Source organism: Lycium ferocissimum, chromosome 9 (assembly GCF_029784015.1).
Source record: "Lycium ferocissimum isolate CSIRO_LF1 chromosome 9, AGI_CSIRO_Lferr_CH_V1, whole genome shotgun sequence".
Taxonomy (NCBI): Eukaryota; Viridiplantae; Streptophyta; class Magnoliopsida; order Solanales; family Solanaceae; genus Lycium; species Lycium ferocissimum.
Window position 1 is genome coordinate 63,074,746 of NC_081350.1, and position 71,425 is coordinate 63,146,170.

At 36.2% G+C, this 71,425-nt stretch overlaps 4 protein-coding genes and 1 long non-coding RNA gene across 9 annotated transcripts; 4 read left to right on the plus strand and 1 right to left on the minus strand.

The window, feature by feature from the left end:
• The first annotated feature begins 2,737 nt into the window (after positions 1 to 2,737).
• LOC132031463 (zinc finger CCCH domain-containing protein 37) lies at positions 2,738 to 19,713 on the plus strand. 3 transcript variants are annotated; one of them, XM_059421444.1, is made up of 12 exons: positions 2,738 to 3,153; positions 4,960 to 5,207; positions 11,078 to 11,131; positions 11,208 to 11,285; positions 11,365 to 11,433; positions 11,541 to 11,750; positions 12,330 to 12,367; positions 12,515 to 12,561; positions 12,971 to 13,083; positions 13,167 to 13,220; positions 18,598 to 18,741; positions 19,303 to 19,713. In XM_059421444.1, the coding sequence occupies exons 1-12, from the start codon at positions 2,802 to 2,804 to the stop codon at positions 19,471 to 19,473; spliced, it is 1,578 nt and encodes a 525-aa protein (XP_059277427.1). In that variant the 5' UTR covers positions 2,738 to 2,801; the 3' UTR covers positions 19,474 to 19,713. The 3 variants fall into 3 exon arrangements, with proteins under 3 accessions (XP_059277427.1, XP_059277428.1, XP_059277426.1); XM_059421445.1 differs by having other exon boundaries at positions 11,371 to 11,433; positions 12,968 to 13,083; XM_059421443.1 differs by having other exon boundaries at positions 2,739 to 3,153; positions 12,968 to 13,083.
• Positions 5,612 to 10,252, plus strand: LOC132031465 (uncharacterized). Its single transcript, XR_009408273.1, has 2 exons — positions 5,612 to 6,047; positions 6,119 to 10,252. It is a non-coding gene; the product is annotated as an uncharacterized LOC132031465 (long non-coding RNA).
• A 3,371-nt stretch (positions 19,714 to 23,084) lies between the features above and the next one.
• LOC132031466 (ABC transporter D family member 2, chloroplastic) lies at positions 23,085 to 32,478 on the plus strand. The gene is made up of 10 exons (XM_059421446.1): positions 23,085 to 23,407; positions 24,585 to 24,780; positions 24,878 to 24,945; positions 25,513 to 25,839; positions 25,963 to 26,127; positions 26,955 to 27,183; positions 29,749 to 29,987; positions 30,191 to 30,509; positions 30,813 to 31,084; positions 31,960 to 32,478. The coding sequence occupies exons 1-10, from the start codon at positions 23,207 to 23,209 to the stop codon at positions 32,143 to 32,145; spliced, it is 2,202 nt and encodes a 733-aa protein (XP_059277429.1). The 5' UTR covers positions 23,085 to 23,206; the 3' UTR covers positions 32,146 to 32,478.
• Positions 32,479 to 33,582: 1,104 nt separating this feature from the next.
• Positions 33,583 to 39,495, minus strand: LOC132029428 (putative clathrin assembly protein At5g57200). Its single transcript, XM_059418703.1, has 15 exons — positions 39,187 to 39,495; positions 38,994 to 39,063; positions 38,449 to 38,546; positions 37,995 to 38,133; positions 37,766 to 37,893; positions 37,582 to 37,674; positions 36,978 to 37,028; positions 36,433 to 36,498; positions 36,268 to 36,333; positions 36,073 to 36,153; positions 35,695 to 35,775; positions 35,150 to 35,335; positions 34,744 to 34,819; positions 34,504 to 34,625; positions 33,583 to 34,230 (listed from the first exon to the last, which is right to left on the minus strand). Exons 1-15 carry the CDS (start codon positions 39,265 to 39,267, stop codon positions 33,811 to 33,813), a joined length of 1,758 nt encoding a protein of 585 aa, XP_059274686.1. The 5' UTR covers positions 39,268 to 39,495; the 3' UTR covers positions 33,583 to 33,810.
• Positions 39,496 to 63,634: 24,139 nt separating this feature from the next.
• On the plus strand, positions 63,635 to 69,786 carry LOC132031467 (uncharacterized membrane protein At1g16860-like). Of its 3 annotated transcripts, none has more exons than XM_059421448.1 (5): positions 63,635 to 63,808; positions 64,957 to 65,904; positions 66,803 to 66,958; positions 68,854 to 69,065; positions 69,268 to 69,786. In XM_059421448.1, exons 2-5 carry the CDS (start codon positions 65,095 to 65,097, stop codon positions 69,458 to 69,460), a joined length of 1,371 nt encoding a protein of 456 aa, XP_059277431.1. In that variant the 5' UTR covers positions 63,635 to 63,808; positions 64,957 to 65,094; the 3' UTR covers positions 69,461 to 69,786. The 3 variants fall into 3 exon arrangements, with proteins under 3 accessions (XP_059277431.1, XP_059277430.1, XP_059277432.1); XM_059421447.1 differs by having other exon boundaries at positions 64,974 to 65,904; XM_059421449.1 differs by lacking the exon at positions 63,635 to 63,808 and adding an exon at positions 64,229 to 64,246 and having other exon boundaries at positions 64,974 to 65,904.
• Positions 69,787 to 71,425: the final 1,639 nt, after the last annotated feature.

The following is a 71,425-nucleotide window of genomic DNA, read 5'->3' on the forward strand; positions in this document are numbered from 1 at the left end:
AGGACTCATACAAACCATGTGGGCAGACACATAGAACCTGGTCCACTTTCCTTCCTAGCCAAAATCAAATCTTAATCCTTCTACATACCAATCTGATTTCCATATACTATCCTTGACAGCATTAAAATGTTATGTAGCTATCTATTTGCTTTGGGTCTTATGACTCAATATGATGCATGTCAAATCCTCCTAGGGTCTTGATTTGATGAAAACATTTAAGCAATTGTATTATGTGCACGATAGTGTAGATCTAGTGTCCATGAGTTTGATATTGATAAAGTACACTTAATTTCATTAACACACTTGCTTTTCGATGATGCCAAAAGAGGGAAAATTGACCAAGTTCACATAGTTCATATGCCATTACAAGACAATGATTTGAAAATATGACCAGGGCACAAACATCAAAGATGATCACATAGAAAGAAAGAAGGTGATTAGATAGCAAATAGTAAAGAAGAGTGCCAAAAAGGAAGAAGATGTACACTGCATATAAGAAAGAAGAAAGCTACACAAATTGTCCTGAAATAAAATCTAGTACTTACACAAACAATAAAGAGATGTTTTTGAAAATGATATATGGTTATGATCAGGTTCTTCCACCTAGTTATCTAGAGGGTTGCAATGAATAGAAGATAAGGTTCTTCATAAACCGAAGTGAGCTTAACATCTTTCTAAAGTCTACAGAGACTGAAGTAAGCTTAACATCTTACTAAGTTAAGAAGCTAGATCAACATAGAGCTGGTTCTTAGGGGGAAGGTTGTCAACATAGGAGTTGTTCCTAAGAGAAAAGATGCACATGAAAAGCATATGAAGATTAATGAAACTGATAAAGTACACATGGAGAAGTATGAAGCTGCTATAAGTTTGTCATCATCAAAAAGAGAGAATTTGTTGAGCTGTTTGGATCTCAATGTTAATTCATGATCTTATGAAGCTCTGATGATTGACAAATATTGTACAAGTAGGCATATGTACAAGAATGATGAACAAAGATGTACAAAAGTCAAATCCTTAATGGACCTTCAAAAGGAATTGGTAAAGCAGACAACTCTGATGCAGAATTGCTAAGATAATTAACCAGGTCCTTTAGATAAGAAATAGAGACTGTTTGGTCTACATAGACAAAGCTATTCCACACGCAGAAAAGGAAACCTTAGAGAATTGAGATTAAGGCATAATCCAATTCTACAAGAAACATGAATTCAATACATGGAAACATTACCATAGTTGAACAACATGGAATTAGCTTGAAGAAAGGAGAAGTTGGTAGTGTACGCATGAAGCAAACCCCAGGACTATAAACAAACCTTTAACAGTATAATAACTTCTTTTTACACAATCAATATAGTTTAATTTGTTATTAAAAATTACTTACCATCTATTTTAGATTACTAATTCATGCTTATAGCTAAGTACTAATGAACTTTTGGACAAATGACAAGGTCTTTTTTGTGGTTAAATTAAGCTTGATGTCCATTTGGGCATCTAGTTTCCAATTTTGGTCCAACTATCCATTTCTTACCCTAATTCACCCTTCGGCAATTTAGTTTGTAAGTCTTCCCACTCTGTTTTTTAGATCCATCTCTCTCATGACTTATCCATCTCCTTCTACACTTTCACTGAGCTCCCCACTCAACTAACCCATTTCTCTTCTCCCCATATTCCTCTTTCTCTGCTTCTGGAGTCTTGAATCTTAAGTTCCTTCTGGGTTTTCTTTCTTGTGTTATGCTTTTTCTCTTCCATCCCTAAAATGTCAACATGAATTTCCATATTCTTGTTTTTTGAATTTCTCACATCAAGAACCTGAAAATTGATTGAGTAAGTGTTTCGGCCAAAGAATATTATTGGGTTATCTTAATCTTTTTGTGTGAATCTTCGAAAAAGACAAGAAATAGGGTTTCTTTTATCTGGTCCATTCTGTACTTTTTTAATTAATTCTGTTGGATATCAGTATTTGGTCTTTGTGTTTGAAAATTTTGTTAAAGCAAATGCTTTTAGACTTTCCCTCTTTAAGTGATTTCGGTATCTTTTCCTCTACAAGAGCATCCCACTGGGTCTGCCTTCGATTGTCGAATAATTCTATCTGAAGAACGAAGAAAAAAAAAAGAAACTTTTGAATTGTTATAATTCTTTCTGCAATTGCCATCATTCGTTTCCACATCGGAGGCTATTGGGCGTTTAGTTAACACATCAAAACGTGTTAAAACAAAGGTTGGGGATTGATAAAACTTGTTGGGGATTACGTAATCATGTTCAAGTTCTATGCTCGAGTATAAGAATGTCTATGTAATAAATACATAATGTATAATAGCATATAAGGATGTATATGTAATAAATACATAATGTATAATAGCATATAAGAATGTCTATGTAATAAATACATAATGTATAATAGCATATAAGGATGTATATGTAAAGTTATAAAAGAAGTCGAGCAACTTATATATAGCTATACAGAACAGATACATTATCTATACACTGCAATGTATATGTATTTATATAAAGCATACACATATATACAAAGTATAAGTAATGTTTATATAAAGCTATATAGAGCAGATACATTATCTATCTGTAGATGATATAATGAGCTATATGGGCCGCAAACTAAAGTTATTTCCCCTTTTTTATTGGAAGCTTTTAACAACAGGCCTCAATGAACAATTTTAAAAGATTAGGGGCATATCAGGATTATTTTCCTACAAATAGAACCAAAATAGGAAAAAGAAAAGTTAATAAACCTTTCCCTTCCTGGTGAGCAAAATTGGCAGTCCAGTGAAATCTGTACTACTACAGAGATGGCGAATCAACTTTACGGCTATAACCCTAGCAGCACCAACACCGGAATAGCAGCTAGAACAGCAACGAGATCCATGGACAACTATCATTTCTCTACTACTGATAATAATAAGACGACATTACAATACGGTTCTTCCAATTATTACGGTTCTACCGGCTATGCCTTCTCCTCATCCCCGACTGTGCTTTATAATCAAAGTGATAGTAGTTATACGCCTACTCCTGTGAGTAGGATTCCAGGTCAATCCTTGTATGGACCGCCTGGTGTTGATGTTGCAATTGCTGCTCAACCGCAACCACCTGCTGCTGACAACTCTTATTTTTCTACCTTGAAGCGCTCCTCTACTGATGGTAAGGAACAATATTCATCCAATTTGTGCTTGTACTTGTTTATGAGTAGTACTGAATATGGTGTATTAGTAATGCTGGCATTATTTTTTATCGACGGTTTGGTTTGTTGCCCTACCAATTTAAGCAAAGTTTACGGATAAAAAAGACTTTTGAATCTTGTGCTCCTAAATTAAAGATGTGTGTAACTTACTAAAATGTCCTTTGAATCTTGTGCTTTTAAACTTCTCATGTAGGATGTTTGAATTGTCCACTTACTAAATATAGAAAGGTAAATTTTTTTTCGAGACAAACCAAAGAGGAAAGAAAGACATTTAAATTGGGACAGAGGGGGTATAACTAACATGCATTGCATAATTTTTAAAGAGTACTGAATATGGTGTATTCGAATAAGAATAGTACCGGTAGTGTTAGTGTCATTGTTTATTATGTATAAGATTAATATAGAAGGTGTATAGGTTATACTGATATTAGTTGTAGCAGACTTAAATTTGCAACCAAACATTGTAGTAATAAATTTAGTACCAGTGCTAATCTTATACACCCAACCAAACGACCCCTTAGGGTTGTGTCCTTTTAACCTTTTATTTTTTTTTTTTTTTTTTTTTGTGTCCGCTGAATTTTCTTAGATTTAGAAGAGAGTGGAAGACTTAATTTTCATTTTGAGTTTATGCCTCCTATATTGGAAATTGTTAGGTAGGGGGAGTTGGTTTTGAGGCAGGGGTATCATTTTTTATTTCGATAGTATGAAACGTATAGGTTGGCGGTTTATATTGGCTGTGAGTTTGTAAGGAGTTTCATTTTGTTTTTCGAAACTGGTAACTTTGTATTCCTGAGCATAACCTACTGAAAGAAAATACTTACAGTAATCCTAAAAAGTCCACTAACTGAACTTCCTCTTCTACATATTATTCTTTAGACCAAAAAAGAACTTATTCAGCAATTAACTTGAATAATGCTGCCTTACAGTGCATTTGAGTTGCTCCTTTGGTATAGCTTTGAGATATAGCTATACTCTTTTAACAATTATTTCAGATAATTTTTGTACAAGTCCAAAATTGTTATCGTGCGCTATATATGTTAGACATATTCAATGTAATGCTGAAGTTTTGGATGAATCATACTGGTATATAAGCTTTCGCAAACACCTCTAATTTCTAATTTTTTCTTTTTATTTTTTCGGAAAAGGGCCAAAATTACCCTTGAACTTTGAAAAATAGTTCATTCATATATACTTAGGGCCAATTATACCCTTACGGTTATATCTCTTTTGCCACGTGGCATCATCCTAGCCCTTCAAAATTATTTTACCCTCAAATAATTTTTTACTCACTAAAATAACTCAATCCGACCCGAATTTTTTTTTCCAGCAAAAATAATACGGAATTATTTTTATTTTTTTTTTGGAAAAATTATCCGTATTATTTTTCTTTGGAAAAAAAATTTGGGTGGGATTGAGTTATTTTTTAAAAAAAATTATTTGAGAGTAAAATAATTTTGAAAGAAAGGATGATGCCCACGTTTTTAATTGGCCCTAAAGTATAACGAAGGGTATTGATGAACTATTTTTCAAAGTTCAGGGGTAATTTTGGCCCTTTTCCGTTATTTTTTTAATTTATATATATCTTGAGATATCTCTTTTCGCATGCTTTAGTGCATAAAAACATTTTTGTAAGTTGTATTAAGTCTTTGTTTTCTTTTTGCGCATATTTACCAATACTATTATGTAAATATAAAATTCTATACTTGTATGTATAATAACAGACATATGCTGTGTTTTTGTGTTTATGTATATATTACGCACCATAGCATTGTATCATCAGACACTTTTGGGTGCACGTAATACAATCGGGCAAGCTGAAGCTTGGTTTTCAACCAATCCTTTAGCCAAGCGCCCTAGATTCGAGAGTGCAAGCAATTTGCCTATATATCCCCAGAGGCCTGGAGAGAAGGACTGTGCCCATTATATGCAAACAAGAACCTGTAAATTTGGAGAAAGCTGCAAGTTTGACCATCCTATTTGGGTTCCAGAGGGTGGAATCCCAGATTGGAAAGAGGTGATCATTTATTGCTATTTATTATTAATAGAATAAAACACTATACATTATCAAATAAGTTATTCTTATTTCACTTAACGTATTATTTTGCTTTCCTATGTATATCTATATTAAGTCCTAATAGCTGTTACCGCAGAAGGCATCTGGTCAAATAAGCTGGAGTTGGAATGGTTTCTTTATACTTGCTCTCCTCCCTTCTCTTTTTCTTTTTCCTTTCTCTATTATAGCTATTCAACACTATTTTGAACAACAACAACAACAATAACAAATAATAATAATAGTAATAATAATAATAATAATAATAATAATAATAATAATAATAATAATTTGCTTATCGTTTTTATTGTAGTTCCTTGCGTTATGCATCAATAGTACTCATAGTATCTTGTTTCTGTTAAGGAACTCTTTAGGATACTACTTGTTCCCTTTCATTATTGAGCTTTTGCTCTTTTGATACATAAGCCCGATAACTCCTTATTCTTCTTTAGTTTTCTAGACATGCATTAGTTCAACTGAGTTATTTGTGTATCTTTTCCCCATTTTCAAGGAATATAAGAAACCTCTTTTCTCCTGTGGGAGTTCTTCAAGTAATGAGGAAAAATATTGCTGGTATGCTCACATTGCGCTGGGACAAGTTACTTGGTAGACAGTCTTCTAGTATATTTGCCTTGAAGGGCTATACCTTTTTTTTTTTTTTTCATCAAGTATTACAACACAAGTTTTACCTATAAGGTGAACTATTGCTTGAGTATGAGGGTTAGGATGTTTATTTGTTCTTTATTCTTTTGGACGTGAAGTTGATGTGGAATAGTTTTAACTTATAAAAATTGTCCGGGTAAGGTTCTATGTCAATTTTTTTTTTTTGATGATGTAAGTGTTTTATAATCACAAGTTAAAATTGTCCGGGTAAGGTTCTATGTCAATTAAGCAATAGCTTTTATGAAATGTGATGTATTTTTGTTTTAATAAGGTAAAGTGCTATTAATAAAGGTACCAAGACTGTTGACCAACAACTGCCAGAAACATATAAACTACATATCACCTATCTCCTCTAGGAAATCAAAGTACTGTTCCAAATTTTCCATAACATTTCTTTTACACCAAAAAAAAAAAAAAAAAAAAAAATCATTTTAAGCCTGGATACATGTTGTCTTATCTCTTCAAAACAGTTGTTTCTCTCAAACCATATTGTCCATAAACACATAGGGGGGTTGTTCTCTACACTGACTGCTGACTTTTTGCCCTTTTTTTGTTGCCATGTCTCCGGCAAACTCTTTCACATTTGGTGACATAACCCACTTAATACCATACATATTAAGGAATATCTCCCAACACTGTCTTGCCACTTCGCAATGAATGAGGACATGGTTGACTGTTTCTAACTCTTCTTCACACATATAGCATATATTGCATAATTCCTCTTTTCCGTAGATTATCCTAGGTTAATCAAGCGTCCTTTGCCAATAAGCTTTTGTTATGCAACCTTCAATTTCTTACTCCCGGACCCCCTCCCTTCTTTTTTTCCCTTTCATCACGTCGTGCCATTTAACCAAATGGAACTTCTTACTGTCAGCATTACCTTCCCAAAGGTATGTATTATTATTTTTTATTTTTTTTGGTGAAGTAACTAAAATGCATTAGAATGGCATCAAGAAGATGCAGAGTTTACAACTAAACATAAAACTGCTTCAAACAATAATTAACATGAAGCCAGCTTTACTAAAACATGTAAACCAAAGATTGAAAAAGATATCCTCTAAGACCTTATTGTGCTGGAGTTAGGGAGCTAACAAAATCCAAAAAAATATCCACACTGTTTACAGGGGAGAAAAAGTGCGTACTGAAAAGAGTAACTAAAAATCTAACCTTAATGATATTTATGGGCATATTCCATCAAAACATCTGCAGTTTCTCTCTTTCCAATTACTCCAAAAAATTGCTGCTGGGATCATCCTCCAGATCCTTTTGATGGTCTTATCAACCCTAAGGAAGGTATTTTCTTAGCATTGAATTATTCGTCATTGCTGCATGCACTTTTATTAGAAACATCAAGAATAGGCATACCATCTAGCACATTGTTAACCAGTATAAGTCTTCCCCTAAATGACAAGTTATATTTTTTTCCACTGAACCAATTTATTACTACACCTATTCAAAACTCCCTGCCACATCTTCTGGTCATTCTTTTTTAGCTCCTAAAGGTAGGCCTAAATAAGTAGTAGGAAGCTGCTCCAGCTTACAACTCATAATGTGTGCCAGATCATCAGTGCAATGTTCTGCATTAATTCTGAACACTTTACTCTTAGCCAGGTTTACTCTAATCCTGACACAACTTCAAAAGCCTAATAGAACTCCTTTTAGATGTAAACGTTGATCTTTCTCTGCTTCATACAAAATTGGAGTATCATCTGCATAAAATATGTGTTAGACTGTTAGTTCTTCTTCCTCACTTCTTCAACATTTCAGCCCTCTAATCCATCCCAAATTTTCTGCTTTTTGAAGCATTCTGCTGAGAATTTCCATCATCAACAAGAACACATAAGTAGACAAGGGATCTCCCCTGCCTTAATCCCCCCGTGAGGCTTGAAATATCCCTGAGGACTTCCATTAATCAGAACTGAGAAGAACTGTGGATGTACAGTATTTTATCCACCCAATCCATGTATCCCCAAAATTCATTTGCTTCCTGCGATATGACAAATATGACCAATTAACTAGGTCAAATGCCTTTTCCAAATCTAGCTTGCAAGCCACACCTTAATCTTCTTCGTGGATTGATATCCAAGCATTTATTGGCTACTATATCAGCATCAACAATTTGCCTGCCTTTTACAAAGGTGTTTTGATTATCTAATACCAACTTCCCAATCACTTGCTTTTAGTCTTTTAGCGATTAGCTTTGCAGTTATTTTGTAAATACTACCCAATTAGCTAATTGGCCTGAAATCTTTCCCCTCCATGACCCCTTTCTCCTTAGGAATAAGAGCAGTGAGAGTTGAATTAAGGCTCCTGGTGAAAGTGCTTTTTTGTGAAAACCAATTTACTGCCCTCTAAACATCTTCCCTGACTGTAGTCAAATATTGATGGAAAAAAGAACATATTAAAGCCATCTGGACCTAGTACCTTGTCTCTCTTTAATAATTTAATAACCCTTTGTACCTCCTCCATGGAAAAAGGTCTCTGTATTAATCTGGATTTTCACTTTTCTAATACTCCCTCCGTCAACTTATATGGCATACTTTCCTTTTTAGTCTCTCCCAGAAGAATGTCACCTTATAATTGGAAATAACTAACTTTAAAATTCCCCTTTTACGCGTAATGAATGATTTGTAGCCATACAGATGTCTAAGATTTGTTTTAGACCATAAATTTCAAAAGTATTGCTTTCTTTCTTAAACCTTGTGCCTAGTAAAGCGTTGCCACATAAATTCGGGACAGAGGGAGTATTCACCTAAAGTTATATCTAGTTAACTCATCTTACATATATTTTTGTTTTTCCTTTGTTTGCACTCCCTTATAGAAATGCATGACATATTTAATACCATAAGATCCAAATGGTATTTTTGGTATGCTATAAACATCTTTAGTAAACCCCAAGATTCAAGAGTTCTCTTTACATTCTTCAACTTCATATCTAGTTAAACTAAGACTCATAAAATGAAACTGAGCGCGTACTTTATTTTTTGGTAAAGTGATTTCGCTTGCTAGCACTAATAAAGCCTAGATATTTGACTTATCAAAGATAAAAATAAAATTGAAAATATCATTTCATAAAAAGCATAGAGTTTGTCCCTGTAATGGCTTTGGGAGCACTAACAAAGTTTAGAAGTATATGCATGTTGAGGGTTGTTTTTTCGGTCTGGTGGTAGTTATGCTTTTCTTGAGAAAGGTAAAGATTATCCATCAGCACAAAGGCTATGCTGGAGTCATATTTATAGTTGCCAAAAGAATAAATAAATATGTGTCCATATTCTTCTTATGAGGATTCTCAGAATTCTAATAGAGTTTCAGCTTCCTCTACATAGTTCTCTTTACACCAAAGTGTGGCGGAAGTTATGCTTTGTTCCGCAGATTGGATTTAAAAGAAACATTAATGAGATAGAAGTTAGAACTGCCCTCTCTGTTTAAATTTTGTATTTTACTTGGGAGAGAGGGACATCTGATCCTCCAACATTTTAGTTTGTTGTTTCTGTATTAATTGTTTTCTAAAGCGATTAGAGGGCACTCGTTGAAACTTTTGTATTGGTTGCAAGACAACATTATCTGGTCCTCCATAGTTGTAGTTCTTTTTGTTTTATTGATAAATCTTTCTCATTAAGAAAACATCATTAAGATTTTGGTGGTATAATTCCGATGAGAAGTTTTATGGTTCAAGGCTTTCGAGTCTCGTTTTTCCGTGTGGGCAGTTTCAACTGACAAAAGCTTGACTCATTGTTAATATCTTTCCTTTAGATAGTCCATGTTTTTTGGCAATAGAGCACAAATGAGTATTAGATAATTTACAAAGTAGTTACAACTTAAGAGAGCTCAAAATCCTACATTACACTTTACTATTAATGTTTTCAAAATTAGATGAATACATAATATCTTGATGCACCTAAATCCAAAGTGTGAATTAACTCCTTGTCGTTTATGAAATCGGGCTATCAAGTTTAATCTCTTCTTTAAAAGTTTATGGTGTTTCGCTTTAGCAAGCACTCATAACTTCGTTTTTCTTTGTTGTTTTGCCTATCGGTGAAGGACAATTTAAACATTATGAGACAGAATTATTGAAATTCTATCCATCTAGTTCGTATTTTTAAATCTTTGACATGCTACCCGTAGTTTGTGCTTTTTCCTTGTTGGTGTTGGAGGCATTAGTTATGTATTTGCAAGTTCGTTTGGTTGCTATGTCTTTCTTTCCTTCCAACCTCGAGGTGGTATTTTAGTGGACAAGGATTTGTAACTAAACTTGACAAAAAAAAAAAAAAACGTGTCTTTGTGTGTCTAGGCCTTTATCTATTATAACATGTTAATTTCCTGCTCCTGTTGTCCCATTTTATCTGCACCATCCTTTTTAGTAGTCTGTTCCAAAAAGAATGACACCTTCCTATATTTAGAAATGATCCAATTTTGAACTTCCCAGTTTACTCTTGATAAGATCATTTATAGCTGCACAAATGTCTATCATTTGGTTTAGACCACAAGCTTCAAAAGTCAGTCATTCTTTCTTTCTTTCTTTCTTTATCTCTATTGCCAAGCAAACACGGTCACATGAGATGAGATAGAAGGGATTGTCTTTTTGATTACATGCTCGTCATATAAACTAGTCCCCTCTTTCCTTATGATGTTGTGATTTCACTATTGGGCATTCTCAAAATACTTCCAATTCATGAAATGACCTGTTTTCTACTTCTCTATTTAGTTGTTGATATTTTATCTTTATACCTTGTATACTTTCTTACAGTTAAAGATGCGAAATTAGTTTCAAAATTCATGCTTGATACTCTTATGCTCATCAATTGCTAGTCGAATTATGATAATATAAAACTTTTTGAGGTTTTGACATAGTCCCAAATTAACCCTAGACTAGCACTTGAAGCTTGCTAGTTGCTACAGATTCAGAGGCCAAAGGATCTATTCCTTCTAGCTGATATATAAGAGTGCAGGGAGAGCTGTTGGCCTTATGCAGGCTGATGCATTTCACTTTTGACAGTTCTTAACATTAATTGCATTATCATAGACTCCCATTCCCTGTGGAAAGTTGCAGTTGTTGCCCTTTTGTCTGGTGGAAGATCCTTTGAAACTGTTTCATATTAGCATCCATTTGCCTGTAATATTTGTGATCACATTGTATGTTTCTTGCTGTTATCTTCCACTTATCTATGCAGGTTCCAGTTACAACTGAATCTCCTCCTGAAAGACCTGGAGAGCCTGATTGTCCAGTAAGAAAAACTTTTTGATGAGTTTGTGACTGTGTGTGCTGTTAATAGGCCTAATTGTATGTTGACATGTTTCCAGTATTTTATGAAGACTCAAAAATGCAAGTTCGGTAATAGGTGCAAATTTAACCACCCCAAGGATAACACAGCTCAATTGGTAGGTTCACAGGCTCAATTTTTATTTACTTCCTATGAAGATAAATTTTCATTTCTTTCAACTGTTAATTCGGCTTCAGTCTCAGGGTGCTACACAGAATTCTGATGTTTCTGACTTACCTGAGAGACCTTCTGAACCATCATGCACGGTATGAGAATGTTTTTGCTCATTGGGGCACTAATTGTTACTTAAGATTGTGTAAGTATGCATATAATGTGTAGCTGGTTCATAGTTACTCAAATCATAATGTGGCAGTTTTACATGAAGACGGGAACATGTAAATTTGGTGCTACCTGCAAGTTTCACCATCCTAGAGATATACAAGTGCCATCTCCCAAGCAAGAAAATGGCTCTGCGGGGAAGCCTGGATCAGCTATTAATGAGATAACTCAGGATGTGAATCTAGTCAAGCCGCTTTCTGTTCCAGCTTTATTGCACAACTCCAAAGGCCTTCCAGTTAGACCGGTATTTCATAGATTTTGTCTTTTACATTTGGATGAGTAAGAATGCATTACGTGCTTCTTTTGTGCTTTGTTTTCCTCTTTCAGTTCGCCTTTTCCTTTCGTCCCTGCCTTTTGTGCTGTCACAGGATGACTATCAATAGACTGCTGTTTTGTTCTACTTTATTTGACAATTATTAACATAATGTTAGTATAGGAAAAGAATTATGATATATTTCAATCCTGGTACCATAATTTGTCTGGGTACTTCTATTGGGAGAAATTAGCAAATTGAGATTTTTTTTTTTTGTGCGAAGAAAATTAGAAAATAGAGATCCAACCTCTAGGAAGAGAAATCAGAAGAGAATTGGATTTTTCAGCCTTAAATACCATGATTTTTTTAATTTTATATATATTTACCAATTTCAAAAAAAAAAAAAAAAAAAAAAGTACCATGATTTTTTTTGATGTAGTAAGATTATTAACCATAACTTTATCTTCTTGAGGCTGGCTGTTTTCGTTAAGCCTAATAAGATGTTGTAAGAGGTGTGTTTTCAGAGACCCACAGGAAGTAGTTCATTCTTCTGGTTTTTATCTTTTACAGGGTGAAGTTGATTGTCCTTTCTACCTAAAAACTGGCAGGTAATTCTGTTTTTGATGGTGAATTTGGAAGATTTACTATTTGTTCTTCTGCTAACAGTTTAAATACTCAAAAGGTTGGACTGTTCATTGGTTTATAACGCGTCCTTTTTTTTTTTTTTTTTTTTTCCTCAAAAAAATATCAAACAGCTGCAAGTATGGAGGCACTTGCCGTTACAACCATCCTGAAAGAAATGGTAAGGATGTTAATAAAGCTCTGTTGAAACATCACTAGAATATTTTTCTTCAGTCTCTCTTAAGCTTTCTTTTGGCCTTCTGTTTGTTTTGAGTTTTCTAGGTTTTGTTCTGATATATGATTATGTGTGAAGTACATTATCTGTTGAATTTAATCTCATGTTAGCATACTACTTTATCATGTGAATTTTTGTGATTAGAGAGTGTATTATGTTCTCAGAAATAATTTATAAAGCCAGTTTGGCAATGTATCTTGGAAACTGATAATATAAAGGGATTGCTGCAGAAGACCCATAAACAGAAAGTTCAGCTGGAAGCTTATTGTATTACTCAAATACTTATCATAATAAATTCAATGCCTAGAGTCAACTACTGATTCTCTTTTACTTTTGCATTTTCATCCTCCAGCAGCTGCTATTGGTCCTGCCCTTGTAGCCTCTCCTGCAACACACTGGAATATTGGAATGGTTAATCCAGCTGCCTCTCTCTTGCAAAGTTTAGATCCAAGACTGACTCAGACAATGGTATTATCAATTGTCAGTTTGTATTTTCACTAAAAAGCTTTGGAACGTGTTACTGAAAGTATTGTTTATTTTCAACACTGCAGCTCGGGTTGCTTCCACCTGTCTATCCACAACGACCTGGTGAAATTGAATGCGATGTGAGTCCCTACTTTTTTCTTAGACATACTTGATTGACCTGTTAATTACTATTCTCAAGCTGGATGCATGTGACATTCTTTTGGGTCCTGGACTATGAACCGTAATCTGTTATTTATCAGTCTTTGAAGGAACTTTTATGTTGTCCCCCAATCAAGAGGTCTCTCTTAATTGTCTTTGGAGCTGTATATCTTGAGTTTTCGAGGCATATATATATATAGTTTTAGATTGGGAATAGGAATAGGATGTATGTAGTATCCTACGTGGAAAAGGATTGTAATGTAGTATCTATGTAGATACACAGTTCAATAACACTTCTTCTCCTTTATTTCTCACATGGTATCAAAACACTAGTGAGGAAATATCCGCTGTGTAATATTCCAGCGAAGTTCTGGTAGAAAAATCACCACCGCCCATAATTTTTCCGGTGGCTGCTCGCTTCACAATCTCTATCCGGTAGTGATGTGCAGAATCCGACACCATCACAACGTAGATCAGTTTCAGGCGAGAAAATCCCAGTCAGCTGCTCGGGCAGACTATCACCCATGTGCCTCCACGCACCATCAGTTCCGGTGACTCGTCTGTCCCACGCGCCGGCGCGTGAGACCACTTCCAACATTTTTTTCCAGGTTTTTTCTCTTCTTGGAGTCGCCTATATATTCTTGTTCTACCCTACTGTTTTCAAAATTTTCTGATACCAGAACCCTAATCTGGCGCCTCCAACAGTGTTTTCCAGCGAAACAGTATTTTCTTTTCCAGATTTCTTCACTGTTTTCAGCAAGTCTTCTCATAACAGTATTCTTTTTTGGGTTGTTCACTGAGCTTTTGCTTCCTAGTCAGCATCTCAGTCAGGTTTGTGAAATTTTGGCTAGAAGTCTTTTCAGTGCAACAAAATGTCGATTGCTTCTGATATTTTTGACTCCAAAAATACGGGAATTGGAAGTTGAAGCCCTAGATTACTACAGAACTGCTCATGGGGAGTTCAAACTATTTAGCTTGGGCTTCCTCTGTTGAATTGTGGTGCAAGGTCAAGGTGTTCAAGATCACTTAATGCTAAAAGCTAGTGAGGTAGATGAAAAGGCAAAGGCTAGTGAGGTAGATGAAAAGGCCAAAGCACAGTCGGAGAAGGTTGATGCTCAATTATGTAGTCTCCTGTGGAGATCTATTGATTCCAAGTTAATGCCCTTGTTTCCCCCATTCCAGACATGTTATTCAGTTTGGGCAAAGGCTCGCGCTTTATACACTAATGACATCTCACCTTTGTGATGTGATATCTCGGATGACTTAACTTGAAGAAACAGGAATCAGATATATCTACTTACTTGGGACAAGTACATGTAGTCATGGAGGAATTTGAGAAGTCGATGCTAGTCACTGCAAACGATGAAAAACAATAGGAGCAAAGACAAACGTTGTTTCAAGTTCTTACTTGCTGGACTTCCTACTGACCTTGATTCGGTGCGTGATAAGATTTTGACTAGTCTTACGGTTCTTACAATTGATGAACTATTGCTTACTTCGCCTTGCCGCGCCTCCGAATCACACAGTGGTCTCATTACCAACTGTTGACTACTCTGTTCGCATCTCAAACCATAGAAAATCGAACATCTCAGTCCACGGAGAATTGACAAAGAGGTCGTTTTGGAAGATCTGGACCTAAGTGTAGTTATTGTCATAGGCTTGGACACATTCTCGACGTATAGTATTCTCTGCAGGGTCGACCACGCAAGAATGCTCATGTTGCTCTAAGACTGCATGTAATTAGGGGTTTTCTATATCTGAAGGGGAATATAATGAATATACTGAGTTCCTTCAGTATTGAACAAGTAAGCATAATCCACAAATAGCCTCGGGTTCTCAGTCTAATACTTCTATTGCTGGTAATTCTTTTGCTTGTGTTTCACATTCTAGTACCCTTGGACCGTGGGTCATGGACTCGAACTCTGACTATAAATTCTGGTAACAAATCACTTTTGTCAAATATTATTTATTCACACTCTTTCTTTTGTTTAGCCAATGGGATCCAAACAAAACCAAAAGGAGTTGGACAAGCTAATCCCCTATCCTTTGTCATTCTAAACTCTGTTCTTTATGTCCCTTGTTGTCCTTTTAATCTTGAATCTATCAGTCGTTTGACGCGTGCCCTAAATTGTGCTATAATATTTCTTGATGATTCTTTTGTTATGCAAGACCATAGTACCGGACAAATGATTGGCGCAGAGCAAGAATTACAAGGCCTCTACTATCTTACCTCTTCTAATTCCGCAATAACATTCCCTGTTATAGATCCTTCGAACCTAATTCATAGATGTTTGGGACATTCGAGTTTGTTCAGGCTATAGAAGATGGTGCCTAGTTTGTCTAGTCTATCCACATTAGATTGTGAGTCGTGTCAACTTGGAAAACACATCCGCCCTACCTTTTCAAGTAGTGCTGAGAGCCCTACAGAGTGTTTTTTCATCAATTCATTCTGATATTTGGGGTCCTAGTAGAGTCGGTTCAACCTTAGGATTTCGTTTTTTTGTTAATTTCATTGATGAGTATTCAAGATGTATTTGGATTTTCTTAATGAAAGATTGTTATGAGTTATCTTCTATATTCAAAAGTTCTTGTGTTGAAATACAAAATCAATTTGGTGATTCTGTTTGTACTTTTCATTGTGATAATGCCTTAGAATACTTATCCTCCCAGTTTTCGCAATTTATGACTCAAGAAGGAATTATTCATCAGACATTTTGTCCTTACACCCCTCAGCAGAACGGGTAGTAGAAAGGAAGAATAGGCATCTCATTGAGACTGCTCACACTCTTATCATTAAATCTCATGTTCCGTTGCATTTTTGGGGCGATGCAGCCTTATGTCTTGTTATTTAATTAATCGAATGCCCTCATCTTCCATCTCAGATTCCTTGTTCCGTATTGTCTCCTCAGCCATCTCTATATTCTCTTGCCCTCTTGTCTTTGGGAGATTATGTTTTGTTCATAACTTAGCACCGGAAAGATAAATTAGCCGCCCGTGCTCGCAAATATGTCTTTCTTGGTTATTCTCGGGTTGAAAAGGGGTATAATTGTTACTTACTTGATCTTCATTGGTATCTAATGTCAGCCGATATCACATTTTTTGAGTCTTGACCTTACTTTACATCTTCTGGTATCTCTGAGGTCTTACCTATACCGACTTTTGAGGAATCTATGGTTACTTCTACATCTTTGGCCATAGTGCTCCGCCACTCCTGACTTATCATCATTGTTCGCATCCAGCATCAGGTCTAGATGATTCATGTCATGCATCGGGCCCTGCACCTACTGCGGACTTGTTTCTTCCTAGTCAATCTATTGCACTTTGAAAATGTGTACGATTCACTTTTAATGCTAACCCCCATTATACTTTTTTTTAAGTTATCACTGTCTATCATCACCTATTATGCCTTTGTATCATCTTTGTCCTCTATTTCCTAGGTCTACAGGTGAAACACTTTCTCATTCAGGATGAGGGCAAGTTATGACTTATGATTGACCTGATGTTCGCTTTACATGCGAGGGGTACTTGGGAGTCTTTTTTCTCTTTCTTCAGGCAAATCTATTGTTGATTGTCGTGTTTATGCACTCAAAGTCGGCCCGACGGTCAAGTTATCGGCTTAAGGCTTGCCTTGTTGCTGAAGGGTATGCTCAGATATTTGGGCTTAATTGCAATGGTACTTTCTCTCATGTGGCTAAAGTAGCATTTGTCCGCCTTTTCCTATCCATGGTTCTTGTTCGTCATTGGCCTCCTCATCAGTTGGACATTAAGAATGCTTTTCTACATGGTGACTTTGAGGAAGAAGTCTATATGGATTAACCATCTGGTTTTGTTGCTCAGGAGGAGTCTAGTAGCCTTGTATGTCAATGGTCTAAAATAGTCTCCTCGAGCCTAGTTTGGGAAGTTCAGCACAGTAATTTAGGAGTTTGTCATAACTCGTAGTGAAGTTAATCACTCTGTGTTTTATCCACATTCTAATCCAAATCTATGTATTTATTTGGTGGTTTATGTTGACGATATCGTTATCACCGGCAATGATCAGGATAGTCTCATTAATTTAAAGCAGCATCTCTTTCAGACTAAAGACCTCGACAGACTAAAGTATTTTCTATGTATTGAGGTTGCTTAGTCCAAACAGGTATTGTTATTTCGCAATGCAAGTATGTTAGACATTCTTGAGGAGACAAATGACGGGATGTAGACCCATTGACACCTATATGGATCCGAATGCTAAACTTCTGCCAAGACAGGGGAGCCACTCAGTGATCTTGGAAGATATAAGCGGCGGGTTGGTAAATTGAATTATCTCGCAGTGACTAGACCTGACATTTCTTTTCATGTGAGTGATTCTCCCTGCCATAGCCATTAGGCCGCATTCTCCGATATATAACGTAAGATCCAGGTAAAGGACTACTCTTCGATGATCGAGGCCATGAGCAGATCGTTGGATATACAGACGCTGATTGGGCAGGATCATCTTCTAATAGATGTTCTAAATCCGGATATTGTGTTTAGTAAGAAGTAATTTGGTGTTCTGGAAGAGTAAGAAGCAGAGTGTGGTGCTCAATCTAGTGCAGAAGTACAATCTCGAGCAATGGTTGGAGCAACTTGTCAGCTAGTTTAGATTTAAAATCTCTCAGAAAACTAAAATTTGGATAAATCAGTCAGATGGAACTTGCGTGATAACCAAGCAGCCCTTCAAATCTGGTATTTCATGAGAGGACTAAGCACATTGAGATTGACTCTCACTTTGTCAGAGAAAAGATACTCATGAGAAATTGTTACAAAATTTGCGAATTCGAGTGATCAACTTGCAAATATTTCACCAAGCCCCTCACTGGTCCTCGTATTAGTTTCATCTTTAACAAGCCCGGTACATATGACTTGTATGCACCAGCTTGAGGGCGAGTGTTAGAATAGGAATAGGAATAGGAATAGGAATAGGATTGTAGGTGTACGTGGAAAAAGATTGTAATGTAATGTGTATAAATAGGGCTCAGTGTAATAATGTAGCACAATTCAATAATACTTGTCCTCCCTTATTTCTCACATGTAGCATTGTTTGTAGTTCTTATCTCTTGTTGAAATTTAAATTTATTCAATTTACTTCTTAAAGAAGTGCATATTATTGGGCCCCCAGTATGCCCTTTTAAAAGTTGACATGCATGCGTTCTTAAGTATACACACACATTAGATAGTAGTGAGGGAGCTGCATGTAGTGCTGAACGAGACGAATTCTCGTTCTAGTTTCCGTACTATTATCGTCATAATTACTCTTCAGATATTCTTAATAAAATTGGATCTTGTCATTCACTATCTTTCTTTTTCACATCGTGCTTGGTCTGTTATGTTTTACATCAGTTCTATATGAAAACCGGGGAATGCAAGTATGGTGAAAGATGCAGGTTTCATCACCCTCTTGATCGTTCAGCACCCGTAGTGTCAACAAAGGATGTACAGCAGCCAAATGTTAAGCTTACTCTTGCTGGTCTACCAAGGAGGGAGGTATATTTAATCTTTCTAGACCTTAGATATGACATGTCCATTTTCTGGTTGAGAAGTATTTTGCAGCATTATACAAGTTTTCTGATAATTTGATTTTTCTTGGTGGTGTTTGACCACCTCTTAAAAACACTGTTAATTAGATATTCATTTGCTCCTGGAAATAACACGATAATACTATAAAGTGGATACAGCTGTTTATAATAAATTATGACAGATGTATGAGTACCACCAAAAAATACAGACTTCCACCACCAGTGCATTTGGTTACAGGTATTAGTTGTGTATTTGGTGGCTTCAGCCAATGGTTGTGTGTTTGAAATCACTGAAAACCCTCACAGAATACCTTAGCAATATACATATGTGTAAGCTTGCAATTTATTTTATCCCCCTCCCAATTCTCAACTTTAGTTGCCCTGGCATATAATTTCATCCTTCAACTTAGTTAATGGCTGTTATTATTGGATCTCAATCTTGTTTTTTCTCATTCACTCGGTCTGTTAGAAATGCAAATCCCTTTAATTCCATGATATTTTCTTTAATTTTTTACAATAATACTGGCAGGGTGCTGTACACTGTCCATACTACATGAAGACTGGAATGTGCAAGTATGGGGCGACATGCAAGTTTGATCATCCACCACCTGGAGAGCTCTTGGGTATGGCAACATCCCAGGGGGCGTCGTTGTCTGTTGAGGGAGAAGATAATGTTGGTGTGAATGAACAGCAGCAGTAAGGTTATAGCTGAAAGGCCATTCTCGCAGTCACATCTTTCTCAATTATCATTTCTGTTTTACCATTATTGTAGCACACTTGTAAAGCATAGTTTGCAGGATGAATTCTGAACATTCTTCTAGAGTTGTAACACAGTTTCTCGTTTACACCACAACTTGATGAAAGTTGTTTTTTCAATGGTATGCTTTTAGTTGCACCTCTTCAGAACCTGAAAAATTTAAATACAACCCATCTTAAAGGAGCATGTTATGCTCTCTGCATCTGCATTTTGACACACTCCAGAACCCCATCAAACTGACTAAAAGTTAACATTTTTCTATAATCAGATTTGCTGTAGACCTCCGGAAAAAACTGCGAAAAAAACAGTAGTAATAGACGACTGATAACACCAGAGCACCATCTTAGTTCTTTTTGGTGCACTCCAAATGATATCTTTTTCCCTGTTCAGATTTATTGCTTTACGCCTTTTCAAATTTGTAAAGACAGTATAGCACCAAGTAGACTAGAATAGCTGAAGTGGTAAGGGTTGAATCAAAGGACAAAGGAGACTGAGTACATGCGCATGTGCAATAATATTGAAAAATGAAAAAGAAGAAAAAAGAAAGGAAGAACAAGAAACTCAGGGTGAGGGACACAGGAAGGTTGGAGAAATAAAAGATGGATAAGACTAGTTGCAGAAATTCCCAATGACATCTGACTTCCGACCACAGGCAAGAAAGGTCAACGAAAAGCTACCAGCATAAAATATTGTAGGGGAAAGGGTCAAAAATGCCCCTCTACTTTGGTGAAAGGGTTAAAAATATCCTCCATTATAAATTTGGATAAAAAATATCCCTCTCGTCATTCAAGTTTTCAAATATATACTGTCTTAATGGAAATTTTCAACATAACCCGATTTTATTTTTAAACTTGTTCCTTTTAAACTCGATTCAACTAAATAAAAAAACGCATATGTGTTTCCTGATCTTGTGCCTAGTGGCTCCAAATGTAAGACTCGGGAACAAGTTGGTGGCATATGAATTTTTTATGTAGTCGGATCGGGTTTAAATGGAGCGGGTTTAAAAATAAAATCGTGTTATTTTGGGGGATTTGAGGATTTCCGTTAAGATAGGGGTATATTTGAAAACTTTAATGACGGAGGGGTAATTTTGACCCAAATTTGTAACGGATGGTATTTTTAGCTTTTTTTCCAAAGCAGAGGTCAGAAGGGCATTTTTGACCCTTTTCCCAATATTGTACGATGAACATCACATAAAATATTATGAATTACACTTTTTGACCCTTTTCCCAATATTGTACGATGAACATCACATAAAATATTATGAATTACACCTCAGATCCAAGAAAATTGGAGAAGTACTGTTAGTTGCATCATATAGGAGCAACATTTGACAGAACATTTGAGTCAATCGAATTCTTTTGCTTTTATTTGTCTCATCGCACATAAGTATTTTCGGAGTGAATTGCATTCAATAACTTTAGTTAAAAAACGATACACCCTTAACCATTTGCATGAGAGAAAGAACAACCATTGACCTAAAAAGAGAATACTATTAGTATTATTAGGTAATATCAATAGTCAAAGTAAGCTAGTCGTTGCCTAAATTTCAAGAGATAAAAAAAAAAAAAAACATCAAAAAATTAATATTCTTATGAATAAAGGCCAAATTCACATTGTACTGTTTGAAATCGTTCAATTTTATCCGTCGTTACACTTTTGGTCCATTCATATTTTGGCATTATCAAATTATTTCGTATTTGTCCTTGCCATTAACAGAGCTCTAGCGTGAAATGGGTAGACTCCACATATCCAAATTCGTCAATAAAATAAAATAAAAAAACGAAATTTACCCTCGATTTTTTTTTCTATAGTTTAAATTATTTTTAGATTAGATTTCATTAGGGGTCAGAGCAGAAATGAGACGTTTTCCTAACAACATGGTTATATTAAGGGTCTGTTTGGAAAGCCACCTAGTAATTGGAATTGGTGTAATTACTAGGGTAATAATTACACAGCCTAGTAATTACACAGTATTGTAATTACAATGACTTATTTGTTTGTCATCACATAATTACAGTGTAATTAAAAGCATCTTTGTTTGGTTGCACAAGTGTAATTACACATTTAGTCTAATTTAAAAATAAAATTTCTTATAAAAAAATTAAAATTAATCTTTGAAAAATATGTGCCTCTATAGATGATATTAAATTATGTATTTTGACAACACATTATTTTTGAAAAATATATTAATTAATAATCATATATTTGTAACTAATATTGTAAAAAAAATTGATATATATATATATATATATATATATATATATATATATATATATATATATATTTTAATTTTACTTAATTATAAAAATTAGAAGCAGACTTTTTTGTGAGAACATCATGGATTGGATGTTTGACAAAAAAAAAAAACTAATATTTATAAGTATAATGCCATAACATTATTAAAATGTTTGACCAAAAAAAAAAAATCTATCAACTTTAACTGAAAAATAAACATTATGCAATGTGAAATAACAAGTAAATATTACTAAAGCAAATAAATTAAACTCGAAAATATAACATAAATTCAAAATCCAAAAAAAAAAAAAAAATTTAACATAATACTTTTATGTCAAATTCCAACATTACATAAGTAAGTTGTGACATAACTTAAGTAAATATAGTTTTAAAAAAAGGAAAAATATAAGTCTGTATATAACGTTATTCACAACGAAATTCTACTTTAATAACATCACTCGTTATATGCGAAGTTTTTCAATGAATCATTCTTTCTAATAATGAGAGGTGTGGTTTTAATTAGAATAATAACACAGTTATGCTAAATAAATAAAATAAAAAAATAAAAAAAAATACGAGCAATTACATGAAATCACAAGGAGCAAAGGTTGTGAATGAGAAAAGGGGAATGCAAGATAAATAATATAAGAAGAAAAACATATTTTAAAATAAAAAAAGTTAAGATAATAGAAATAAAAATACATTAAAAAAAAGAAATTAAAATAAAACAAAAAAAAGAAAGAAACTAAAAAGTAACTCTGTAATTATACCTAATTCTCAACCCCCCTTGAAAATTAGAGAGTGTAATTACACCCAATTTTCACCTAACCAAGTAATTACTTGGTCAAGTAAACAGGCCAGATTGTGTAATTATAGCCAATTCCAATTACCTGGGTGACTTTCCAAACAGGCCCTAAACCAAAAGTTTATAAATTACAGTTCTTACATTACTACAGAGAAAAAAAAAAAAAAAAAAAAACCTAATAGTATCAAATAAAAAATGAATATAACTCCAAGATAACTCCTGTCAACCTTTTATGTTCTGTTTCAATAAATCAAAAAAAGAGCCCTAGGAAGTAAAATGCCTAGTGGCCTTTAATAATAATAATAAAAAAAACTCCTTTTAACCTTTAGAGAGAAAAGAAAAAAAAAGTTTTTAAATGGTTTTTTTTCTTTCTTTCTATTAATTGGTTTCAGAATATTAACGATAATTTTATTACTACCACTACCAGGTAAATTGAATGATTTGAAATTTGGGAGAAAATTATTACAAAAACGTGGAGACGAATGAAGGAAAATTTTAAAAGGTGGGCGTGGCATAATTAGAGGTGCGAATTTCATGTGGACCGAGCAAATTGGATAAGAAAGGCAAGTAGCAACGGCAGACACACAATAGAATGAATGTGTGTGCTTGAGAAATAGCAAGAGTAGTTGATGAATGGGGAGCCAAGCAAAACTTGTAGTAGAATCTCCTTTCTCCAACAGTATTGTGAGCACTTTGGATAGCAGCTGTTTGAAGTTCAGTACTCGTCGCTCATCTTTAAAGTTTCACTCATTAACCTTAACTACTCCACGACGACTTTCATTATCAGCAGCAGCAGCAGCCACAACTACTCCGCCAGCCCCACCACCCATTCAGGTTAAATCCACATGCTCAAACTGAAATTGTAGGAAACCAATATTAGTTTGAATTTGGTTTTTTAATTCATGTCTAAATAGGATGAGTTAATGGACGCTTGAACTATCACTTTTTGGCTAGTTTCCTACCTGAACTATCACCATCTATGTATTAAAAAACACACCCTGAAGCTGACTAGAAACTATCAGCTATTCACTTTTTACAACAACAACAACATACCCACTGAAATCCCATAAAGTGGGGTTTGGGGAGGGTAGAATGTACGCAGACCTTACCGTGCCAATAGGTAGAGAGGCCACAGTTCAAAGCAATAGAACAAGCCATGGAAAAATACTATAAAAAGCATGATAAGTTGTCCGGAAAAAAAGAGCCGTAACTACCACAAAATAATACGATAATCGAAGGATAAGAAACTATAATAGATAATTCAGTTATTCCCTTTTTCTACCTAAATTATCAATTAGGCATGTTTAACACATAAATGGTGATAATTCAGATAGGAAAAGGGAACAACTGATAGTTTGAGTTTAAAACTCGCAAAAAAAGTGATAGTTCAGATGTGTTTTTAACCATTATCTCAAATAGGATTATAGTCAAAAAATTATATAGAAATAGGTTTTTCTGTTTTGAGTTAAAGTATGTTTCATACTATTATAAATATGGTGTTGCTAGCCATTTTCATAGTTTTGGAGAGTTGTCAAGAGCACATTCAAAGATTTACGAGATTACAAATAAAATTAATAAAGGAATGGACTTGGGCCTAACTCAAAGGAATGGACCTTGGGCCTAACTCAACCCCAAAATCTAGCTCATGAGGGAGGATTGCCTATGGCCATACAAGGAGACCAAACACCCATCCCACAACCGATGTGGGAGTTCAACAAAAATATTTTCCTTCAAATTTGAATATCGATCTATTGCTAATTATAACCAGGATGAGCAAAGAAATCCACCAAAATAATTAATGTCTAAATAGGATTTATAGTCAGAGTTATATAGGAATAAGATTTTCTGTTTTGAGTTAAAATAGGTTTTGTACTATTTTAAATAGAGGGGTGTTGTTAAGCTATTTTTATAGAGTGGAGAATTGTAGAGACAAAATTCAAAGATTTTTGAGATAACGAATAAAATTTTTTCCTTCAAATTTGGATATCGATCTATTGCTAAAAATAATCAGGATGAGCAAAGAAAGCCACCGGATCTTCAAACGCTTACGAGGAGGTTCTGGAAGGTTGCTGCTCCATATTGGTCCTCTGATGATAAAGTCCAGGCTAGACTGCAGTTGGCTGCTGTCTTTGCGCTTACTTTAGGAACCACTGGTATCAGCGTTGGTTTCAGTTTCCTCGGCCGTGACTTTTATAATGCACTTGCCAGTATGATTTCTTTCCCATTTTTCCTTTTTGTTGTTTTTATTTTATGAATTTCTTGTATTAATTCTAATTCCCCTATGCTTGCTGTAATTTTGCAAAGACAAAGACCAAGAACAGTTCACCAAACAACTGTTATACTACCTTGCTGGTTTTGCTGGTGGTATCCCGGTGAGCTCATTGCTCCATATTTTTTAGGTATAGCTCCTTGTAGTCTTTTGCAAATTTTCCAGATATTGTGCAACCTAGTTTGGGTACTTAGCATGCTGTTTCATAGTCAATAGCACGCAGGCGAATCCATAATTTAAATTTTTTGAGTTAACTTTCAAGTTTCTAGCGTTGAACCTATGATAGTAATAATATTATGGGTTCAGACCTAAAATTTTTAGCAATCTTAGTGAATTTTTACACATTTATACTCCACATTGAAAGTACTGGTTTCAAATGAACACGGTATTGTAAGGTCGCATCCGCCTCTGATGGCACAGTGGCGACAGTATAGATTAAAAGAGTATCATGCCTTCAGTAAAAAATAAACCTTGAGACTTCCTTCTGAAGGACTACTCCCTTTATATATATGCATTTACTTTGTGTACTAAACGGAATGAGGTCTTGTGACCTCTACCTCCCTGCTACCAATTTTTCTCATTTCTAAGTTTCTTTCGCACTATTCTGATTTATTATGGAGAAAGGATTAAGAAGTGCAATTTCTAGTTTTGAGCTTTATGTATTTTGCAGTTTTTCGTGTTGAGGGATTATGCAAAAGAGAAGTTATCTTTAAGGTGGAGATCTTGGATGACAGGCTATTACATGGAACGGTATCTGAAGAATAAGACGTTTTACAAACTTCAGTCTCAGTCTACCATCGATAATCCAGATCAGCGAATTGTTGACGATTTAAGTTCCTTTACAGGAACAGCTCTCTCATTTTCATTGACACTATTCAATGCTGCTATAGACTTAATATCTTTCAGCAATATCTTGTATGGTATCTACCCCCCACTTTTTGGTGTGCTTCTTTCATATTCACTTGGTGGAACAGCTCTGAGCGTCTTCCTTGGAAGGGTAAATATCTTCGCTTTCATATTTTCTTTTGAATCTCCACGATTAATACAACATTTAGAGAATTCCTTAGTTGCAAGACATGTTCCCTAATTCTACAAACGATGGGAACTGTGATTAATTTAGGGATTGGTGAGCCTCAACTTTTTGCAAGAGAAGAAAGAAGCAGATTTCCGCTATGGTCTTGTGCGCGTTCGAGAAAATGCTGAATCAATTGCATTTTACGGAGGCGAGGAGAATGAGATGCAACTACTGTTAAGTCGTTTCAGAAGCGCTTTTGATAACCTGAGTGTAAGGAGGCCTTTGCAGTTTGTTTGGTGCTACATCTCTCTCAATTTTTGCCTGTGTTCAATCCTGTCACATTTGTGATTCAATGGTTGTTTCTATATTACTTCTGTTGCAAAGAATTGTTTCATGTCACACTTAAATAATGAGTTGTCTGAGAACCAATATTAGTGTGAAGAAGTTGTAAGTTTTAATCTTAGTTTGTCTAAAACTTGTATAACCTTGTTGGGAGTAAGTGCCATTGATTGTCCCATTTGTTGAACATGAAAAATTTGAAAGTACGTCCATATTTTTGTAAAAATTGAGGCTTCTTGCAGGTAATTCCCACTCTGTGTTCTGTTGATCTCAATATTAGTACATCTATCAACTATGCGTCTCTCCCAAACTAGTTGGGGTTCAGCTGTGTTATTCCTCTGTAATTTTTAGCATCCAAGTTTTTCTTCAGCAAAAGGATGCATTCTGAAGTTTCTTGTCACCATATTGACCCCTTAAATGCCTTGTGCTTTTTCCAGCTAAGATTGTTACTAAGTAGATCATATTTCCAAGGGTTGTTTAGAATCCTGTAAAGGATGTGTTATGTTGCAGGCAAGGGAGTGGTCTATCTGAGTTGTGTCTTTATATGGATTTGCAATCTCATCATGTCTAATTAATCAGAAGCAGTGCAGAAAACTAACATTATATATCTCATCTTAGCAGTCCCTTTAAATGTTATTGACTTTCTTTTGTACATGTTGATGCATTTTGAAAATGTTTAGTGTTGTATGTTATTTAATTTTATATTTGTTTTCTAAGTGAATTCAAAATTAATTCTCTTGCTTTTGATAATTTGGCAGCAATTGTTGATATCTTCTAGAAATTTGGAGTTCTTCACCAATGGCTACCGCTATCTTATTCAAATTCTTCCTGCCGCAGTTGTTGCACCTATGTACTTCTCTGGAAAAATTGAGTTTGGGGTTATTAATCAATCCGCATCCGCTTTTAATCACATTCTTGGTGATTTCTCCCTCGTTGTATATTCATTTCAGGCATTAAGTGCCTTTTCAGCCGTCATTGACCGACTTGGTAAGTTATTTTGTTTCTGGCTGGTGCATTCTTCTCCAAGTACATGAAAAGATTTACAGAATATACTGATATTAAATTGTAATCCCTTAGAAGGAGCGTCTGTCAATCCATTTTGTTGGAGAGGGATGGAACATACATGAATATCTGGCAATGTGCAGGATCTTGTCTTTTTCTTGGCTGACGTGACATGAGTTTGTTTTGATTACACAGGGTTTTACATTCTGCATAGCTGATTTTTCCATGTTGATTATATTTGTAGTTTCCAAGCTAAAAGGTGGTTTGATCTAGAGTGAAGTGTAGCAATTTCTGACTAACCCAGTTAGCATCTCAAGCCCCTATGTTCCCAGATTTTCTGTTAAACAGTGCCAAAAAGGATCCTTTTATATCAAGACTCTGACCTTTGGAATTGCCAAATTGCATTACTTGTAGGCTTCTTAATTCTTATAAATGCCGGATAACATGTGATAGGTTACTTGAGAAACTTGACCTTCTCATAAGAGGGGCATCCTTTGTTTCTTGTCACACACAAAAAAATTATCATACACCCTACCTGACTGTCGAAATGTAACATTTATCTTGGCCTACTCTAACTACCCCTGGGTTGGGTGGTTCACATGATTTATGGCAATTTGATAAGGGTTGACCCTTGGCTGGTTCTTTCCAGACTGCTTTGTCATGCTTTAGTAGTATTTTGTCATGGCTTCTTCACTTCTGTTATTTCTTTTTTCCAGTGTGCTTTGATTTGCTTTTTCTGAGCCGAGGGTCTATCAGAAATAGCCTCTCTACCTACCATGGTAGGAGCTAGGTCTGCGTACACTCTACCCTCCCCAGAGCCCACTTGAGTGGGATTACAATGGGTGGGATTACAATGGGTATGTTGTCGTTGTTGAAAAGATACGGGTCAAAATGGAAGGATGTATATCGATGATTCATATAGCTGATCCCCACTTCTTTTTCTCGGATTGAGGCGTTCTTGTTTTTTTTTTTTTTCGGTTGATGAGGCTTTAGCCTGTCCCAACTGTGTAGAACCACAACAATTTGGGTTATAAGCTGGTTGGTTACGATTTGTGTTATAGGTGTTAAAAGCTGGTTGGTTACAGTTTTTGAATCAATGTTTTTTTTTTTTTTTTTTTCTTTTGCAATTCCTGCTTGGGCAAGGACTCCATTATAAAATAATCCTTCCATTTTATGAACTTCTTGTTTCCCCAAGATGATTCCCTAGTTGTTTCTTGATCTGTACTTGTGTTTTTTCTTTTCATAAGTAAGATGTGTTATTCCACCAACTTAGCACCTTCTAGGTGCTAACTGCCAAGTATTTATGATGCAAAAGCTCAGTGTCCCTATATAAATTCAGGGACTGAGGGATTATAATGAGTGTCAACTTCATATACATCTATCATATTTCACCATAAAACCAGGGAGAATAGAAACTTGTTCTACGAGTGTGAATATGGACATCTTTACTCTCGAAACATCTCTGATTTTTCTCAAGCCATAAAACCCAAAAAAGCAAGCTGGAATTGTAGCCCAAGGTTTCTTTTCTGCTCCATTTTTGTCTTGTTTTCTCAAGCATTTCTGTTGTTAATTCTTTTTTGTGTGTTTGTTTTAAGTGATAAAGTAATCTTTGTAGCCCAAAGTTTCTTTTCTGCTCCATTTTTGTCTTGTTTTCTCAAGCATTTCTGTTATTAATTCTTTTTCTTGTGTTTTTAAGTGGTAAAATAATCTTATACCTTAAAGTTACTAAAAGCCCTATCAATTTTTTTGTTAATATCCATTGCAATTTCTTAGATTCTTCTCAAATATGATTTCAATTAGAACAAATCAATGTATTCAAATTACGCTCTTCAATTTTGAATTTATTTTCTATTGTTTTATCATCATAACATATTATCTTATCTTATCGAAACCATCTATTTCTTGACTTTTTATTATAATATCTATACGATTAGGCAAAGGTACAGAAAATTTGATAGTGTTGCCAGCTTGCTTTCGAACTAAAGCAGAAAGTGGATGCCTTCATTTTTGGAAATGCAAAATGATGACATAGCCATTGTTAATAATGTTGCTAAATTCTTTTAATTTGCAAGTTAGAACTATCTTGGTGAGAATTTTGTATATAAAGAATCTAGGACTAGTGCTAAGGAAAGTGCCAAGTACTAAATCACACTTTAGGCTTGAACCAAGAAGAAATACTGAAGCATTACTGGAATTGCACATAGCATAGTTATGATGTATTAAAAAGGTAATATGCGAATAGGAAAACTAAAATGTTTAAATAAAGAAGCTGAGCTTGCAAGGCCTTTGGTACTTATATATAAACTTTAATTGCTTGCATTATACGATGCTTGAGAGCGGATGTTAAAATTGATCTCGTCTCTCTTGTGTCATGTTATGCTGCTAGTTCTATGACTTTTCGATTGTTTCTTGCCTGAAATTTTATCTTCTTCAACTTTGTTTCTTGTTTCTTTAGCTTCCCAGTTTTTCTATTTCCATCCAACATGACCTACTGCCCTATAGCAGCAATAAGCATTCAGCAAATCGTTTTGACACCTTTAAAATGTGCAGGTGAATTTGACGACGTTTTGGATAGCAGCAATAAAACAGGTCATCATGATTCCAAGGAAGAGATCCAACTTAGTTTTTGCTTAATAAGCTCTTCCAACGGGCTAAACTCAAATGGATCTATGCCTCTTTCCAAGTGTGCAAAATTACTTCATGTTGAACACTTGACCGTACAGACACCAAGTGAAGCAACTCTTATTAAGGACTTGTCTTTTGAGATTTTTGAAAAGGATCACTTGCTGGTGAGTTCCGGCATGTCCACTTTCAGCTTTTATGTCATTTATTGATCTGTTAGGGAAAGCAAGAATTGTATTGTTAATGGTAGTCAATATATTAAGAGGAGAGGTTATGCTCCTTTGATAGCCGGGGTGTTTATTGGCTGCCTCGCCCCTAGACGAATCCCAATTTGCCTTTTAAATACTGCTGCTAATGGTTCTTTGAACAGGTTACAGGACCAAGTGGAAGTGGTAAAACTTCATTGCTGAGAGCTGTAGCTGGTCTTTGGAGTTTCGGGAATGGAGCAATTACAGTCTATGTCAGACCTAGAGGAGACCTGGATGTGCCTCAGTCTCCAGATGTGATTTCTCATCAAGAAACTTCAACTAATGAGACCATTGGGGATTCCACAGGACGTAGAAATTCTGAAGGTGTAATTTTTCTTCCTCAAAAACCATATATGGTTTTGGGTTCCCTTCGACAACAGCTGTTGTATCCTACATGGACCGAAGATTCAGATTACTTGTCAGATGACGTTAAACAAAGTGGTATGGCATCTCAGAATCCATAGCTTAACATCAATTTATTATGCTGTTATCAAGCCTTAGAGGTTCTCAGTTCTCGTTACAGGTTTTCATTCCTCATATGGCTCATCTCTGTAGGCACTTTCTGCTTAGTTTTGCTTTGCATTACTTCTTTTGGTTCTTATACAATGTGAACTGCTTTATATCCCCTTAATACATATATTGCACGTATATTTCGATGTGATGCCTCCGTGTCGATTTATCTGTGAGAAGAATTCTATTTAAAGATTATGTGTGCTGAATTTTCTCCACCTGACCAATATATAGATTCTTTGCCATTCTTGATGCGTGCACGGGAGGCAAGGTGTGTAAATGAAAAGCCAAAGAAGCCTACATCAGATGATCTAATACAAGTTCTCAATGACGTATCCCTTGGACACTTGTTATCTCGTTTTGACGGCCTAGATTCAACACATGAGTGGTCGAGTGTTCTCTCCCTTGGCGAGCAACAACGCCTTGCTTTTGGCCGCTTGTTGCTTTCAAAACCAACTTTGGCTTTGTTGGATGAGGCTACTAGTGCTCTTGATGAAGCCAATGAGGTAATTTAATGATTTGCTGATGCTATTTTGTGGTTCATTTGTTCACGTGGATTGCATTCATTCAGACTTCAGATTAGCGCACTTCGCTTTTCTCGGGTATAGGCCTCTGGTCCATAGGGGCTGGAATCATATTACAAACAAATCTTGCTGGTGAGTCGAGGCTAGTAAGTCACAAAATTTAAAGGTCCTCGTTCCAATGTTCTAAAAAGGGAAGTTGGGACTCGCTTAAGAGCTTGCCTTTGTGTGAGGCAAGCTCGAAGTGCCCAAGACAACCATGCTCCTTGGGGTAGTCTGTTTAGTTTGTTTCCTGCACTAACCTTAATTAAAAAAAGAAGAAGATATTGACTAATATAAATATATAATATATTTGTATTTTATAAATTACAAAAAGCAGATAATTCTCTGTAGTTTGTAAAATAGTGACTTAATATTTCATTTTAGGTATGAATGTTATTATAAGATATTTAATTCTTCTTACATTTTTGAATTTTATATATTTGCTATTTTTATATTTCGTTTTATTTCTTATACATTAATTTTTTTTTGTTGGCTTAAGCTCTATGATTAAAACCCTCCATTCACTCACTCGGTTTGTTAAGCTTAGAATTTACTATTTGAAGCAATGTTAGGTTCAAAATACACTTCATTTTCAGTCAACATTTGAAAACGATTTGATCTTTTGCAGTGACATATGAAACCTCAAAATTACCCTTTTGAAGGTTTGTCATCCCTTGTGTCAAAACCTTGGACTTTGTTTAGACAACCAAATGAAATGTCCCTTTTTTCACCCCATTTATTACTTCTTGCTTCCTTGTGTTTGCTTTCAAATAATTGGAGGTGATAGAAAAGCCTTTGTTGTACTTTTGTCTCTGCAGGATCGTCTATATCAGCTAATCCAAGCTGCGGGAATCACGTACATAAGTATTGGCCACCGTAGAACCCTCTACAAATACCATAAAAAGGTCTTACATGTATCTACCGCCGATATGACCAGTACCCAGCGCAATTGGAGCTTTAAGAACGTAGAGGAGGACCCCATATACGATTTTTCGAAGCAGTAATTTTATTCAAATAATTTTTCTTTTAGTACATGATACTAATGCATGGATGCTAATAGGATTCCACTCTGCTCCTGAGTAAGGTTCCCAGAATTTCATCTTGACTATGCTGTATGGTCAATGAGGACTGGACATGGAAGAAGCTAGGGAATGCAGTACAAGTCTTGAGATGTACTTGCCATGTATGTGTCCCAAAATGTCATTTTAACTTTTTTTCATACAATTAAGAAACATTGAAGAGTCAAAATGTTTTACTACAATTGTTCCTCATGTTATATAGACTTTCGAGGACTTCCATCCATTTATCTGTAATTCAAAGGTTGGTTTAGAATGAAATCATCTACTACTTAAAATGTTCACTGACACCTGAAAGAAAAAGAAAAAGAGTGACATAAGTTCTAGCAGAGGTGGAAAATCATTAAAGTATTATCATATTAATTGTGTTCATTGATTGACCCTTTATGGACGTCTTTGAGATAAGAACACAATGATGAACTCAAATTAAGGCAAAGAGATAGTGAGACATGAATGTTATAAATGATATAGGGTATTGCATACTATAACCTATTTGAAGTTCCGTTGCATAAATCTCTATTTTAAATTGTTTTGTATTACCTGCATTGAAATATATTTATAAAGTTATTATTACCTGTTATTTTTACTTGTATAAATACATATCAGAGTTTTGATTATTATTAATAATAATAAAAAATATTCTTCTCATTTATTTCATTATAGAACGGCATGAAGTTATATACTCAACTAGTATTTCTCAATTTTCTTTTTCTGTCTCGACAATAATATTTTTCTTTTATAGGAAATTTGTTACATAGATTAAAGAGATCAAAAACATCATGATTTTAAAGAAGCAAAAGGAAGACAAGTTGATAATGTAAGGGTAAAATAGGAATTTGAAAAAGTCAATTAGGTTTGAGGGGGGAGAATGACTATTGTTCAAAGTTGAGGGGGGAGTTTGATTTTTAGAGCAAAGTTGGGGGGTGAAAATTATTTTCACCCTATTTTCTTAACATATGTATAGCAATGACAGTCTCGAATATGTACTGCTCACTCAGTCTAGTCATTATGTATGTAAGTTACAGAATATAAATGAGAGTTGACCACCATGTATGAATGAGATGAAGGAAATAGCCTTTGGACCACCCTTGTGGGTTAGCCCATAATCTATATTCCAATAAGTATAAATAAATTGTTTTATGTAAAAAGGAAATAAAAAGAAGTCCTGTTATTGTTAGTAGTTTACATTTTTTTCTTCATAGAAAAGAAGAAAGAGAACTCTCTCTTTCAAATTCTCTGTGAAGATTCCCTAGAAGAACGAGTCTTCTACGAAATCATTGGGAGCAATTTTCTGTAACTCGTAGGATCACATATTGTGGTCGCTTCTATGTACATATGGGGAAGGAAACCACCCCCCCCCCCCCCCCCCCCCCCCCCACAAAAAAAAAAAAAAAAAAAAAAAGACTGAGTGGATGGGAGAGAGCCCCAATGCTAGACTATAGTCACATTAACAAATTCACCACTCAAGTGAATGTAATAAACAATGCAAAGGAGAGAACATGACTGGCTAGATGTATTAACTTTTGGAGGAGAATGAGAATTCTTCTATCCAAAAAGAAAGAAAGAATATGGTATTTTTATTTAAAAAGACCTCTAAATCAATGGATAGTTTCCCTGTGGTGGCATGGCGCGTTGTGGATAACTGAAGGGATCTCCGAAAGGGTTGGAAGATCCCATGTAGCACGTGTTTTGAGAATATTGGCCTTGATATTGATGATGCACCATCAACATATTTTGTTGTGGCCGTTGGTTCTGCAACATCATGTGCTGTTGTTGCATCATCGGCTGTTGGTGCATCATTTGTTGTTGTTGCTGAGCCATCATCATTTGTACGCCTGTTGGAGGGGCTATATGGTTTGACATTGCAAAGGGGTCATTGTGATTGACTGAATTCTGTCCAGGCATTTCATACCCATACCCCGCACTATAGCCTGCCTGTTGCAGCTTTATTTGCCTCCTGGTTGCATCATCTTCATACAAGCTGTCAAGTAATAGATTGTCGAATCCCCCAGCCTGATAAAAGGACATGATAAAGTAACCATGAAATCAATGCATAATTTTGGGAGTGTAGGTCAACTATGACTTATCTTTTGATTTCATAAGCGCGTGTTTGCACATGCTTCGTTTTAATTTAATTTAATTTTTTATCAGGTAATTAGTGAAGGGAGTAAATAATACAAAAATATAAGTTTCAAGGGGGTCATACAGAGTTTAGGTGTGTAAAATTTTGTCATAGTTTAGGTGTGTTTCTATGCCTTGTCCCGACATCAAATGAAGAGGACATACCAATTTTTTATCTGGTGTGATTTTGCTTCTATTGTTACTCGGTGCTGTAAGAAGAGCCAATTCCCATCCTGATGTTTTTCCGGCTTCACTCGCTTGATAATTAGCTAATGGACTTTCCTTTCCTGTATGATATTTCAAATACATCAACTCAATATTAGCATGACACTCTGAGATTTTCTAATGAGCAAAATCGAAATAATAGAATCATCCTCTTATTGTAGAGAAGTTGTATGTATTTACCAGGTGGAACGATTGCAAGAGCTAATGCATTGCTTTCCTCCAATTCTGCAGCTCTTGGATCCACTTGATTCAAACCCTGTCCACAAATTTCATAAAGCTTAAAATTTTAAGAATAACGATGTTCCTAGTAAAACTAATAACACACGACAAGGAGGACACGGGCCATGAACAAATATTTAATCTACCCCCAGTGAATTCGAAAGTGTGAGTCTAAACAACGGGTTGATTTCTCAGATGGTCACTCAACTAATAATTATTATCTCATAAAGTCACATTTCTTCCTGATTCCAATTTCCTTGAACAATCAAAGTGGCTTTCTGAGATAATAACTATTACTTGGGTGACAATCTGAGAAATCAACTCTCTAAACAACCATGGCCCCGACTACTATAGAGTTTTGTTTTACCAGCAAATCAGCAGGCTTTTCTCTTGATATCAGTGGTGGTTTTTCTTCTCCAGTTTTAGGCAATGTTTCCTCTTGTGCTTCAGCCTGTTTTACTTTACTATTTTTAGCTTCTTCAACTTTTTTTTCACTTGCTTCGGGGAGAGGTTCTTCAGGCTTTTCAGGTTTCTGCTTGGTTTCTCGGTACTCCTGCAGGTAGCAAAGGAACTCCATTCAAGCGACTAATACATTTCAAGAAGCTAAGTCACCTATATGTGACCAACTAGGTGAAGGAAAATGTGAATAGATAAATTGTGAAGTATTCAACAGAAGAAAAGATCTGCTTTCACAGATAAAAGCTTTAGTTTTTGTCTCAATTTTTGTCTTCATTTCTTTTCTTTAGTTTCCTCTCGAAGATCAATTCCAACGCATAAAGAATTTGCACGACATTCTAATCTAAGCATTTTATTTAGGTGAGTGATTCTGATTCAGAGAGAATTTTCACCAAAGGCCTAACAAGGATATTAATAGCTCAAACAATAAATCCACGATTTCTCTCGTGTTCTCACCAGCCTCTTATTTTGCATGGAACCTGTTTGAGGTGCTTCCCTAATATATTCCTCCATGGTTTCCAGAAATGATGTTGGAGGCTGCAAATTAAAAGAAAAATGAAGAGAGATCAAAAGAAACTTAATTCATGACACTACTAAAAAAAACATAAATAGCGACGGACAATTTTGTAGCTAAACAGCAAAATCCGGCGCTAATCCTATTTAGCGACGGATTATCAAGACGTTCTGCAAGATATGACCAATTTAGCAACATATTATCAAAAAGTTCTGCTAGCTACGAGCAATTCAGCAACAGGTTAATGATGAAGTTAGTAGCTAATTCCAGTTTTTTATAGTGTGAAGATTGTGCATGATCCAAAAGGGTGAGGGAGAGACCTGTTTTAATGTAGGAAACTGAAAGGTTTGAGCTACATCCAAGCCTCTGCAGAAGTCATAAAAATGAGCGAGATTTTCAGCCTACATTAAGTGGGGAAAAAAAGAAGAAAAATTACTTTGGATCAGAAAAACTTAAACATCTTATACCATATCTGTAAAAAGTAAAAAGATCCTAAAGAAAATGTGTTTTTCAACCTGTTGCCCAGCTCTTTTGTATATGCTGAGAGCTTTTATAGCGTCATGCTTTGACATCTCAAAAAACTGCCGGAAGATGAAGTAGCAAGTGAAGTTAAAAAAGACGTTAAAAAAATTGCAGTGGTTTGTACGCTAGATAGTTCAAAGAGACGAGGAAGATCATACAAAGTCGACAAGATTGATTATCCCATCGTTGATTGCACAATAAATCTTGAAACTTTCCTTCAACACCTGCAGAAGAACAATTAGGATCATAAGATTGACAAACATAATAATATCTGTTTTAAGAATAAAACTCAGCTAATCTCACTATATACTGTTTCAATTGTATCGCCTATTCTAACAAATTCTGTTAATCTTTGAAGTTTAACTTGTGTGAGCATGAAAGTTTCATTCAATTGTTAGCACATTCCTCAGGGTATTTAAACTTTTGATATTAGTACAACTTTGTAGTTCTACTTTATAATTTAGTTACCCTTACTTGGAAATGTGCCTGTCTAACTATTGGAAGTTTTTCTATATTAGCCTTACTTGTCTCAAAATATATGCAGCAAAGAATGGTTTCGATTGGAAAGTTTTTGCTCCCTAAATGATTGATGTTATTATTAATTAACTTTATTCATAAAACTCTATAAACTAACAAACATAAACCAGAAGTTCCCATTATGATCCATTTCTTCAGTTGGTAAAAGTAGTTGTATTCTGTGTACCAGAGCCAAGGCATACTGAATGAGATAGTTATAGCAGGCCCCTCCTTCAGGCTGCAAAATTCACCCAGATATCAGAAACAATATTTGGAGAGAATGTTGAAGAATAATTCAAAGTTGTAAGAAACCAAATTTGTTTACGATTTGGTATTTATTTAATTCATGTTTTAATAGGATTTGTAGTCCTACTGATACAGGAATAGACATTCCAATTTCTTAGCCAAAGTAGGTTTCATACTATTATAAATGAGATAAATACATTTTTGGACCGTTGAAAAGAATAATAGCAAGAAAATGTATAGGTGTTGTATATTAAATTTGAATATACATATAATATACATAAAATATACAGTATATATACATAATCAATGTATAGGTTTTGTATATTTTGGCTAGCGCCCGTAATTAATTTTGTCCGAAGGGCCAAAAATGGAAGAAGCCCACTATAAATAGGGGTGTTGCTAGTTATTATCATGTACTAGTAGAGAAGTAATCAAGAGTAAAGGAGAATATTTTGAATAAAATATCAGTTGACAGATAAAATACCCAGCAGAGAATTGGAATAACAGTAAGTTTAGCGCCACTAAACAACTAAGGCTGTTACTACCTGGCAACCAGTCAAGCGATACAAAAGCTGTTGTAATGCTGGGAGTTGCTCTAAAAGTTCGTCGCCATTCAAAAGCCTAGTTCTGCAATGCACCTGATGCAAACTCAGATTATTATGTACATTGTTTCCACTATGTGTATATCTTGCATGAAAAGAGAATGTAAGAACGACGGACAAAATGCACCTTGTTTATTCCAGCTGAAGTTCTAGTTAATCTATCTGCTTCAATATCATTTTTCAATGTCCTAAAACACTCGAGTCTTTCCTCGAGAAAGAGCGCATATGTCCGTACCCAGGCTGAGCAATCCCAAGCTGTGTTAAAAAAACACAGTACAGCAGGAAACTAATGTACCAGAAATGAGAAATTAAGCTTGAAATTATGGTTATATATACTGGATAGAGAATAGGATTACCAAGATGACTTGAGTCATCTTTGAAGTTTGATAGTTGAAAAATATGTCCTCTTTGGGAGCAGCGCAATAATTCCTCCCTGAATGAGGGATCACCATCTCGCAACACCCTATGAATAACTATCAATGTCTTTATCACAACCTGAAAATTTTGTTAAAATCACTTAAGGAAGTTGTCTCAAAGGACCTCATGCAGACCTAGCAAAAAATATGGCACAATGGAAGAAAAAGGATCTATGCAGGCGATGCCAATAAGCTGGGATTAAGTTCTGGTCATGTTAGTATGTATTACTTTAGATCCTATGTCTTTTAGTACGTACTTATTTTATGTTTGTTTTGTATAATATTGGATTGAAATGAGCTAAACAGACGACTCGCTTGGGTTGAGGCGTAGTTATTATTGTCAAGATACAAAAAGGAAAAGAGAATAGTTCATAAATCAGCTCAGAAAACTTACAATCCAGTTGCGTGTCTTCGACAATCGTCTAGAAAGTGCATGAATGCAGTAGGCAACATCTGCTCGTGGGCATGTAATCGATGTTGCAACAACAATCTCTAGAATGTTAAGAAACAACCATATTTTAACATCCAACAATAGGAGAAAGAGAGAATATTATCTTCAGTTTTCTATCCTTTGGTAACGCCTTAAAGATATATAGGCGAACAATATTACAACTGAAGCCTCATTGTGGATGCACAGTTGATTCAATACCAAAAAACAGGAATTAACAATGAAAAAATTCTGCAGCTAAACAACAAAATATGTTGCTAATCATATTTAACGACGGATTAACAAAGGATTATCAGAAATATCTATTAGTTACTTATGAGCATAGAGGCGGATTAGCGACGAAATTCGTAGCTAATTCCAATATATATATATAGTGATCGTAGACGCATGAATTCGGCAGAAGGGGCAGAGCTGAATAAGTAAAGGTTTATCCCATGAAAGAATTACTCCTATTTAAATAAATTTGGAGAGGAATATTTCTATAGACTTACTTGCAATATGCCTTTCTTTTGGAGGCCTCTCAACGTGATTTGTTGCTTTAACAATGGCAACATCTATGTCCTTCAATTGGAAACAAGAAATAAATGATCATCCATATCTAGAAATGAACATTGATTGAGCTTTAATTTTTTGTGTACGTGCATACATTTTGAAAACAAATACTTTTCATGTAACTATGCAAACCTTGAATTCGCTTTTGACCTTGGCTAAGCCAACCTTGGTGGAATCTTTAAGCTTGTCATATGCTTTTCTAAATTTCTCCATTCAAAATGATTTTCCTGTTCTGGTAAAGCAAAATAAATAACTTTTTGGATCAAATGGGATAGAGATAAAAGAGAGAAAGAAGGAGGTTGTTTTATTCTTATTCTAATTCATTTTCTCTAGGAATTAATTACAAGTCTTTGAGCTTCCTATGACAAAATGCCAATAAATCACATGCGCGACACATGACACAGGACACACGTTCTCTCCCTCTAAAATTGAATTTTTTCATAATGATATCCGTGGTTTTTGTTTTAAAAAATGAAGTTGCATGAAAGGATGGTTGTAAAACGAAAATCGTGTGGTGATTATTGTTTGGGTGTCGGAGTATGTTTTGATAATTTTGTGCAAACAATTATACCGATATTTGACAGAGAATTTAAAGGGATTTAACAAATTTATCTTGGCAAAGTTGTTTATGCCAGGTTTGTTTTAACTTAGCCCCCATTTATTTTCATTTATTAGATGTCTGAATCTAAATTATTCGAATATCAGCTCATTAAGTGCATTTGATATTTTTCTTTTACAATTAATTCCTTTTAAGTAGTACATTATATTTGTTAAAGGTTCTTCGTGAACATGACGTTTTACCACTACTTTATTCATTACTTTCAAATAGCCACCACCCTCAGTGTTCACCGCACGATCACCTTACCAACCTCATGTCAATAACCACCACTACAACCACCATCACATAATCATTGCCTACTACATCCTCCACAAGCAATCATTACCACCAACCACTTCCACTAGCCTCCATCGCATAATCACTACATCCAATCACCTCCGCTACTGACCATGATCACTAATTACCTTTACCACGAGCCACCATCACCAACCACCTCCACTACACAACCACTACAAACCACTTTTATCGCCAGCAACCACCATTAGTGACGTCCACCTCATAATCATCACCTCTCACCACTATTACACAATCACCGTGAGTCACTATTGCACAATCACCATCTTTCGATCAACTACGACTATCACCAGTCATAAACTACAGTACGTGGCCACCACCTAACAACCATCATCATTGATCACCACTAGTGTTAGTTAGCACCGCGCAAGCTTATGGAGTGTGCTTCACAGAACATACAGTTTTTATGATATTATGCAAATATTTTTATCTGAATTATGCAAATTAATATATTTCGTCAATATTTAATTACTCTCTCCATCTCACTTTATTTGTCTTAGTTTTACTAGACATGAAGTTTAAGAATGATAAAAAAAAAAAAATTGTGTGATCGTAAACCATAAGAGGTCATTTGGTTCGGTAACAAGTTATCTAAAGATTACTTATCCTGGGATTAGTTATCCAGTGATTAGTGTTATATTGCATGACCTACTTCCTATCATATGCAATATCCAATTTTCGCCTAAGGATGGAACACGTTACTTTACCTGTTCTATGCTAGCGTCTTGCAGAATATAAACAACAGGTAAGTAAAGAACACAATAATTTTTACATAGAAATCACCCGGCCCACAAGACTGATAAAAATCACGACCTACACCTCTGTAGGATTTTTCCCTTGCTCTACTACAACGGTGAGCCTCTGCAAATTCAAGTTACGGACTTTGTAACCTAGGAACTAACCCCTAATCCCTATCTTACTAATCTCCCTAGACTAGTAAGCAACCTTTAAGTCGATCCCTAACTTGAAGTTGAATTTACAACGTTTTGTACCTAACTGTAATGCTTCTAATAAAGTGAATAAAGATACAACTCGATAACCCAACCTAATACAAGTTTTCTAGACTCAAGAACTGCAAAGCATCAACTCTATTTGACAATTTCTTCAATCTTCTTCTCATACTAGAGATGCACGCCTAGATTCTGAATATTCTTGATAAATCTTTTGATAGCTCAATATTCTAAATTCTCTCTTTGTAGGTGCGCAAACCTTCTTCTTGGTAAGACTTGGATAGCATTGAGTGCACAACAAGTCGGCAAACACAAAACCCTCTTCGAGTAGGCCCATGAGATATATTAGGGTTTGTGTTGAATTGAGATTCTTGCTTTTTGGATCGACTTCATTCTCCTTGTAGGAGCCTGAAGAACCTTGTTTAATTATGGCAAGGAATCCTATAAACTTGACCGCCAAGTCTTTACCATAAATCTGCAAATCCTAGTTGTTGTAGGACTTGTGCTGGAACATGTTCACGAACCTATTTCATCCAACTAGTTCGTCCGCCTTTGAATCTCTACATTGTCTGAGATGGAAAATGTTCACAAAGCTGTTTCATCATCCCCTACTCATTCATTCTTCCGATTCTATCTTGAACATGCTTTTTGATGGATGATGGAACATGTTGACAGACCTGTTTCATTGCATCATGCTTTTTCCTCTGGGTCAGTATCCTCCTGTTCAGATTTATTTATTACTAGAATAAATCATGTCTTCAGCCTTGTCAAGCTCTATGACTCTAATCATGTTCTTGCTATGTGTTGAAACATGTTTGTAGACCTGGTTCATATGTTTTGTATGAACTCTCTTTACTTGAACAAAATACTTCTGAGTCAGCTTCACCTTTTCACCTCGTGATCTCTTCTCTTCAATCATCAACTGCACCTGATGACTCTTTGAGGTAGAACATGTTTTCAGACTGTTCTATTCTTCAATGAACTGCTCTGTGATTGAGTCATCTTCATCTCCTTTGCTTTGCATCTGTCTTTGTGATAGATCATGTATATGGATGGTTCGTTCTCTCTTTGATCTGATTATTTCACTTGTCTTTACATTGGCACAAATATTTGCAATCTGGGTTCATGTGTATGCTCTTTTCGGTAGCTTCTTTCCAATGGAATATATCTATGGACCTGTTCTAACCTTCCTATGCTGCTTGCTTTTTCAAGGCCTTTTATATTGTCTGGAACCTCTGCTTCATCTCAACCAACTGTCTAGCTTTGTTCAATTACTTTGTCAATTATCATATGTCTCTAGACCTGGTTTCTTTTCATTGTAGGTTCTCTTTGTCAATCATCAAAACTTAACACATGGCTTTATGCCAACAAATTTCCCCTTTTTGATGATGATAAACACCTGTCTTACACTTGTCTTTTAAGCAACTGTGTAACCTGTTCCAACCATCTCATAACCCAGTATTTGAGTATTACACTTATACTAAACCAGGTTAGCAATTGAGTCATAAAGCATAAACACATATAGTTAATCAATCTTCCCCCTTTTGGCATCTTTAAAAAGTTAATCTCAAAAGCAATTAAGCATTTTTCAATATTAAACTCAAGGCCACTGGGGTTGTCACATATGCCCAGTATAAGAGAATCACTCGCTCAATTTAAATTAAAAACATCCGGATCACAGAATTTAGGCACAGACTTGAATCACAAAATGCCATTAACTTTTACAAGTACACTTCCAGTTCCTTGGTTACAACCATACATAACAGATCATTTGGACTAGACTTGAGACCCAGATATTAAGGACCGGTTTGGCCATGAGAATTTTTCTCTTTTTTTTTTTTTTTGGAAAATTATTTCACTTTATTTGGAAACCAGCATTTGGCCATGAGAATTCCAAATGCAACTTGAAGTTGGATTTGGAATATGAAAAACACCAAAAACTTTGTTTTCACCTTTTTTACTTTTAATACATTCAAACAACCAAATATTCTTTGCAAAAACTATAACCAAACACAACTCCATCTTCAACTCCAACTTCGAAATTCCAAATAAAGTGAAAAATATTTGGTTTTCATGGCCAAACGCCTACTAAGACTGTTACATGGATATAATTAGACAGAACTTAGTCATTTTTTCTAGGGAATGTGACCAATGTGGATGTTCTATTCTAGGCTATCCTATCTAGGAGGTGTGGAGGGATTTTGCTATAAGGGAATAACATATATTTCTTTATTTCTTCTCTTAGTCACCATCTGAATCAACCCCTTCTTTAGGGGGAGCCGTCATCTTCATCTACCTTTTTTCCCCAAGAAGATTCACCATCTTTTTCCACCGGTTTTGCCCATGAGGACAATGATCCGGATTGTTTTTCCTTCCCAGATAGTTGGGGTTTCTTCTTTGTTGCCTCCTTCCTTATTTCTTCAAGAACCCTTATGCCTTCATCGTTCATGTTTCCCAATAAACCCATGGCATTAGTTTGTGGTGAGCTTTCAGTTGTCAAGCAACTGATTTTCTTCAGTAAATGCTGCTTCACTGATTTTCCTGGTACTCGCCTCTGTTTTGGGAATATTTGGATATTCCCTCTTTCTATATGCTCCATTCCTTTATTATATCTACCCTTCCAGTTGGTGTATACATTCGAATTACAGGGAAAGGGGGGTCTACGAGAGTGAAATGGAGGGTATAGTCAGCGTTAGTAGAATCAAGAGAGTGTATGGAAGAGAATGATTGATCAGAACCAAAAGAAGAATTAGATATTTTTTATTTGGTTCCTTGGTGAAGGAGAGTATTGTGACTAAGATTTTGAGAGCTTGGTGGTTGGTTTAAGTAGCTGGAAAATGAGAGATAAAGTAGTGTGAAAGGGAAGTTGAAAAGTCTTTTTGGGAAGAGGGAGATTTGATTGTAGTAGATTTTCAAGATGGTCTTCATGACTTACTCTTCTCAATACACTTAATGATGGCTAGGATTTGACTAGGGTAGTACAACCAGGTTGTTCAATGATCTGTATGTATAATTGATTGCCAAGGAGAGAATACATACTTGAAATATCAATGGCTGGCCCTATGCAAATTTTGAGTTTGGTCTAATTTCTGTGATAGTGATAATGTTTATACCTTTAAGAGATCACGAAACTGTTATTGCATAGGACATACAATTAAATGTACCTGACTGGGTCGAATATTTCTATTTTACTTATAGACTCATATTGTTTGAGACAACTTTCCCTGCCAAATTTTAGGAATCATATGTGCAGCTTTAATCATCCTCAATACTAACAAAACTCTTTTATTTCTAATCTAATTAAGAACAGTCTTTAACAAAATCAACCAAGGTATCATAAGCACATTTTAGCATTTGTGGGATCACATAGAATAATTTCATACCCGACTTATATCTTAGACGTAACACTAGCACCAAGCACAGCATGAATATCTCAACACCTGTGTTTACCAATTTTAAGGATATACTCTCCGAGATCTGCTTCCTTGATGGTCCTGAATTTTGCCTTGATTTCCAAAAGAGTAGACCATTCTTGTTCCAGTTGACCATCTTCTTTTGTTTTTTAGGAACAGGTTCTGACCCTGTTTCATAGGTTCATAAGTACCTACACTTTTGATGATTCTCTATTTTCCAGTAGTTTCTTGTGGATAGACGTTCTTCCTGTTCTCTTCCTATTTTTGTCTCTCTTATGACCTGTTTATTTCCCCACTCTTTTTTTCTTCGTACTATATTCTTTCTTCATAGAAGGCTTTTTCTTGATTCACAGATATCGCTTGAAGTCCTTCTTGAATGTATTACTGATCTTTCAGTGGTGAACTATTTTCATCTATATGTTTCATCTAAGGTTCCCCCTGTCTGATTGCCTTCTTGTTTTAGGTAGACAAAGCAGACTCTTTTTGTAGTGATTTTTTTTTTCCTCTATTTTGAGAGTGAGCAAAATTAACGTTGTAAATTCCTTCTATGTCTTGAGCAAGCACTATTCATCTATCATTCTAGCTTGCTCTTCTGCTTCTCTTTCCTGTAACAACAATCAAGGGTTAGTTTTAGGCACCCATGCAAGTGTGGGTCCCTTTCCTTTGATCATTGGATGGATCAGCTCTTTTTTTGTCCATTCAGGCAAAGCCCAAGTGAACCTGTTTTCATATTTCTCACCCTGTAGCTCATGTGCACTGGACATTAGATCTTACAATGTCCCATTTTATCACACAAAGTGCATAACTATTCTTTTAATACTTCATGTTAGCAGTTCTATCAAATCTCAAACTTGTAGTCATGTTATGTGTTTGACTTGTGAGTTTTGAGAATAATTGAGATGCTTGAGTCCAACGATTTGCTCTTTCAAGATCATGCTCCGTTCTAAGCAGTTTTGAGCTAATACCTTTGGATTTTCCCCTTTCTAGATAAAACTCTCTTTTTACTATTTTCATATCAGACTCAATTCCAAGTTGTTCATCATCCAAGCTTCGCGCTCCTGATTTAAATGTCAGCTTCAGAACCTCAGATTGAAGAGCCAAGACCGATGAACCAAATTGAGCAACCTGTTCTCTTAATAGAGAGTTCTCTTTTTCAGCTTTGCTGTTACTAGCTTCACTCCTCATTAGTTGATCCTTTAAACATGCAAATTCACAGAGTGACTCAACTTTTTCTGTGCTCATCTCTTGGTATTCGTCAATTTGATCATTCATCAAGAACTCCGATTTTTCTTTTGAAAATAGTCCTAGCTTTTCTTTGAACACATACGCACTTACTTTGATGCCATCCTTAGTGTCTGATTCTGAATGAACATCTGTCATGAGAGCAGTGTGATCAGCATCATCTTCAGAGTCTTCATCAGAACCCCAGGCTGCTACCATAGCCTTTGGGTTTCCTTGCTCTTGTTTGTCTCATCTTTCTCCTTTTTTGGCCTCCTTCTTTTCCACTCTATTTCCTATTGTGGACAATTCTTTATCATATGATCAGTCTTTTCGCACTTGAAGCATCCACCAGTCTGTGCCCTATCAAAACTCCTTCCCTTCTCAAAGTACTATTTTTGCCCGATTGATTTTCCTTTTTGCCAGATTGATTTTCCTTTTTAAGGAATTTCCTGAAATTTCTTGTAATCAAGGCCTGGTCATCTTCGTCTCTCTATCTGTGGTTTTGAGCGCTAAAGACCTTCCTGAGCTTGCTTCTTCAATAGTAGCATTCTTTATGTCCATATCATAGGTCTTTAGATTTCATACTAGTTCGTCTAGAGACATCTCCTCTATATCTTTTGCTTCCTTGATAGCAGTGACTTTCATCTTGAATGATTTTGGCAAGGTTAGTAAGATTTTGTCTACTGAATCTTCAGTGGAGATGACTTTTGCAAGTGAGGTTCATGCATTCACGATAGAGGTGTATCGAGTGAACATCTCAACGATTGTCTCTCCTGACTTCATCCTGAAATTTTCATAATCAGCGGAGAGCATGGCCTTCTGAAATTTTCTAACTTGATTGGTTCCTTCATGAGTAGTCTTAAAGGCATCCCTGATTTGCATAGTTGTTATACACCCCGATATTCTATTGTATTCATCTGGTCCCAGTCCCCAAATCAGGACGTTCTTGGCCCTTGCATTCTTTTACATCATCTTATAGTCACTTTCGACATATTCAGCCTTTTCTTTCTTTACCTCTATTTCATCTTCTCCCTTCTTTGTGGGATATTTTGGTCCCTCAATAACTCTATCCCATAACTCGTAATCTTCTGTTATATGTGGCCCTCCATGCGAGCCTTTCACTATTGATAGTATTGACCATTGAACAATGGAGGCCTTTGAGTTGATTGTCCCTCACCGAGTCCAGTAGGTGGTGCAGCATTTATCATGATCTTCGCCTAAGGTGTTAGCTACTTTGAGGAGAACCTGATCTGATGTCACTTGTTGGGTTGCACGACCTACTTCCTATCCTATGCAATATCCAATTTTCTCCTAAGGACGGAACACGTTACTTTATCCGTTCTATGCTAGCGTCTTGCAGAATATAATCATCAGGCAAGTAAAGAACATAGTGATTTTTATGTGGAAACCACCCAGCTCACAAGGATGATAAAAATCATGACCTACACCTCTATAGGATTTTCCCCAAACTCCACTACAACGGTGAGCCTTTGCAAATTCAAGTTACAGACTATGTAACCTAGGAACTAACCTCTAATCCCTATCTTACTAATCTCCCTAGACTAGTAAGCAACCTTCAAGTCGATTCCTAACTTGAAGTTGAATTTATAACATTTTGTACCTAATTGTAATGCTTCTAATAAAGAGGATAAAGATACAACTCGATAAGAAGACCTAATACAAGTTTTCTAGACTCAAGACCTGTAAAATATTAACTATATTTGACATCTTCTTCAATCTTTTTCTCTTACTAGGGATGCACGCCTAGATTATGAATATTCTTGATAAATCTTTTGATAGCTCGATATTCTGAATTCTCTCTTTGTGGGTGCGCAAACCTTCTTCTTGGTAAGACTTGGATATATATAGCATTGAGAGCACAGCAAGTCGGCAAACACAAAACTCTCTTCGAATAGGCACATGAGATATATTAGGGTTTGTGTTGAATTGGGATTCTTGCCTTTTGGATCGACTTCATTGTCCTCGTAGGAGTCTGAAAAACCTTGTTTAATTATGGCAAGGAATCTTATAAACTTGACCGCTAAGTCGTTACCATAAATCTTTAAATCATAGTTGTTGTAGAACTTACGCTAGAACATGTTCACGAATCTGTTTCATCCACCTGGTTTGTCCGCCTCTGAATCTCTGCGCTATCTGAGATGGAAAATATTCATGAACCTGTTTCATAATCCCCTTCTCGTTCATTCCTCCAACTATAGCTTGAGCCTGCTTTTGTGATGGATGATGGAACATGTTGACAAACCTGTTTCATTGCATCATGCTCTTTTCTCTGTGTCAGTATTCTTCCATTCAGATTTATTTATTGCTAGAATAAATCATGTCTTCAGTCTTGTCAAGCTCTGTGACTCTAATTATGTTCTTACTCTGTGTTGAAACGTGTTTGCACACCTGGTTCATATGTTTTGTATGCAACTCTCTTTACTTGAACAAAATACTTTTGATTTAGCTTCACCTTTTCACATCATGACCTTTTCTCTTCATTCATCAACTACATGTGATGACTCTTTGAGATATAACATGTTTTTAGACTTGTTCTATTCTTCAATGAACTGCTCTAGAGTCATTTTCATCTCCTTTGCTCTTCATCTGTCTTTGTGATAGATCGTGTATGTGGATGGTTCATTCTCTCTCTGATCTGATCATTGCACTTGTCTTTACATCGGCACACATGTTTGCAATTTGGTTCCATGTGTATGCTCTTTTCGGTAGCTTCTTTGCAATGGAACATGTCTATGGACCTGTTCTCTTTGTCAATCATCAAAACTTCACACATGACTTTATGCCAACAATTAGTTATCTCACGCTCCCACAGGGATAAAATAACACAACAATCCCGAGATAATTAATCTCCGAAATAGTTATATTGCGATTGTATTCCAACCAAACATGGGATAAACTCATCTTAAATTTAATCCCGGTATTATTTATCCCTTATCCCTCGTACCAAACGAACCTAAGGGTGTATAAAATATCAAAAACTTTCTTTGAATTTATCGTCTTAAACATGTCATGTAATTTCTATAAGAAAGTGTCATTAAGGATAAAATGGAAACATTTAAATTAAAACTGTCATTTAGGTTGTTTAGACATGCATACGTGAATTTCATTGTTCTCGAATGCTCTAACTATATTAACGCATACTTGCAGGTTCACAAAAAGAACAAAAAGAGATTTTATTTCATTGGAAGAACTTAGGTGAACCTCGCTAAATAAACTACGTTTGGTAGGTGTGGATGACTTATTTTAATACTTGGACTTCCTAGAGCACCTAAGGTATTTCAGGAGGTACTGAATCATGCTGTTGCATTATATATTAGTGAATGTACCTGCTTTATAGTGATGATATTCCATGATATAAGTAGTCATTGGGTAGGAGATTTAGAGTTTTGTTTAGGCAGAAAATGGTAAAAAAAATGCCCTTAACGTATTAGAAATGGTTCAAAAATGCCTTCATTCCACATGTTTGATCAAATTTGCCCTTCCTTCCACCTATTTGGATAAAAAATTCCCTTAACGTATTAAAAATGGTTCAAAGATACCCTCCTTCGACCTGTAAAAATTGTATTTTTGTTGTATAGAATATGTATCAATGCAGTTTTTGTGTGTGTAGAAAACTATATCATTGTTGTATAGAATATGTATCACTGCAGGTTTTGTGTGTGTAAGAAATGTATCATTGTTGTGCATAATATTTATGAATACAATTTTTGTGTGTAGAAATTGTATCATTGTTGTATATAAGATGTATCACGATAGTACGTGTATAGGAACTGCGTCATTGTTGTATAAAAATCTATGTATCACTGCTACTTACTATATATTTCAACTGAACTTGCACGTTATCATTTATATGTTTTAAATAGGTATTCTCTTAAATATACCGATACAAGATGAGCATGGGCTTTTAGATCTTCAAGTCTACAAGATTAAAAATTCTTTAAGGTGAGAAAATTCATTGATGTTCACACTCGCCCAGACGTGGAGAGAATGTTGTTACAACTTCATGCTGCTTCAGTAACCATTGCAATAATGGTGAAGAACAAGTATGTCAATCTTAAATCAACATACACTCCAATACAAATCATGGAAGACATAAGAAACCAATACGGGATTAAGATGAATTATAAGAAAGCATATAGATCAAGAGAAAAGGCGCTTGAAATGTTACTTGAAATGTTAAATGTCACGATCCAATTTCACTAAGTCTCGCGGGCACTACCATTTCCCACCTCTACAAGCGAACCCTTTACCAAATCATCAATTCAACCACAATAAAGTAAATAGAGCAGAATAAGTAGAAGCCTGAATCATAAATAATCATAAGTGCGGAATATAAGTACAATCCCCAAGGAACTGGTCTGACTCGTATAAGACCGACTAAGTAATGTCTAGAAAATACAAGTCTCAAATGCTAAACACATCTATCTGAATGTGTTTAGCATTTGAGACTTGCAAATCAGGGCTCGAAAATCAGTCTCGGAAAGTAGAAGTGGAACCTATCTCAAACTCTACACCTCGAAAAGAAGTGTAGCAAGGTAGCATCAGTAAAAACAACACGTACAGATTAGGCATCATAGTCCGACAACAGTTAGTTAACGTATATAAATAAAGAGACTGAAGAAGAGACATGCTCACAATCAGGTATACACACCACACAGTCTAAGAATAACAACTCAAGTACATAAGGATCAATAACCGGATCATAGCCTGCGGTGAAGCACCTAAACACAAGTCTTGCCAAGTTTCCCACGATTCCTCATAATAGCCATAAACACTAGTACAACCAACAAAGTTACTCTGTAACCTCAAGTCTCAACCTAGGAGAAAGTCTCTACTCCTTGAATCCATCAATTCCCATATATATATTAATCAGGCACACGGTCAATGTTCATGAGCACCGTACAATACAATAAATAACCTTTTCCAAAAATCAGATGTAGGAGTGAATGAAATATGAATGCAATGCAATGCAATGATGCACACATGCTCCGGGCGAATAATATTTACGCCTCCATAGTCATGACCCACGGGGGACCCGCGAAGTCCATGTACCTGCTGCGACACACAGCCCGATCCAAGTCAGTGTTGCGAAATGTGAAACCCGATCCCAGTCAGTGTTGCGGAACGTGAAACTCGATCCCAGTCAGTGTTGCGGTACGTGCAGCCCGATCCAATATGTCTGTGTGTGTGTGTGTGTGTGTGTATACATGTGTTGCGGCGCGCAACCCAATCCAAATACATGAGTACGAATGCATGCATGATATCAATACTAACAAGAGTATATCAATGACAACCGTGCCACACATGGACACATATTCCAATATCAAGATCAATATCAATTCCTTCCTCTTCACAAGTCAATAACCAATAACTGAGAGATATGATTTCACAACCATGAATAAGTCACTAAGTATTTATATCAGAGTATCATGAAAGATGAGAATGAGTGCAATGCATAATGTCAAAATGATGAAAACATATCAAATCAATCGTGCCACACGTGGACACATATCACAATAACAGTCTCAATATCATAACTTCCCTTTCCTTCCCAACAACATCAACACATGATAAAATACGACCTCTAAATTATAAGGTAAATCCCTAAGCAACAAGTCTGGAATCACTCACGTGGCTACCAGCCAATAACTCACAACAAGGCGACCACTCAATAGGACACAACAAGGCGACTAGCCATAGTCAACAACAATACCAACATAAGTATTCCATCCCGACTCTGAAGGCGTACATACTTTCTCCAACAATCACTAACTCTACATATGCTTTACTAATCGAATTCTAACCATAAGGTAAGCCATAACCTACTTGGAATGCCGAACAGGAGCCACGAACCATCAAACCTTAGCCTTGCCCTTTCTTTGTGCCTCCAAATACTCAAAGTCTAACCATATTCGAATTCTACAATTGAAATCAAGAAGAACAATACTCATATTGCTATACTTCTAATTTAGGTCAAATTCTAACTCATGGAATTGGGAAAATGGACCTACAAGGGTAAAATGTGCAATTCGAAGGTGGAACAGGCAATTCGTGCTCTAGATGATCAAAACCCACTATTCAATGCTAGATTAACTCAAGATTAGGCTAAATTTGGAATTAAAGTGAAACCCCCAATTTTGGATATGAACCCTAACTTTTCAATCCTCAAGTTAATCACTAATAATGAAAGGTTTAAGCTTATCAATAATGAATTCATCAAATTCTATGGTTATACTAGTCAATTTCATCATCAATTTCCATTTTGGAAGGCTAGAACCCATGTCAAGAAATTATCATAAAAACCCATCTTCTACCTTGAGTTCTATGGAGCTTTTAGCATGGATTCAAGCTTAAAGAAAGACAAGGGAATGAATTTAAGGTTAGAAGACTTACCCACAAGAGAAACCAGCCAAGAACTCTCCAAATCGCCTCCAAGGATGCTTAGAACCAATAAATGAAGTGATAGGAAATGAGAGGTTTCAACTAAGCATTAAATAAGAATCTGGTCCCGTAATCAGCTGTAGCGGTTGGACTTCCACTGCAGCGGGCTCGCTACAGCGAGTCCTGACCTGCTATGGCGGTCTACATTATAACTCGACCAGCCACTACGGCTGCTCCCTATCCGCTATCGCGAGTCTGCCACAGCAGATATCCGTCCATTGTGGAGACTCGCCACAAACCCCTCTCAATCGCTATGGCGATCGGTGTCTCGCTACAGCGGGACTGCTACCGAGAGTCTGGAGCCGTTGCGGTGGACACCAAACACCAGAAATTTCCTGGCTTTTGACAAGTTTCATCCCAAAATTTGACTATCACCTGGGGCCCCACAGATACAAAACAAACATGCATACACACATAAAAACGAGCTAGGAACTCACCCATGGCCTCGAAATTCCCAACTTAAGTCCAATTGACCAAGTCAACCCCTCAATGGCCTAAAGCTAACTTTCCAACCCAAGTCCCAAAAAGCTCCCAGTGCCTCAGGAACCGAACCGAACATCCCACCAAGTCACAACCGACCATCCGAACCTCTCGAAATCGATAGAAATTCGAAAAAGGTTTGTTTACTCAAAAGTCAACTTTGAGTCAAACATATCTCACTTTAAGGCTCAAACTTCTAAAAGTCACACTAAAACTCGCTTGATGACCTCGGGAAAGTATCAACAGGGGTAAAAGGGTCAAAAGTACTATAACAACTAAAAGGGTCGTTACATTAAGAGGTTCCCCGGTCGAATCTTATCGTAAACTTCCAGCTTTCCTATATAAGGTAAATAAGAAAAATCTAGAGTCTTTCACAAACAGCCGATGGGCACTTCTTGTATGCTTTTGTCGAATTGAACATGATAAGATTCTTAATGGAAACTCTAGAAATTCAAAAAGTAATTAAAAGCAAGGAACTAAGATAAAAGCAAGACACAATTAGTAAATGAATTATAGGCAAATATAGGTATGTTAAACCTAAATCCTCCTAATTGATTCCTACTAATGAACCTATACTAATTAATAATCAACAAGGAAGACTCAATGAATTCACAAATGAGCAATTCAATGTAGAAAATCAAGGACAAGAGTTTTAGATTACCAACCAAAGATCCACACAACTAGTAACTAAGATAATCTCTAATTAACTAACTAAACAAACTATCACTCATAAGAGGTTTTTCTTCAATAATCAAGTTAAAAACTAATGAAATGACTAAGGCAACTATATATAGTCTTGTGTTTTACAACTAAGTCCCAAAAGTGACCTTTTGCAAAATTCTGAGTTGGCGAAAATAGCCAACATTGGCTCTTCTTTGGCCATTTGCACTTCTATCCACTTTTTATGGCTTCCCTTCTTATGCCTTCATCTTCAACATCCTCCCAAGCAATCATCCACATGTTATACACTCTTTAGAGGTGTTCTCCAAGCGCCTCCAATGCCCCTCTCTTCATAAACATCACTTGCAAGTCTTGGAGTTTCTTGGCTTGGCTACGAGTGAATGGCCTTGAAGGAGTGGTGCCCGTTGGTATTGTATCATCCTCCCCTTCTTGGAGAAGATTCGTCCTCGAATATAAAGGCTCACCTACAACACAAGAAGATAGATCACGTATATTGAAAACATTATGCACATTATACTCACTTGGCAAGTCGATCTTGTAGGCATTGTCATTGATCTTCTCAAGGAATTTGAAAGGGCCATCTTCTCTTGGGCTCAACTTTCCCTTCCTCAATTGAGGGAATCTTTCCTTCTAATGGGACCCAAACCCAATCACTTCGGGTTGGAATTTCACTTTCTTTCTTCCATGGTTTTGCCTTTTTGCCACCTTAGTATTGACCTTCTATATTCTTTCCTTCACTTTGGCACGAACTTTCACCATTTCGGACGCCCTTTGTTTTGTATCTAAACTCACAACAGCATCACTAGACAAAGGGGTTAAGATTAAAGGAACCAAGGGGTTAAAACCATAACAAACTTCAAATGGAGTCATGCCAATAGAGGAATGGAGGGACCGATTATAAGAAAATTCAATCAAAGGCAAACGATCCTCCCAAGAAGTGGTTTTCCTCTAATCATACACCTAAGCATGCTCCCAAGAGTCCTATTCACTACTTCGGTTTGACCATCCGTTTGAGGGTGGCAAGAAGTAGAGAACATGAGCTTGTGCCAGTGTACCACATAGACTCTTCCAAAAATGGCTAAGAAACTTGGAGTCCCTATCACTAAAAATAGTGCGAGGCAATCCATGCAATTTAAGCACATGATCCACAAATAAAGAAGCAACATGAGATGCATCATCACATTTATCGCATGGTATAAAATGAGACATTTTTTAGAACCTATCTACCATAACAAAGATGCTATCATGCCCCCTTTTGGTTCTTGGAAGACCCAACACAAAATTCATAGAAATGTCAATCCAAGGACCAATAGGAGTGGGAAGGGAAGTATACATACCTTGAGGACGAGTCTTTGATTTTGCTTGCTTGCACTCCAAGCAATGTCCACAAAGCTTCTCCACATCATGCTTCATTTTGGGCCTCATTGAGGATGTCAAGTGTTTTGGAAACTCCAAAATGCCCCATCATTCCACCACTATGAGCTTCTTTGAAAAAAAGCTCTCTCTATGAACTCATAGGAACACACACCCTACCATCTTTGAAGAAGAACCCCTCAACAAGTTAGTAGCGGTCAACTCTCTTCCCTTGAGTCAACTCCTCATGAAGTTCTTTGAAATCGGGATCTTGAGAATAGAACCCCTTGAGGCTTACAAATCCCATCATTCTAGAAGTCATAGTATTTAGCAAAACATACCTTCTAGACAAAGCATCTGCCACCACATTTTCCTTACCCTTCTTATAATGGATCACTTAAGGAAATGCTTCAATAAGTTCAACCCATTTTGCATGTCTCTTGTTGAGTTTGGATTAGCTCTTCAAATGTTTCAAGGACTCATGATCCGAATGAATCACAAATTCTTTGTGCCACAAATAATATTGCCAATGGGTCAATACCCTCACAAGTGCATACAACTCCCTATCATAAGTAGAGTAATTCAAAGAAGCCCCCTTTAGCTTTTTACTAAAGGAAGCCAATGACTTGCCCTCTTGCATCAATACTCCACCTATACCAACCCCGGAAGCATCACACTCAACTTCAAATGTCTTCTCAAAATTTGGCAATTGCAACAATGGTGACGAAATCAACATGGACTTCAACTCTTGAAAAGCCTTCTCTTGCTCATCTCCCCAAACAAAAGGAATTTCCTTTTTGATCAATTCGATTAAAGGAGAGGCAACTACTAAATCCCTTCACAAATCGCCTATAGAAACTTGCCAACCCATGGAAACTCCTCACATCGGTTGCATTTCACGCAATAAGACATCAAACACTTGTCTCAAATGGACTACATGCTCCTCTATTGTTTTACTATACACAAGAATGTCATCAAAATAGAAAACCACAAATTTATTGATAAAGGGCTTCAAGACATGATTTATCAACCTCATAAAAGTGCTAGGTGCATTGGTTAGGCCAAATGGCATAACAAGCCACTCATCGAGACCAAACTTGGTTTTGAAGGCCGTTTTCCACTCATCACCTAGATTCATACGAATTTGGTGATAGCCACTTCTAAGATCAACCTTCGAAAATACACTTGAGCCACATAGCTCATCCAACATATAATCAAGTCTAGGAATAGGATGTCGATACTTTACCATGATTTTGTTGACGGCTCTACAATCAATGCACACTCTCTAAGTGCCATCTTTTTTTAGAACAAGAATCACGGGTACGGCACATAGACTAAGACTTTCTTTGACAAGACCCTTCTCAAGGAGCTCTTTAACTTGCCTTTGCAACTCCTTAGTTTCCCCCGGATTGCTCTTATATGCCGGTTTGTTGGGAATTTGGGATCCCGGCACAAAATCAATTTGATGTTCAGTATCCCTCAATGGAGGCAATCCTTTGGCAACTCCTCCGGAAATAGCTCATCATATTTCTGCAAAAGAGAAGAAACAATACTAGTCAAAGTGCTAGTATCTTGGTTAGTATGCAATAAGAGATCCTTCTTGACAAGGCACACCATGAAATCCCCCTCATCAATACCTTTCAGTAATTGCTTGGTTTGGCAAGTGTACACATCTTGGCTTTCCCCTTTGTTGCCCCTTGACCCTCTTGGCTAAGTAAGGACTCCTTTTCAACCTTTTCATTTTGCACTCTCTTCCGGAGTTCTTTTCGATTCTATAGTCCTCACTCACTTGATAGGGTGTCAATGGGGTAAGAGTGTGCTTTCTACCCCCAAAGACGAAGGAATACTTGTTAGATCTATGTTGAGCATCCCTATCAAATTGCCACGGTCTCCTAAGTAATATATGACATGCTTGCATTGGCACCACATCATATAAGACTTCATCTTGGTACTTGCCAATGCTAAACTTCACTATAACCCGCTTCGTGACCCTCACTTCTCAACAATCATTGAACCATTGAAGATTGTAGGGGCTAGGATGTTTCCTTGTGGGAAATTTCATATGATCAACCAATGTCGTGCTCACCATATCTGTGCAACTACCACCATTAATGATCAAAGAGCATACCTTATCCATGATTTTACATCGAGTATGGAAGAGGTTTTCCCTTTGATCAAGTTCCTCTCTATTCGTTGCATCCATGATCCTTCGCAACACACAAGCCAAATTAATATTCTCCTCTAGTTGCCGTTCATCATCCTTCTCTTCAAATTCTCTCTCATGTTCACCTTTCGGCTCACATCACTACCTCCTCCACCACCCTCTTCCTCTTCACGGTTCGATAACCATCAAGTATGGCTACAATTGCCCCTCTATTAGGACATTCACTTGCAATGTGTCTCGTTCCTTGACATTTGAACCATTGAATAGTAGAAGGACGAGGAAAGTTAGGTTTAGCATTGTTATCTCCTTTATCCTTGTCTTCACCCTTAGCTTTGTAGTCGAACTTGGCTTGAGGAATTAGAGCAGTGATCTTGGGCTTTTCCCATCCATCCTTGCTCCATGATGAGGATGACACATTCTTATCCTTGTAAGATTTCTCCGCTTTCAAATCCGCTTTAACCTTAGTTGCATGATGAAATGTTTCCTCAAGTGTGGTATAGGAATAAAGCCTCGTGGTTTTGGAGATATCATGGTTCAAATTGGCCACAAATCGGATCACCATGTAGTTCAAGTGCTCTTCGATCTTGGATTTCAACCTCAAGTTCTCAAACTCATCAAGTATTCTTCCACACTCTTACTACCTTGCCTCAACATGTATACTCTTTTGATAACACCTTGATAATAGTCGGATGTTACATACCTTGCTTCCATGAGCTCAATCAACTCTTTCCAAGTTGGCACATCAAATATATGTCGTTGAGCTCTCTCACGTTTCTTGGATTCCCACCAAGTGGATGCATACCCTTCAAATTGGGTGAGAGCATACTTTGCTTTCAACGCATCCGAGATATTGTTAGTAAGGAAGATCCTCTGGCTTTCCCATTTCCATTCTAAGAACTTTTTCGGGTCACTCGCATCTTTGAACTTGGGAAGTTCCACCTTGAAAATATGCAAGTTGTGGTCTTGACCTCCCCTATCTTCATACCCTTGCCATCTCGCTCGGTCATCATGTCCTTGCCATCTAGCACGGTCATCATGACCTTGCCATCTACCCCCCTCCTCATAGGGTCTATCAAAACCTTCGCGCCTCCCTCGTCCCCTTTGGCCATCATACCCATGTCTCCCTCCATACCGTGGTTCCTCCCACCATCTCTCCCGCTCATACGCCTCAACTTCTTCTTCATAAGTGGGATTGTGGTATTGGGTTGGAAATGGTTCCGGGGTTAAGTTTTGTAGTGTTGGTGCATTTGGGTTTGTGTGGGAAACAGTTGTTGGAGTGACTCACGGGGTCATGTGTGGTGGACATTCCTCTTGAGCATGTTGGTATAATTGGGGTTGGTTAAGGGGGGTGGTTCGCCTCACATATCCCGAGGTATTGGTATTTGGATTAGTAAGGGGTTGAATGGATGAGGAAGGATTAAGGTTAGCTTGAGGATAGTATAACGCACACATTTATCCCGGGGTTATAGTTGGTGAGGTGTTGGGGTTCCTACTCACGTCATCTCCAACATTCATAACCCCATCTTTTGATTGGGGAGTGCCCAACCTACTAGTTTTCTCCACATTTGCCAACCTAACATTGATACTTCCCACATCCGCCCTCATTGCACTCATCTCCGTTGTCATCCTTGCAAACTCCCTAAGTAAGAGAGCCATTGAGTCCTCTCCATCATGAAATTGTCCTCGGGAATTAGTGATGGTACCTACAAAACTCAACAAACAATATTAGTAGTAAAGTTCCTCAGGCCGCTCGTATTTAACTCTCAAAGTTTACCACTCAACATAGTGCTCCGGCCAAGGTTGGGAATGAAAACCACTTGTCCAATCAAGCCTCACGATTGCTAAGCTTTGTGGAAGAATGAATTCTTGTGTTAGGAATGACGGACGACTCAAAACAAACGGACAAGAGCCAATAAATGTTCAACGAAATAAAACGAGAAAAGCTTGAAGAAATTGGTACGAAATAAATTCGGACTCAAGAACTAATTTAACAATCAAGTAAGAACAATTACTAATTGTTAATTAGTTAGAAGAATCAAAGAAAAGAAACTAGAAGAAGAGACGAACCTTGAAGAAGAAAGATTTATTTTTATTTTTATTTTAAATGGAAAAAAAGGGGAAATTTGGTGAAGAGGAGAAAAAAGCTGGATCGAAACGAGGCACAAACGAGCAAAACCGGCTCAAACGGCCTTCACACGCGCTCGGATTGCGCACGGGCAGGCGGGTGCGTGAGGGGGGGAAGCCGCGCGTCGATTTTTTTTTTTTCGAAATTTCAGATTTTGCTAATTTGAGGGCCTATCAACTTAGTAATTTTTTTTCTTTTTTTCTTTTGGCTCACAAACACTTTTGACTTGAACACTTTTTGAGATTTTCTTTTCTATGAAGATTTGAAGTTCTTCAAGAACATCAAGAACTCCAAATTTCTAATCACCTTCAAATCAACTCCAAAAATTCACAAAATTTGAATCTAGGTTGCCCTCCACTAATAAAAACAAACCCAATAATTTTCAAACCTTAATTTCTTCTTCTTCTCCAAGACCACCTTCAAGTTCTTCCACCTTCAAATTCCATTAACGGTGGATGACTCAAAAATGATCCAATTAACTTGAAACTTTGAATTTTGACTCAAATAACACTAGGGAACAAGAATCTAGTGTCAAATCAATGAAACAAACACAATTTTTTTTGGGTTTTGAAGAATTTTGAATTTTCTAAATATATATATATATATATATATGTATATATATATATATATATATATATATATATATATATATATATACAATGTATATATATATATATATATATATATATATATATATATATATATATATATATATATACATATATTTAGAAACAAGGATGAGGAATTGATGGAACAATTCTTCTACCAAGCTCTTGATACCAAATGATAAGATTCCTAATGAAACTCTAGAAATTTAAAAAGGAATTAAAAGCAAGGAATCAAGATAAAAGCAAGACCCAATTAGTAAAGGAATTATAGGAAAATATAGGTATGTTAAACCTAAATCCTACTAATGAACCTATACTAATTGATAATCAACAAGGAAGACTCAATGAATCCACAAATGAGCAATTCAATGTAGAAAATCAAGGACAAGAGTTTTAGATTACCAACCAAAGATCTACACAACTAGTCACTAAGATAATCTCTAATTAACTAACTAAACAAACTATCACTCATAAGAGGTTTTTCTTCAATAATCAAGCTAAAAACTAATGAAATGACTAAGGCAACTATATATAGTCTCGTCTTTTACAACTAAGGCCCAAAAGTGACCTTTTGCAAAATTAGCCACAAGTTGGCCGAAAATAGCCAACATTGGCTCTTCTTTGGCCATTTGCACTTCTAGCCACTTTTTTTATGGCTTCCCTTCTTATGCCTTCATCTTCAACATCCTCCCAAGCAATCATCCACACATTATACACTCTTGAAAGGTGTTCTTCGAGCGCTTCCAATGCCCCTCTCTTCATAAACATCACTTGCAAGTCTTGGAGTTCCTTGGCTTGGCTACGAGTGAATGGCCTTGAAGGAGTGGTGCCCGTTGGTATCATATCAAAACACATAAATCAGAGAATGAGGGTATTGTATGCCTACTATTATGGCTGATGGAACTTTCCTTAAATCATCGTACGCGGGGACGATGTTGTGTGCTAGTGTAGTCGATGTAGCGACTGAGTTATGTGAAACTTCGTTTTACTGACATGTTTGAATATTGCTACTATGTTCAGTTCAAAGAACCTTGTTAATATATTTCTTGCTGGTCATTACCATATTGATACTTTCTCATTTGCTTATTCAAGTAAATCCTGCCACTAGCATATGCTATTGTTGATTCTAAAAATGATGTTTCCTAGGATTGGTTTTTTCGAAAGTTGAAACTGGCTTATAGTGAAAGGGAAAACATGTGCATGGTATCTGATCGACATGATAACATTTTGAAGGCGGCTTCAAATAAAAGTGTGAATGAAGTGCAAGATAGTAATCATTAATGCACCCTCATCAGGTTGCCACTTTTTTCGGTGAAACATTCAATCAGTTGAAGCTTCGTAACCTTTGACACACCAGGAAAGTACAACTCCATCAACCGACTTGGCTAGTCAACTGCATAATCCTTATTATAACCTCCAGTGCACTTTAACCTGGTAATTAGAGCAAACTCCCCAAGTCCAAAGCGCAATCTAGTCTTATCCACTTTAATATATCTCATCATCTCTATCCTACACCACTTCCCCAAGCAACAATGCATGTATAAGTTGGTTTTGTCTGAAAATTGGCGGCAAATCTAAAAAATAATCAAAACATGTATCTTTAAACATCTAAAGCTAATGCTCATCTAAATTGGATTTCAATTAATCCACAGTGAGGCAATTCGTGTGCACACTAATTCCAGTTGAGTAACGATCACGTCGAAGAACATAGAAATCTCAAAGCTGCAAATAAATTAAAATATACTATGTACTTAGTAAACTCTCAAAAGCTACATGTATCCACAACCCTACACTTCACACATTAATAGAATACAATATGTGCTTATGCATCTCATATACACTAAATATCAGATATTATACATGTAAGTACTGGCACTCCTATACACTATACATAAAACTACAAAAATATACATAAAAAGGGAGGGATACAATTAATATACACTAAAAATACACAGAAATTAAAAGATATAACAAATTAGAAAAATACCTCTAAATCAAACTTGCTACGACAGTTTTTCTTCTGGCAAACAATCTTTCTTTTTTTTGATGAGCCAACATCATCCTTATCATCATTGGGACGAATGGATTTTTTTTTGAATGACCAACATCAGCCTCATCAACAGGCTTCGAGTTTTTTGGACTTTTGCCACCCATTACTCGCTTCCTTCTAGAACCATTGCCTTCTTCAGATTTCAATGGCTTTTTTACTGAATCACTCCCTATTTTACTCTGTGACCTAGTAATTCTCTCAGTGGGAGAATCAATTAATAGAACACTCTATGACCTGGTCTTTGTACCAGAGGGCGTATCAACAACAACTACACAATCAACACTCTTTGCCCCGGTTCTTCTAACAATGGGAATTTTTGGGTTTCCTTTAACACCAACCACCCTTGATGATTCAGTAAAATCATCATCCTCAGGAACAAGCTTAGGCTTTGATGCTTTACCCTTGAGGTCGAATTTCAACCCTTTACCCGCTAACTTCACTTTAGGCTTTGGCACTGACTTTGTATTAGGCATTAGTATCTTCAAAACTGAACGATTTTGAAGAACTGACAAGAAAATAAAAGGAAAACTGAGAAAAAAAATGAAAAAATCGATCAGAAGTTTGAAGCTAATGGAGAAATTTTGAACAAAATCGAGCAAAAAAATCGAAGATAATGAAGAAAACCATCCCTTTTGAAATGCAAACTCAAACCTTCAGTTACGTTAAAAGAAAACTGAAAAATAAAGACATTCTGTGTGGGCTTTTGGACCGGTGGGCTAATGTTGGGATTAGTTTGAGCCGAATGTCCTTTTCGCGGCATTAAACCCAAACATGGGTCATTTTTATTTGGACAGGCCATACAGTGTCCTTTTCCCTAAGTTTTATGGCTAATTGTTTCAAAAAATTTGTGACTTATAATACTTTTATGTAGTTTCTAAATATGGTAATTATTTTTAAAAAAACTCATAGATTGTATGTCCGAATTCACGATAAAAATAAAGAAGTTACACTCTTGAAATTCGAATTGTGTCACATAAATTGAGATAGAGGAACTACATTTTTTTTTTTTTAAAAAAAGAATTTTTTTTGACGATTATGAAACAATAATTAGTGACCTTACATCTAAAAAAGCTATAAAAGTAGAGTTTAAATTAAAATATATATGACGATTTAAAAAAAATAAAATTAGGGCCTCTCTGAAGTGTGGATTTAGGCCCCTAGTCTTGTTGAGACAGCTCCGTACCCGTGAGGCCACTGAGATTCACACTTGTACATTGCAATGCAAATTTTGGTTTTGAGCATCAGTCATTTAGTCAGATATAAACGACATTAACTGTAGACAAATACCGAAAGACTTACATATAGTAGACGGTCAAAAAAGTGTTTTTCTTATTATAAAATGCAGAACTTGATCTCAAGAATTGCCAAGATACTTATGGAATCTGTAATGAATAATGAATGCTTCAAAAATAAATATATTGTTGCCTCAGAAATTGATTGAAAATGGGAGGGGAAAAACATAATTTTATCGCTTTGTTGCGTTAATTTAAAACAAGTTTTGTGCCGGGTTGGGTCATAATTTTATGTGGACCGATAAGTAAAGACATGTTTAATTAAATGTCATATAACGGTATTGTTAATTAAAGGGCTTTTACGCTTGAAAATAACGTTAGGGGCAAATTTGATCCAATAGATGGAAGGAGGGGATTTTTGAGCAATTTCTAATACGTTAAGGGTATTTTTGATTCAATTAGGTGGAATGAATGGCAAGTTTGGTCTAATAAATGGAAAAAGGGCATTTTTGATCATTTCTAATAAGTTAAGGGCATTTTTGACCCTTTCACGAATTAGTAATGGAGAAGGGAAAAAGGTCTCTTTCCTTTGTTGCAAAGATCTTTTATATATTTTTTTACCTTAAAATATACAATATTTTATAAATCTATGATTTGAAGCACTCTTTTCCTTCATTCTCCATTGTTACTGAATTGAATATTTTATTTCCTTATTCAAGATCTTCAAAAAATGTGAGGCCTAAATTGTATTTTACAACATTCTGAAAATTTAACACAAATAGTTTAGAACTTGGTGGTAGTATATAGGTAAGAAATATGACCGCAGACAAAAGGTTAAACAAAAAAAAAGTTACTTACAGTTAAAAAAACCAGAGAGAGAGAGGAGTAGAAGAGCAGCAAAAATAAAAGTAAGGTAAAGTGTGTGTTTTCAGTTGTCCACTATTATTTCCCCATCAAAGAAAGCAACACCACACCACTATTATTACCAAACAACAATAACACCAATCATGTTACTGCTTCATACTATTCTCTACTCTATTTTTCCTTAGACTCTGCACAATGTCTCACATTCCCTTGTTCTTCCTTTGCACAAAAGCTTAGGGTTTGTGATCTCTCTCTCTCTTTTTCTGATTCTTGAAAATTTGCATTTTTTGAAGCTATCTTGCTCCGACTCTTCAAAAATGTCGATGGGTGTGTGTCGAATTTTTGAAAAATAGTGCATTTTTAGAGGATCTGACACAGGCTCGGGCAGCATTTCTGGAGAGTCGGAGCTACATATGTGAAGCTATGTTGCTCGGACTCTTCAAAAAATGTTGATGGGTGTGTGTCGGATTCTTGAAAAGTAGTATATTTTTGAAGGATCCGACACGGGTGGGGCAATATTTTTGGAGAGTTCGAGCAACAGAACTCTTGCATTCTAATCTGTGATCTCTCAAATTGATATGTCTGCCTTTTTTTACCCTTTAGTATGTGGACATTATTTGAGTTGAGAGGAATTCAGTAAACTGGTATCCAGATCTGTAATTTGTGATGAATATTTGTCAGTATTATCCCTCATTCTCTTACTGTTATTGCTAAATGACAGCTTAATTCTATGTGCATTTGCCCCACCTTATCCTTTTAATCATTTTTTTGTCATTTAATGGTGGATTGCAGAATATATTTGATGCCTTTATCTTGAATTTGCTTGCTTGTGATTTTTGGCACACTTACTGGAAGCTATACTTGTGTGATTGAGCTGTTTGAGTTTTCAATTAAGTCAAGTATGTGGGAATAGATGTTGTTCTAAAGGTGGATCAGTTTCCTAGATGTGCTTTTTTAACAATGTAGTATTTACCCTACATTGTTAGGGTAGAAGGTATGGAGGTTGAGGATTAGGGTAGAAGGTAGTAGGTAGCCGAGGGTGTCGTTCTTGTATGTGGGAGAGGCACGGGGCTAGTCTCCTCTGCTCATCTTCTCCTTATTTAGTAGTATTATTTAGAATTCGCGTAGTATCTTATTCTTCAATTTTACTACTACATGTTGCTTCTTTGTTTTGCTCCTCTTGCGATTCTGCTGTCGCTATTTTCTTTTTAATTCTGCCTTGATTTCGCTTTTTTGAGCCAGAGGGTCTATCAGAAACAGCCTCTCTACCCCCACAAAGGTAGGGGTAAGGTCTGCCTTCATCCTACCCTCCCCAGACCCCACTTGTGGGAATACACTGGGTTTGTTGTTGTTGTAGTATTTACTGCTATCTAAACGTTTAAACAGTATTTCTATTGAAATAGGTACAACCACACTGCTGGATACGGTGAGCTAAAGTGAGCTTTAGAGCCTGTTAACAAGTTTCTGTTCAAGGGTGTTAGGGACTGTTGTCATTGAGAATTGGCTGATAGTTAGGTTGGCGTTATGGGTTCTCGATTCCCATCTCATCAGTTGAGCGGTGGCCTTTATGTATCTGGCCGGCCTGAGCAGCCAAAAGAAAAGGCCCCGACTATGAGCTCAGTTTCCATGCCTTATACCGGTGGGGATATTAAAAAGTCTGGAGAACTCGGGAAAATGTTTGTTACCCCAACAGATGGCTCGAGGTCTCGGAAATCTGGACCTATTAACAATGCCCCATTGAGAACAGGATCCATGACTTCTGGTGGTGGTCCTGGATATGTTTCTCTGAAAAAGACCAACTCTGGGCCTCTAAATAAACATGGGGAGCCTATGAAGAAGTCCTCTGGTCCTCAAGGTGGAGGAGGTACTGTTCCGTCCCGTCAAAATTCTGGCCCTATCCCACCAATACTCCCTACCACAGGCCTTATTACATCTGGTCCTCTAAATTCTGCTGGAGCTCCTCGGAAAGTGTCAGGTCCCTTGGATTCAACTGGGTCAATCAAGCTGCAGAAGAATTATTCTATACTTAATAACCAAGCTGTTACTCGCATTAACCAATGTGAAGAATACTCCTTCCGCAAGAACTTCCCAAAGACAATATTTTGGTCCATCGTTCTTTTATTTGTGATGGGATTTATTGCTGGTGGCTTTATCCTTGCTGCTGTGCACAACCCCATTCTTCTCGTAGTTGTTGTTGTCCTATTTGCTGTAGTCAGTGTGGTGTTCACATGGAATACTTGTTATGGAAGAAAAGCTATTGTTGGTCTCATTTCTCAGTACCCAGATGCTGAGCTTAGAACTGCAAAAGATGGCCAATTTGTTAAAGTTTCTGGGGTATGTATTGTCTTTGCGCGAAACCTTTGTGTATACTTCCTTTATCGCTCTTCCTATCTCATTCTCTCAAATACATAGCTACTACAATTGTCATTTGTCATAGTTATGCTCCCTTTACTAATGTCCGGTGACATGTAAACATGGTAGAGTAGTATTGATTTCTATTGCTTAAAGTTGATCTTGAACTAGGGTGTTACTGTTAGTTCAGGTAAGTGCTTGATTTGAAGTTATCATTACTGGTTTATTTAACTCTTGATTAAATTTATGTCTTGAATAGATGCAGTAGTGTTGAATCATAAAAAAATTGTTACTCACTGTCACTGGAGTATCGTTGTATCTATTGTGTTTATGAGACTGCTGTCGATGATCACAAGTTGTATGTTCACTTTGGTTTATTAGTTTTTGGTGAAACATATTCTTTCAAATGCCTTGCAAAAAGAAATGATGTTTTAAAGCGTCAAAACTTTACAGTTGGGGATCTGAGGATTAGAATTATAAGATGTCCTTTTTGTAATGGAGGATTGCAATTGAAAAAACCTGCAAAATTTCTATATTGTCTTTTAGGCACTTCTCACTTTGGCTGCAACATGTAAAGGACTTCATAGAAGATGGTTCTTCTACAACTGTATTCCACTAGTTGCTGAGGACAATAGTAATTGGAAAATGAAATATTTGTTGTTCTAACTTCTAGAAGATTCTCCTTTTAAAGCTTCTTTTTTCGGTTAACTTGGATTCTTTAGCTTAAAATACTCTTGCTAGTGTTATGAGTAACTTGCTTGGATTTAATAGATCTTGTTAAGCTTGTATTTTTATTTTTATTTTATTTATTTTTTTATGTTGTTCTTGTTGGATTTTGAACCTGTTTTGGGTACCCTATCCTGATTCTATGCTTTTGCAGGTAGTTACCTGTGGAAATGTCCCTCTTGAATCCTCGTTTCAGAAGGTTTCTAGATGTGTTTATACTGTCACAAGCTTATACGAGTACCGAGGGTGGGATTCAAAAACTGCCAACCCAGGACATCGTCGGTTTTCTTGGGGTCTTCGTGCATTCGAGGTGAGGAAAGATTGTATAAGTCCTATTGTTCATTTAGAAAGAAATCAATGTTACTGTGCATTCCTCCTTGCATTGGTGGCCCGTGATGATGGAAACTAATTAATGCTATATGGATATTGCTTATTTTCCCCAATATAAATATTGAAAAGAAGAATGTGTTCAAGGATCATTCCTTTTATTTTTTTTTATTTTTTATTTTTTTTTATGACAAGGGAACCCGTAGCCGCTACCCTTCGGGTGCGCACAGGGTAAACCCTGCTACTGTGCAATAGCCCGCAAACCACACAAGAGAGATAACTCGCACTAGGCAACCCCCGTGTGGCGAGCTCGACCCAGAAAGCAAACCTCCTGCTATTGTAGGCAGGGGGTTTCGAACCTGAGACCTCCATTATGGAAGTCCCATGCTCAACTAACTGTGTCACCCTTGCCGGACAAGGATCATTCTTATGTTTTTTTTCTCTTCTTTTTTGCATGAAAAGTTTTAAAGTGAGATCTCGAGGTCTCTAAATTCAGCAGCTAGTCATAAATTAAAAGAAAGGTAGCTGGGTGCACGAAGCATCCATGTTCACGAAGGGTCTGGGAAGAGCCGCACCCCAAGGGGGTGTAATGTAGACAGTCTAGCCTGACGCAAGCATCAACAGATATACTTTAAGTCAAAGAAAAATAGCAGACAGCTTAGAGTTGAGAAACTTGAAAACATCGACGAAGTTTTGGGCTTGTCTGGAGTTGTAAGCCTGTCGCACTGCTTTATGAGTTTTCAACATTGAGAGTTTCTTGGTCGGAATACAAGAGCTTTATGAAATGTGGAGAAATACAATCTGAATAAGGAAAGAATTACAATATGGACAAAAGTAAATCCAGGAATCTTCTATCTAAACTCCTAACATAATAAAGCAACAAAGCTTCTCAGAATAAAAAGTAAATAACACTTAATACGATCAATTAATATTTCACATGATGTTGCAGCAATATTATTTGGAGATCTATAAATTAATTATGAATTGGAACTCGTTGATATCCCAAATCATGATAAGAACTTGTGAAATGGATTTACAGTTATAACTTTATGTGAAATTTGGATCTCATTAATTATGCTTGACAGAAATTTGTGACGATAATTATACTTTTATTCATTAACAATGAGGTTGTACCAGGATCCTTTTTCAAACTCTCTTATTATCTACTTTCTTCTCTTTGTCTTCCTCTTTTGTTTGTCTGAGCTCTTGCTTTGGAACTGGTGGTCGTGGAGCGAATTGTAGTGTTTGATTCATTTTCAAGCTAAAAAGAGGCTCCAACTTTTAGGGAACTATCTAATTCTTGTTTCTAGGGAGGGGTAGGAATCCTAATGCCCTTTGACTGGATCTCTTCCAAGCTTACCTCAAATAACTTATCACCATGATATGATAGAAATTTTTGGAATTCTAGCTTATAGAAAACAAAGTTCGTCTGCATATGGCAGTGAACCAATAAAAACATGCTTCAGAGTGTTGCTCCAATTAACCAATGGAAAAGTTCTCGGGACCGAATGAGGCTGTGTCTTTGTAATCTAGAAAAGTATTGATTTCTTGAAGTGTTCTAAAGACTTCTAAGGTTGCAAAGTATGTTATACCAGTGAGTTCCTGTCCAGAATGCCTTGTTTGTCTACCTATTGAATGCCTTGTTTGTTTGATACTGCTATGTGATCTCATTGTAAGTTAAATTGAACCTCCTTCCCTTGTTTATTGTTTTCATCCTACCCTTCTCCTTCCCTTTATTTATTTTTATCACATAATTTATGCTTATGTGTTCATATATGCTGTGTAATTCACATAATTTATGCTTATGTGTTCATATATGCTGTGTAATTCATTCAGATAATTCTTACAGAAAACTGAAGTCATCCTTTGTTCTTGCAGGGGCATGTCTCTGATTTCTATATCTCTGATTTCCAGTCTGGTTTAAGGGCTTTGGTCAAAACTGGGTATGGTGCAAGAGTAACCCCTTACGTTGAAGAGTCCACTGTTGTGGATATCGATCAATCAAATAGGGACATGTCGCCTGAATTTGTCAGATGGCTAGCAGCGAGGAATCTATCCAGTGATGACCGAATAATGCGATTGAAAGAAGGGTATGTTTTAACGCAACCTCAAAGAATCTTGAATATTTCTTCTGCTTGCATTCTTTGATTAATAACAGGCAACATGCTTAGTCATATCTAGATGCAGGCTACCCTCTACAGTTAGTTACTTGTAGAATTATTAGCTTTTTTTTAATCCTTGACATGCATGTTGTTCTTAGTCTGGCTTTTCCTCTCCCACATCTTTGTTCAGGTATATAAAAGAGGGTAGCACTGTCAGTGTAATGGGAGTTGTCCAACGGAACGATAACGTTCTGATGATTGTTCCTCCTCCAGAACCATTTTCAACAGGATGTCAATGGGCTAAATGCATTCTTCCAGCCAGTCTTGACGGCATCGTTTTGAGATGTGAGGACAGTTCAAAGATTGATGTCATTCCAGTTTAGCACTTTTATCATTCAAGAAGGCTGTGCTGTTTTTGTTTTAAATACGTCGAAAAACCCTCTTCACTTGGTTAACTAGATGTATAGTTTGTCGATTTGATTCGATTTGTTATTTTATTTCATTTCTATTCTTCGTGTAATGGCGTTGGTGTCATCAATTGTGTAGAGGCAACATGTTGATTACTGAGGATTTTTGAGAGTTCTTATGGCTAGAAAATCAAGATACTTTTGTTGACATTGGGGGCTTTACCAAACATTATTCCCCAATGGATACAACGTATGTTTATTTGGTATTAGTAATTCTTTTGTGGCCTCTTAGCCGCTCTCTAGGCAGTTCTTGCAAAATGAACAAACTGCTATTGCGGCCTGACTTTGCTTGTTGGGAATCTTGAAAATCAAACAATGAGAAAGCTTGGTGCTGATACTTTTACATATATTTGGACTTACATTCCATGTATTTCTGGATTCCAGTTGCAAACTAGGACTTGGTACGAATTTGTAAAGCATTCACGGAGTTCCCTGTTTGATCGTTGCCATTTAAGCTGTACTTTAATTTTTAAGAAAATATGTAATTCTGTACGTAATTGTGTGACGGAATTGTAAGGGATAAGGTAAAAGTACCCCCTTGAATTATACCCGAAGTTTCAGAGACACTTTTTCTTTACGGGGTCTTATTACTCCTTGAACTATCTTAAAGTATAATAAACGCCACACTAAGTGCTAACGTGGCATAGAGAACTAAAATCTTGGTAGACAGTGAAATACAGTATTGCCACGTGTAATTTCGCAATTTTTTAAATTTTAAAAAAAATTTATTTCATTTTCTCAATTTTGTTTTCTTTTTAATTCCAAAATATATTGAAAATATCACTTTATATTTAGAAAAATGAAAAGGACAATTGTTATTGCTTATGTATGAACTTGAAAAAAAATTGGAGTTGATGAGCAGATTTGAAGGCTGTTGAAGTTTTGAAGTTGAGATTCAAGTGTTAAACTCATTCTAAATTCTTAGTTGTTGCTGAGATTTGAAAATGAAGAAAGAATTTCGAATTCACCATTGTTGAACCCTAAAAAAGCTCGAAGAACAACAAAATGGATTTGTTGAAATTCTTGGTTGTTGGCCAAATTGATTACTGAGGTTTGATGATGGTGTTGTTGTGAAGTTGTATTTGAAATTTGAGCTTGATTGGTGGGGATTTGGCTAAGTTTTTGTGAATTTCGAGACCCAAAATCAAATTTGAAGCTCTTGAAAATGGGTGATAAAATGGAGATGAAGAATCTTTGTGTTTCGATGAATAGCTCTTGAAAATCAGCTTTGGGACTGACACCTGACCACTTTGTATAGGTTAGAGCCCTTTTCTTGAAGCTCCTACGTGCTTGAAGGGGGTGTTCTCACGTCCTTGTCCATGTCAACACATAAGGTGCAAAGAAATACAGGGGAAAAAGTTTAAGGAGTTATAGGACTCCCGTAACGATAAAGTGTGTCTCTGACACTTCGGGTAAAGTTCAGGGAGGTACTTGTGCCTTATCCCGAATTGTAATAGAATCCTTCTTTCAGTCATAAATTTGTGATAGAATTGTGTCAAACCATCATTTTCGTCACAAATTTGTAAGTTCAAAATTTGTCCAAATTGATGAAGTCTATCACAAAATCGTCAAAAATCCGTTACGAACTTGTGATGAACTTGTCCGTTACAAATATTCTGTCACAATTTCATATTTTTCTAATAGTGAACTTCAAATCAAGCTCTACCTTAATTGATGGATTTCAAGTTCATATCCAAACGCCTATTTATAGCCTGTTTGGCCAAACTTCTAAAATCAACTTATTTCTAAAAGTATTTTTTTTAAAGTGCTTCTTAAAAAAGTACTTTTGGCTAAAAGCATTTTCTGTTTGGCCAATTAATTCTAAAAATTACTTTTGAGCAGCAATTAGTGTTTGGCCAAGCTTTTAAAAGTTGCTTCTAA

Bases quoted from the DNA above. Each gene is read 5' to 3' on its own strand.
- LOC132031463 (XM_059421443.1), top strand. From the start codon at position 2,802: ATGGCGAATCAACTTTACGGCTATAACCCTAGCAGCACCAACACCGGA. The intron at 11,434-11,540 runs GTATGAGAATGT...ATAATGTGGCAG, and splicing joins CTTCTGAACCATCATGCACG to TTTTACATGAAGACGGGAAC. The intron at 13,221-18,597 runs GTGAGTCCCTAC...GTTTTACATCAG, and splicing joins CTGGTGAAATTGAATGCGAT to TTCTATATGAAAACCGGGGA.
- LOC132031466 (XM_059421446.1), top strand. From the start codon at position 23,207: ATGGGGAGCCAAGCAAAACTTGTAGTAGAATCTCCTTTCTCCAACAGT. The intron at 23,408-24,584 runs GTTAAATCCACA...AAAAATAATCAG, and splicing joins CAGCCCCACCACCCATTCAG to GATGAGCAAAGAAAGCCACC. The intron at 26,128-26,954 runs GTAAGGAGGCCT...ATAATTTGGCAG, and splicing joins GCGCTTTTGATAACCTGAGT to CAATTGTTGATATCTTCTAG.
- LOC132029428 (XM_059418703.1), bottom strand. From the start codon at position 39,267: ATGGAGAAATTTAGAAAAGCATATGACAAGCTTAAAGATTCCACCAAG. The intron at 38,547-38,993 runs GTAAGTCTATAG...TTAACATTCTAG, and splicing joins AAAAGAAAGGCATATTGCAA to AGATTGTTGTTGCAACATCG. The intron at 35,776-36,072 runs GTCTCTCCCTCA...TTTAATTTGCAG, and splicing joins AGTTTCCTACATTAAAACAG to CCTCCAACATCATTTCTGGA.
- LOC132031467 (XM_059421448.1), top strand. From the start codon at position 65,095: ATGGGTTCTCGATTCCCATCTCATCAGTTGAGCGGTGGCCTTTATGTA. The intron at 66,959-68,853 runs GTGAGGAAAGAT...TTGTTCTTGCAG, and splicing joins GGGGTCTTCGTGCATTCGAG to GGGCATGTCTCTGATTTCTA. The intron at 69,066-69,267 runs GTATGTTTTAAC...ATCTTTGTTCAG, and splicing joins ATAATGCGATTGAAAGAAGG to GTATATAAAAGAGGGTAGCA.